General features: G+C 43.0%; 1 protein-coding gene across 1 annotated transcript; it reads right to left on the bottom strand.

Annotated features, from left to right (window-relative positions):
• Positions 1–850: 850 nt before the first annotated feature.
• On the bottom strand, positions 851–37,202 carry PNPT1 (polyribonucleotide nucleotidyltransferase 1). Its single transcript, XM_063123802.1, has 28 exons — positions 36,979–37,202; positions 35,154–35,214; positions 34,899–34,973; positions 34,562–34,667; positions 33,815–33,864; positions 32,364–32,427; positions 32,209–32,256; positions 30,783–30,896; positions 28,927–29,113; positions 26,097–26,148; positions 24,748–24,805; positions 23,800–23,896; positions 22,744–22,846; positions 19,450–19,520; positions 17,332–17,368; positions 16,571–16,637; positions 16,401–16,490; positions 15,915–15,968; positions 15,284–15,393; positions 13,075–13,146; positions 12,913–12,976; positions 10,365–10,448; positions 8,538–8,621; positions 7,687–7,793; positions 6,681–6,736; positions 5,084–5,162; positions 4,405–4,452; positions 851–1,659 (listed from the first exon to the last, which is right to left on the bottom strand). Exons 1-28 carry the CDS (start codon positions 37,191–37,193, stop codon positions 1,504–1,506), a joined length of 2,409 nt encoding a protein of 802 aa, XP_062979872.1. The 5' UTR covers positions 37,194–37,202; the 3' UTR covers positions 851–1,503.
• Between the last annotated feature and the right edge of the window lie 15,962 nt (positions 37,203–53,164).

Below are 53,164 nucleotides of genomic sequence, written 5' to 3'. Positions count from 1 at the left end.
TTTTATCATAAGAAAGGAAGAGTTGTGCATATTAATTTTTTCATATGCGATGGCACACATCTGCACGTTCACACTATTTCTACTTTTAGTAATAACCGAAGAGATTTAGAGCAATGGTTCCAGGCTCCTAGGATGTTTCTCAGAATTCTAAGCTTGGCTTTAATTTCATTTAGTGGTAGGGGTTGTACCTAACTACTGTTTTCACAGAACACAAGTTGGCAGCCCACAGGCCTCTCTTTCCTGGTCACTCACACTCCACTGCTCATTCCTACCTACCAACCTTTGCCTTTCAGATGACAGTTCAAGGGCTTGATTCCCTTGGGGTACCTTTCCTTGTGCAGAGCAGCCAGACAAGGGAGCTCTTGGAGAAGGCTCTTCCATCCTTCAACCATATTAAAGGTTTCAGAGTGTGAGAACACCACACATTCAACATGACGAAGAGACAGAAAGGCCACAGTGCCTTTTATTTATGGAATGCAACCCCCTGAAAAGCTCAGTTTTTAGATCATAAAATCTTTACTCTGTGATTCCTCCAACTACCCTAAATCTCCATCAGTCTAGATTGATTCAAATCAAATCAAGTTTCAGGGTGCTGAAAAATATGTAGTGGTGATCACTTGCAGGATTCATCTTTATCAGAGATCTCTGCAGGCACTTTTATTAATACTGACCTCTGAACAAGGCCCACATCTATTATTCACAGCCAAAATGTGTAGGGCTACTCCTTGGAATGAAACTCCATGCTTTTCCAACATTCTGAGGCTTTGTTTCTTTTTTTCATTGAGCATTTTGGATGTTCTCCAGTTTTGTTTGACCCCCCTCCCCCTTCAAATCAGTTGACAAATACATATTTGTTCAAACTTTTATTTGCAAGTCATGTAGCACAGTTCTCTCAATGTTATAAATATCAGATTCCTCTCCCCCAGCCCTATTAGTTTCTAAGAGAAAAGATGCACATAAAACTCTACTAAAAGGGCTTCAAACTAAGCCTACTGTAGAGTCTCATATACATTTTGGAGGCCATTTCCTGTTGTCAAGTTTGTAAAACCATCATGCAAGAGAATGAACTGTTTTTTTAAAAAACAACAACAGCGTTCTTGCAAGCACATCAGCACATAGAAGAAAACTGAAAGCACATGTGTATCTAGGTATCTTTAACACACCTCTTTAGCAAAAGAGGTAAGGCTAATTAGGTATCGTTCCTTTGTATATGGTCTGAGGACTAACACTCCTGTTGCTTGGAAATGTCAATCTCAAGTTTTACATGATTTATAAAGGGGCTGCAATGGGCTTATGTTTTTCAAAGGAAAAACCCCATGGGGGCAAAAACATAACTGAAAGTTAACAAGTGTCCAATAATATTTATACAAAATTTAAAACATGTGTGGGTGGTATACAAATCTGCATGATTAAGAATCTGCCATTTCGCAACAATTATTCAGTCGCTTTCAAAGAGTCACAGTTCTGGTAAGTCCAGAATGCTTTCTATGCTTTCGAAAGTTGCTATGATGGTGAACTAGCAGACTCTGGAACTGCACCTCCAATTACTATATTGTTTTTGTCAGTTAGGGTTTTAACAACCGATGTGGCTGGGGATTGAAGCACTTTCCGCGATAGTCTCATTCTACCATCAGTTGGATCGCGCCCAAAATATTTCACCTGTTAAGAGGAAGAAATGAGATTGTAATTATATTTATCGCAGTCATTTGTTCTGTTGTGAGCCACTTTGAGCACAGTTTTGCGGAAAAACCACTTACAAGTGGATGATGATGAGATCGATCTCAGCTGGTGGGAAGGCTTTTGAGGTTTCAATGTAAGAGATAACAAGATGGTATTCAAGAGGCAGCTGGACAACCATCTGTCAGGTATGCTTTAGGGTGGGGATTCGTGCATTGAGCAGGGGGTTGGACTCGATGGCCTTGTAGGCCCCTTCCAACTCTACTATTCTATGCTTCTAAGGAAGTAATTTTTAAATGTTGTATATTTTAAAATTAACTTTAAATTTAAACTTATTTGCTTTAAAATGAAGACAGGAACAGGATGTCTGAGCCATGACTGAAAGCTCCACTGATGCAAAGGCTTCCCCCTTTTTTCTATGAAGAGATACGTTACGCATCCGTATGAGAATTACCCACTGACATATCGAGCAGTCACAGAAATGCAAAAGCCCCTTGTGCAGGCAGCCCTTTGAGGATGCATCAAAGCAAATTGCATTTGCATTCTTTTTCCCTCCTTATTGTTTACTCCAAATTTATTAGATTGTAAGCCTATGCGGCAGGGTCTTGCTATTTACTGTGTATAATCTGTACAGCACCATGTACATTGATGGTGCTATATAAATAAATAAATAATAATAATAATAATAATAATAATAATAATAACAACAACAAATGGTGCTTAATTTCATTCTCTTAATTTCACTGCTCCAAAAAGGTGTTGACTTTGTGATGCAAATATGCAGACCAGTGGGATTGCAGGAGAGAAGAAAAGATGCCTGTTGAACACTTTATTTCACCTCTCTCTCGACTTCGGGCCTAGGGCTCACTGAAGTGCTAAATCAGTGCCTGGACTGGACCTAAATCATAGTGCAAGTGGGGGTTTCACATGAACGAATGCTCCTACGTACAAAACAATTTCCCTGCGCATAGACAACTAAATGTCACAAGGAACAGTTCTGGCCCAGCAACAAGCTATTTTTCTACATGCAGGGATTTTACTTTATATGGAATAGCATTTGGTCATCTGGGGACCCGCCTACAGTATGAAGCAGTACAGTCTGGAAACAGACAGGGAGAACACGTCCCAAGGTGAAAGATAGAACGATAAGTCAAGCTAGAGAGGGATCAGAAATGGAAAAGAAAACTGCACAAAGGCATGTAGTTCCACAATTTGGTTTACTAGCCAACTTTTAGTTATGGTCCCTTCCTCTTGAGCCCTGTGGCATGTTTAAAATGGTTTGGAGAGGAGTGTAACCCATACTTTAAATGCCTCCCCTCTACACCACCCAGTGAAGAGTGGTGGGATCTTCTCTCATTTGCACTAGGGGTACGTAGAAGAAAAGAAACAAGAGTTTAGCCTCCTGCTTGTAAGAGATTTCTGCTGCTTCTTACCTTTTCCAAGCCACTGTCTAAATGAGTGAGATGATCTCCCTGTTGCTCCATGTTTTGCTTGCCAAAGAGCATTGGGGAACTTGCTCCTGGCAAACCAGTGAGTGGTTTTGTGCACAGCTGAATAGGCTTAAATTCTTATCTCATACAATCCCATCTTGCTTCCACATGTGCACCACAAGGACAGCATATGAACACCAGGAACCGTATGCCGCAGCACTGTTCCAACACATGTCTAATGAAATGTTAGCTGGGCAAAAAGCAGCAGTTTCTGAACCATGTCTAGTGTGTCAGAGTTTATGTAATACACATTAATCCCGTTTTTAAACCATCTAGAGCAGGGGTCCCCAACCCCCAGACCAGTACCGGTCCGTGGCCTGTTAGGAACCGGGCCGCGCAGGTAAGCTGCTTTCACCCACCCACCCCCAGCGTACCTAGGTGCGGGGCGCCATCTCGCCTGCCCAAATGAAGCGAAGCCAGGACGCTGGGGTGGGGTGGGGCGGCTTCGGAATGGCGTGCCTGGCCAGAAGCCGCTCTGGGAGAGCGACTTCCGGGCGCACCGTTCTGAAGCCGCCTGCCCCAGTGTCCTGGCTTCGCTTCGGCTGGGCGCCCACCCAGCCAAAGCAAAGCCAGGACGCTGGAGTGTGTGTGTGGGGGGCTTCCCAAGACCATCCCTGTGGCGTTACACCCCACAAGTCAGTTCCCAAATGTATGTCTAAAGTTTGTAAGTCTGTGGTTTTTAGAATGTTGGCCTGAGTGGGTGGAGTTAGAATGTCTGGGGAGGGGGAGGAATGATATATAAGGGAATGGCTGAGGGGATTGGGAGAGACTTTTGGGTACTCTTAGGGCTCTCTGTGTGTTAGCTCTTGGGGTTTAGAGTACTTGGGTCTGGAGAATTTGAGGTTCAGAGTAGAGAGTGGTGTCTTTGGAGTGTGGTGGGCAGATAGTAGATGTATATTAAACAATACTGACAATAAAGAAAGCTCAAGAGTGATTGTGTGAGAGAAAGGAAAGCGTGTATGTGAATGGGTGGAAGAATTGGATGAAAGGTTTCAAAAAGGTTTTTAAAAGTTTTATTTTGAAACAAAACTTGTGAACTTTAAGCGGTGGTGCTTGGCTTGAGCAGGGAGTAGCAGCAGCCAGGCCTAGTGTTCAGAGCCTGTGTCGTGGCAATCCCCTCAACCCCCCCCTCCCCCGTGGAAAAATTGTCTTCCACGAAGCTGGTCCCTGGTGCCAAAAAGGTTGGGGACCGCTGATCTAGAGTATTTGCATGTGTTATAAAAGTTCAAAAAGTTACCTGGATTTCTTGGTCAACTTCTAATCCAAGAGCACTAGGGTGCTTAATCTAGAACAGAATATTCACAGCATTACGTTTGCTTTTTCATCTTAAGAATGTTTGGGGCAAAACTGAAAAACATAAAACAAGCATTTGCCGCAAAGCTCACTCGTCTTAGGAATTCATTCCCAAACTTTCCATTTCCTGTTTCCTTGGTATTAACACCCAATTGCACCATTCAGAATGCTTTCACGTGAAATCCTTTAGCACAAATCAGCAGAGGCAAATCTGATCAATTAGGTTAATTGTGCTTAAACTGACTGTTCTAATAAGTGTATCCAAAATACTGTCTTCTTAACCCAAAGGTATAAGTACATCCGCTTAGTGCTACATCTCCAGTTATGGCATGGTGTGGAAATAGCAGCAGTAACTAGAGGTAACTTAAGGGTTGAATCCCATTATGTCTTTCCAATGATGAACTCTTCCATCAATGGAACTGGGGGCGGGGGCGGGGGGAGACAATACACCTTCTCTGTGTAGCGTGCCCTCAAAATCTGGTCTGGCAGGCTTGGGTACCCTCTGGAGTAGATTTCCAGGGCTCATAGGAGCTGCAGACGGAGGTGAAAATACTGTTGCACAAACAGCAATGTTGGATTCTGCCCTCAGCTACTATTGTACGAGTAGAAAGAAAAAGACATACCTTTCTTTGATCCAGCTGAGAGTTGTGCAGTAGAACAGGAGTCATGTTGGGATACAATTTTACCATCACCCCAATATCTCTGCATAAAAAAAGGGGTGAAACCTGCATTATTTCAATAGGACTGGAGGGCTTGCATTGCATAATATACTCCTCTTCAGGCTGTTTCACCCCTTTGTTTTTACTTATTTTCTGACCTCAGGGAACAGGGAAGTCCCTAGACTACCATACATCACACTTTGCAATCTCTTGTCACTCATCTTGATCTGAAATCTCACAAATGGCTGGAGAAAATATAAGGGAACATTACTCCACAATTAAGGAATCAGGCCAAGGTTCTCAAATTGCACTTTACTCCTGACACGTATACAAATTCGTTTGCGTGTAGCTTTGCCTAAACTGTTATGCAAGTACACATTTTTTTCTTTTTTTAAAAACAACAACACATAGTTGACTAGGATGCAGGATCAGGTCAATCATGAGGTGAGGGATATAGAAGACTATGTGGAAAGGTCCCTCTGTCTGATTTTTGGGGATCCCCTTCACTCTTACCCCTGCCACAGCGCACCCAGACAGCTGGGGTCTCCTGATTCCAGTATTTTCCAGGGGCTGGAGGGCTGCTGTGGGAAGGAGGTGGTGGGGAAGTCCATTTCTACCAGCAGTTGATCCATCATATATCTGGATCCAGCCCAATTCCATCAGGATATTTAGACATCCTTTCTTCACTGCACTTCTAATCCCATTTAAGATGACAGCCTATAAACTGTCATCTATGTTTTTTAAATAATCCCTTCAGCTGAATATTGAAATTCACTTCCATTAAACAAAATGATAAAACACATAAGCTTCAGACTTGCCTTTGTGATTTTTGTAGGCATATAGTAAGACTATTTGCACGACATTGTGAAGTTCACGTGGGCCATTTAACCCATTAGAATGTTTTTAGGATGTTTTAATCATGTATACTATGTTTTTAATCAGTTTTTATGTGTTTTATATCCGCTGTTGTTCCCCACCTCGATCCAAGTGGAGAGTCGGGTAAGAAATAAATTATTATTATTATTAGTCAATTGTGTGCAGCTGCCATTATGAATATGCAACTCACGATGGGGTTGCACTGGATTAATTGAAGGTTAAACAACACTTGTATAACTCTACTACAATCTTCCCCTCCTTATTGTTTTATTATGATTTTATTAGATTGTAAGCCTATGCGGCAGGGTCTTGCTATTTACTGTTTTACTCTGTACAGCACCATGTACATTGATGGTGCTATATAAATAAATAAATAATAATAATAATAATGACAGAGGCCAGGTTCAGATGACACACTGCAACCCTATTGGGGGCTGCGGATTCATAATGGTGGCTGCATACAGCATGGCTCACTGTGGGTTAAACAACCCACAGTGAGCCTGGCATGTCATGCAACCCAGGTCAGTATGTACTTAACTAAGAAATGGACTATTTGCTGACATACAAAAATGTTGAAAAGGGTATTTCTAGAGATTGTGTGTGTATTATGCCTGAACACATATACATACAGATGTAAGCACATACTGCCAAATTCTGATCAGCTTCAGAAGATGAGTTTATTTACCTCAATTCAGTTATTGTTGCTGTATAAATAGCTCCAAATTCCAATTGATAGTCCTGCTGTAGAAAAAAAAAACAGTAACAAAGATTCGCAACAAAATATACTGGTAATGATAAAAAAAAAACCCTTTCATCCTGAAAACCAAAGGGATTTTCAGACTTCTCTATATGAAATACAGAGAAATTTTAAAGAAATGTGTAATATGGCATGGGATTAGGCATACTGTTCAAAGAAAAATTTAAAGTTCTTCATGGGTACCCAAAATCCCTTTCACTCATTTAGAGTTGTATCCAAACGGTGCCATTCCTCTATTGCAAGTGATGTTGTGCTAGGGAAAACCAAGTTCTGAAAGGGAGATTCCAACTAAAGTTTCACTTGCGCAACTAGTTGTAGATCTTAGGTTGACAAATGTGATCTTCTGGCACTTGCACAACGGAAAAAAGCAGTGAAGCTCTCCTAGCACAGCTATTTCTCCTGCATATGGACACTGAATTTCAGCTATTATATTTTACTTAAATACTCACCCTAACCAAAGGGCTTAATGCAGGGGAAGTAGTACATTAATAAGAGAAGGATCTCTGACCCCGAAAAGTATATACAGTTATTATGCATAATATATAACACACAGTTTGAACATCATGACTAGCCATGGGCTGTTTAAACCATGGGTAGTCACAAATGTGCAGAAGTGAGCAAACGTGTTGGCTCCTGCTTACCCCCACTAAGCTAAATAACCAAGTTTTCGATTGTGACATCTAAACCTAAATTGTGGGTTGTTGTGGGAGAGACAACCCAGAGTTGTAACCAAAGAACAACCATGGGCTACAACTCTGGATTGTCTTTCTCCAAACAACCCACAATTCCAGGTTTGGAAGTCACAAATAACAAACCAGGGACAAGAAGTTTTGCTCTGCCCAGCTGCAGTGAGCAATTGGGCAGCAAATAAACCTTGAGTTGTTGTGATGTTTGAACCAGGACGAAATGTAAAGTTATTAAAACATGCCCTTACATCATCTTTGCAGATTTCGGTAATAAATTCTTGTGCTTCATGCATAGCAGCTGGTGTTGGAGCAAATATGGAAAATGTCTCTTCGTCTATTTGGCTAACAGTTACTCCTTTGGAATGAAAACGTACATAGAATTAACAATTATTTCAAACAACTAAATTTGCTGCTTTTACATAATAATTGCTAAGCCACTTACAGTAGTGCAACATTTCTGTTAGAAACAAGTAGTGCAAACTTAATGATCCAATTCTCTTGCATATCATCAACAGTCTGGTAGGAAACTATGGAGGCTGCACCTCCTTTATAGGAGGAATTCCCCGCCTCACCGTTCACCAAGATTAAGGGTTAAGCATGCAAATGCTATGCAGACCTCCCAATTTAACCAGGCTTTCCCAGCAGGGAAAGGAAAATTCACACGAGAGGAGAATCCGGGTGTGGGTGAGTACGGAGTCCGCCCTTTACAGCCTGCTCCCTACATCCTCATTCGCACCGAGACAAACCAGAACATGGAAACCTTTTGTTAGTTTCTCACTTCTTTCAGCATGCATTATCAACAATGCAATACAGGCTTTCATCTGGAAAGTGCCTTGGGATAGGTCTGCTAGACAAGGGTGCCTTTATAGTTATACAGAAGAGGCAGACCCTCTCAGCACTACAGTACACTTCCTTTCCACCACGTGTGCCAACAACTGACGACCATAAGAAATAGGTCAGACGTTGCTTCTTCTGTGTACAGTCTGCATCTCAAGGGATGCTCCGTGGGGGAGCAATTTACAAATGTTTGAACTGGCCCAAACGCTACGGAAACTAACATGATGTGGCGAACGTATGCATCGAAAGCAAGGTGACTCACCAGTTTCAGCTTGAAGTTTCTTTAAATTATAACCTCCAGGGCCAACAAATCTTGCCCTTCTTGATAATGGCACTTGAACACTTTCTGAAATGCAGAGGGTTCAAGTCAAAAGCACGTTGTGGCACTCAGACTGGTGGGGAGGGGGATTTCCCCCCCGGCCCAATACATAAACATGTATTTAGAAACCCAATTTGAATCCTGAATTACTTTTGTCGGTAGGAGCATCCTGTGAACGGAGCTCTGCTCACGGGATACACCTGCCCATGAAAGCAGGGTAGAGATGACTTTTGCCAATTCCCCCCTTCCTGCTGCAGTCCCTTGTGACACCTGAAAATCTGTTCCAGAGGGTCGTGGGACTCTCAAGAACATTGGGGGGGGGGGAAGTTGCAGGGGGGACATCTATGAAAGTTTCCTCCTCCCCTTCCACCCATGAATTCTTCTGTTGGATCAAAAGTGAACAGAAGGAGCCTTCTGTTTGTGGAACGATCAAAGCCATTCCTTTGAAGAATGAGTGTTTCACTACAAGACACCATCAGTTTAAGCAGCTTTTTAGGTCCACAGAAATAATAAGTCCACAAAACACTGTGTGTCTGTGACCCATTAGCAGTCTGAAAAAGAAGGCGCTCATCAAAATCTGCTTACAGTTTATAAAAAAAATCCTCCTTGCCTTTACCTGCTGGCAATTTTTACCACCCGTGACCAGGCAGGCAGCTGTTTTGACACCTGAACTATGATCTTTTTAGTAGGCAGAGTTCGAACCCACTAATGTTATCCTAAATACTTTAGACTCCAGACCCATTGGTTTAAGTTACAACATGGGATCCACATTTTTGGTTGGTGCGTGTCTGTCTCTCGCCCTTTCCCCCCTTCTTCCTCTCAGTCTGCCCCCTCTCCACCCACATTCCTTTCCTTATTTGTTCGTTCTGTTATTAATAGACTGCAATATAACCAAAAGGTGTATTCATTTAGATACCTAGAAGACACGAGCACATCAGATTGAGTCATGGTGACACATCTTTGAGTTGCACCACGTTTAGATTACTGTAACATGCTCTATGTGGGGCTGCCTTTGAAGACTGATTGGAAGCTTCAGTTGGTCCAGAATGCTGCATCCAGGCTGTTCAACAAGGCCAGATATAAGGAGAATGCGACTTTTAGATTAAACAGCTACACCACTGCCAGTCCATTTCTGGGCACAATTCAAAGTGCTGATTATAACGTATAAAGCCCTAAACAGCTTGGGGCTAGGCTACCTGGATGGCCTTCTTCTCCCAAACAATCTTGAGAACCTCCAGAGAGGTCCTTCTCTCTGTCCTATCAACACTTAATGTGCGTTTGATAAGAATATGGGCCTTCTCAGTGCTGCATGTAGCCTTTGGAGATCTCTACGAAGGGAAATTCCTCCAGTCTCCTCCTCGATGGTTTTCTGCAGACAGGACAAGCCCCTTTTCTGTAAACAGGTATTTTGGCCTACCGGGCTGACTTTTTAATTTTCTCTTGGCCGCTCTGTGTTTTAATCTATATTTCTAATTGATTTTTTTTTTTAAAAAAACTGGCAACCATTTATCATCTACACTGATTTTGTGATATTTCTTCCCTAGAACAAGTTGTGCACAAACACACTTATATTAGGGAGGTTCTACATAAATATAAATGGAAATTTTCATTGTTGTTTTTGTTGTTGTTAAATCACATACTCATGCAGATATTGGACAGGAAAGACTTATGACTGAATAAATGAGAAACCAATACAGACTAATAATAGACTAATATGCCCATCCACATCTCCAACCCACCCATTTCCCGGTTTGATACGTATATTATTACCTACAAGTGGTCCATTCTCTTTTCTGCTTGCTCTCGGTTTTGCTATTGCCTTGTTCATAATTTGCAAGATTTCCCTCTTTGCCACTATGGGGAAAAACAAAAAACAATCCCCGTTTAAATACAGAACACATACGTTAACTGTTTCATTTTTTAAAAAAATCCTGTCTGGTTCCAGGGAGAGCTGCCTTTCTCTTTTGTAAGCTTCTAACATGATTAATCAAGCAAACCTTTTGCAGTGCTGCACCGCAGCAAGGGTTTCAGGCACTTCTGGGTAGCTGTATTGTTAAACGAAAAGCAGAATTGTTTCCAGTCTTATGCTTCGTTAAGACATTCAGAATACCAGATCTTGTGTCCATCCGTATGGATGGTTTCCACGGCTTTTTAAAAGCCTCCCATCTCCCCCCAGGTGGAGAATGTTACATTCCTAAGAGCATAAACCACTGGGCAATAAGGAACACTTATTCCATTCTCTTTTGTGTTTGAAGCTTTTGCTGCCATCATGTTGATCGTGTACATAACCACATTTTGGGGATGGTTCTTAGAAAATTAAAAACCACAATTATCCCCACCATCTTCTAAATAATCACAGTTTTCCCACTATCACCTAATTAATGGGTCTGTACAGAAGACACAGGATCACCACCCCCATCAAAATTTACTTCAATGAATTCTTTGCTTAGAATTAGTCACATCTGGCCGCACAGAACTATTTACTTAAGATGCTGACTGCATTTTCTACAAACAGACGAGCTAGCAAAAATGCCTTCCAAAGAAAAAGGAGAGAGAGAGAAACAGCTTTCTTCTTTAGAAATAGAAAGCATGCTGAGTGGCACAGTTCACTGGCCATAAAGAACAGTTTGACTGGGAGAAGAAACACAGCTGAGATTTAGGTTGACGATCAAAGCCTATTGATCAAATCTGAATCCATAAGGTGTTTTCCCCATATGGAGTAGGTCTGCAATATTTAATCACTTTTAATTGCTAGATCAATTAGCTAAAGCATTACTGTGATTAATTAGTGGGGCTTTAAGTTAAAATCACTCTCAGTTATTTTGCTTTGTGTGTGTTACTGAAATAAGAAAACATGAAAGGAAAATATTAAAGATGGGCTTTCCTTCTAACAATGAAGACTTTGTTTATTTAATAATAAATTCACATTTCATTGAGAGACAAAATTAAAGTAATTCTGTAAACCGCCCAGAGAGCTTTGGCTATGGAGTGGTATATAAATGTAATAAATAATAATAATAATAATAATAATAATAATAATAATAATAATGATGTTTGGTAATATGAAAATATATTCAAATATTCAGTCAGTCAATCAGCTTAAAGGATCAATTAACTAAAATCTTTAAGTGATTAGCAAACTTAAAAAGAAGGAAAAAGTTCTCTATATCACATCATGATTTTTCTATTTGAGGTTATTTCCAAGATGTATCTTGGCCTTACCCAATATAAGCCGCCTCAAAGTCTTGATATTGTTATTTGTAGATCCTTCCTCATTTACTCTTCTGTTTAAGAGTATCTGGTTCAATATCCATCAATACTGCATATTTTTTAGATCGAAGCTCTTTGAATTACGTTAATGAGGTTAATAACCTATTAGATATTCTCGATTTTCTTTATATTAAGGTTTCTCTGAATATATCATGAATCATACTCCTAATGGGTAAGTATTGGAAAAAGAGGCTACTAATATTGCATTATTGTCTTTCTTCATCCTAGTGGATAAATCAACCTTGCACAAGAAGAGCCATACTTTTTATCAATGCATGTTTCCCCCCCACCCTCAAATTACTCATTTCTGTCAGGCCACTGAATGAGCTTTCTGTTTGGAGGACTGAAGGAGATTGCAGAAGATCGAATAGGTTTAGGAGGGGCGTGACTTTTTAATGTTGAACTAATCTTGTACTATTCAGAGCATCTGGGCTCTCTTGAAGCTGGCATAGATGAAAATGGGGATATGCTTGTAACACCCCTATTCTCATCCCAAGCTCCCTCCCCTCATTACACATTGCTGAAGTCTTCTCTATTTGTGTTCTGCTGTATTCATTTACTTCGCGTTGATTTACTCCACTGATTTAAAAGCCAATGTGATGCCTGTCCTTTGGGCTAAAGATATGAGAAAAATGCAACTGACGATATGGTTCCGCAGTTCAAAATGTATTGCAGTATCCACCGTGTGACAGGCTTGGCACAGCCTGGTGCTTTAGTGCTCATGTGCATACCTTAATAATATGCATGTGCACTAGAAACAAGGTACATTTCTGAGTGATGGGCTAAATGCAACTTCTAGAGTCTAGCAACTCACAACAACATTATATATATCATTATAGTAGTTTGCAAGAGACTTTTATTTAGAAGCCCTCTTTGTATAGATTGCTACCCAAATATAAAAGAAAGCGGAGTCTAAACATAGACAATAAGGTGGACATTGATACAGATTTATAACCTACTTTGTTCTTTTTATTAACCTCTTCATGGAACAAAAACGAAACAGCACAGAAATAAACCAAAAACTGAATACTGTGAGCATTGCAGTTACCTGTGGCTTGCTGAATAGCTTCCATTACAATTTTAAGGGGTATTCCTGGTAGCTTGATGTCAGCCTAATGATGCACAAACAAAAAAATTAAGGTCACTGAAATGCACCAATAGCATGATTTTGGGGGACAGAACTTTTGGGAAGAGGGTTAGACTATGATACCTGTAACGCAGTTATTCCTTTATTGGTTCCAGCCATTTTGAAGTCCATATCGCCATTATAATCCTCTATTCCCTGCAGAAAAATAAGTACATTGTGTTTTCCACCAAACATATTATGATGATGCATGGTTTACTGCAATCAGCGGATTAATTTCTTCATACCTGCTGCACCATCTTTGCACATTGGGAGCCTCTCCCAGTGCCCCCAAACCAGGGTGGATTTGATTTAAATCAGTTTTATTTAAATCATGATTTAAATCCCGATTTAAATCACTACTCAGAAAGACTTGATTTAATCATGTGACTCCCTCCACTCCAAAGTGCACTCTTCCTCGCTATATTTTACACAACTCAGAGTTACCAAAGACTCATTCTTGCTGGTATAATCTTAATATTTACAACCAGATGAAGGTTTCATTTTTAGAATAGCAACTTTTCAGATTAGTTTTACAGTTATATCAAAAAAATACTGATTTGGTTATACTATTAGAAACACATTTATTTATTTATTGCATTTCTATACCGCCCAATAGCCAGAGCTCTCTGGGCGGTTCACAAAAATTAAAAACATTCAAAGTATAAAACAACAGTATAAAACCATAATATAAAATACAATATAAAAGCTCAACCAGATAAAAACAGCAGCAATGCAAAACTACAAATTTAAAACATCACTTAAAATTTATTTATAGACTGTTAAAATGCTGGGAGAATAAAAAGGTAGTCATCTGGCATCAAAAAGCATATAATGTAGGTGCCAAGCAAACCTCCTTAGGGAGCTCATTCCACAGCTGGGGTGCCATAGCAGAGAAGGCCCTCCTCCTGGTAGCCACCTGCCTCACTTCCTTTGGCAGGAGCTCGTGGAGAAGGACCCCTGAGGATGACCTTAGGGTTTGGGCAGGTACATATGGGAGGAGGCGTTCCTTCAGATAGCCTGGCCCCAAAACGTTTAGGGCTTTAAATGGTAATACCAGCACTTTGAATCGGGCCCGCACCTGGACTGGCAGCCAATGAAGCTGGAAAAGGACTGGCGTGATGTGGTCTCGTCGACCAGTCCCTGTTAGGAACCGTGCTGCCCTGTTTTGTACCAGATGAAGTTTCCGGACCGTTTTCAAAGGCAGCCCCACGTATAACACATTGCAGTAATCCAAATGAGAGTTTATCAGAGCATGGATAACTGTAGCTAGGCGATAATTATGAAATTAAATTAAAAAAATTTAAATTAAATTAAATTTAAATTAAATTAAATTAAATTTTTTTAAAAAAATCCGATTTTTAAAAAAATCCGATTTTTAAAAAAATCCGATTTTTAAAAAAATCATTCATTTTTATCCACCCTGCCCCAAACTAGTTTTGTGGTTTTCTCAGAGATAGCCAAACACTGTTATTTTTTTAGTACAGCTACTTTTGAGTACGACACTGTAAGCCTAAGGACACAATGCTAGGCATGTTGCTGTATAAACATTCGTAAGATTTTGCCCTAAGTGGATTTGAAGCCAATAAAGTTGTTGCAAATTCTGTTAGAGAATGCTAGCTCAGAGAAAAGAACTACAATTCTTGAGATTTCAGGTAAGCAAATCATTTATACCAGTTCAAGACCTTCATGTATTCATCTAGTGCAATAGTGTGATTAATGTGAGTTTCGAAGGTATGGAAAATTTGTGCAGACAGATTTTGCACAGTTGCCTAGTCAATATGCATGGACAGTGTCAATCAGGTACAATAACCCATCAAAGCACGATTCCCAGTGGAGCATTGTTCCTACTGACATAGGAAGTGTTAAGAAGCGGGCATTCTCCAACATCCACTGATGATAAAACTTAATGCTGTGCATTTTTATAACATTTTCATGGTGTTCAAAGCACTTCCCATAGATTACATTGGAACTCTGGTCAGTATTCTTATCCCCTTACTGCAGATGGGAGATAAGAGACTAGGGAGTCGCTTGCCTAAGGCCATCCAGTGAATTCATAGCCAAGGAGAGATTCAAACTGAAGACTTCATGATTCATAGATCTGCCTCTTAGCCTCCTGTTGTTGCTGTGAATTTGTGCATAATTAAGCATAATTTATATGGGTTACAGATTTGAGTTTTTCTTTGTGCTGAATTTTATCATGTTGCTGGGAAATTTTGATTGTTTTAAGCATAGAGTGTAGATTTAACAGGTTGATAACATCTCAAACTGAGAAACGGACTAACTAGGAACTCACCAGAATGTCAGTTAGCAAGCGATAATCTTCAATATCTCCATTTTTTTCAGAATTAGGCCTGGTAACCAAACCTACAGCAACACCTGCTACAGCAGATGAAATTGGAACTCCTAAAACGAAAAAAGAAATATATATTGCTGTATCATGATATAACTTCCAATGATTATTTATTATTATTATTATTTATTTATATAGCACCATCAATGTACATGGTGCTGTACAGATAACACAGTAAATAGCAAGACCCTGCCGCATAGGCTTACAATCTAATAAGTTGTAGTTCTCAAGTGTTCTGGAAGAGCGTTCCAGGCGTAAGGGGCAGCAGAAGAAAAAGGACGAAGCCGAGTAAGGGAAGTGGAGGTCCTTGGGCAGGCGAGAAGCATGGCATCAGAGGAGCGGAGAGCACGAGCGGGGCAATAGTGTGAGATGAGAGAGGAGAGATAGGCAGGAGCTAGACCGTGAAGAGCTTTGAAGGTCAGCAGGAGAAGTTTATATTGGATTCTGGAGTGAATTGGAAGCCAATGAAGAGATTTCAGAAGTGGAGTGACATGGTCAGAGCGGCTGGATATCATTTCCATAGTTTCCCTAATGTATAAATGCATTCAAAATATGAATGTATCATTGTGCATACCTGCATCCATCAATGCTAAACTCCCACCGCAAGCAGAAGCCATTGATGATGATCCTAGAGACAGAAAGCATAAGTTACACTAACAATCTTCCCTCACCCCCAAATATTCAGCATCTTTCTAAATTTAAGTGAACAACAACGTAGCATAAATTTGCAACTGTCATCTTTTGATTTGTATCTCTCCTAAACACAGGTACATCCCCTTCTAGATTTATGGGACATGCTGCTGCCCCCTAAATCTGATGTGTTTCAGGAATTTCAACCAAGTTTCTGCAACATTAAAGGGATTGGAGATCTGTTCTCCCAACTAGAGGGGAAAGGAAATCTACAAACCCCACCCTGATTACCCAATCATAGCCCTGTATAGCCCCCTTCTGTTACTCCCTCCTGAAATTAGAACACTGCCAGAGATTTCCAAGGATTGCAAGCCCTTCTTCTCCCAATTAGAAGCTCTTAGCTATAAACCAAAAGAAAAGGGTCATATACCATTTGATTCCAATACTTCTGAAGTGACCCTTATTGTGAAAGGGAATCCACTGGGAATAACTGGCTTCAAAGCCTTCTCCGCAAGTGCACCTACAGGTAAAAATTAAGTAGTGAATGCAAAGAGAATTTTGCAATTTTAGTGTAAATATTCAACTTCAGCTTTTACTCACCATGACCAAGTTCTCTCCTATTTACACCTGTAATTCTGCCAATCTCGTTAGTTGCGTACGGAGGGAACTGCAAAATAAACGTCCACATTTCAAAAGGGAAAATGTCAGAATGTGCTCATCGGTTAGCATCCACTTTAAGGCAAAAGACTCATGAAATTTATCCAAAAGGGTAACAAAACGCAGACTCTAAAACATGATGAATCCTTTGCAGAATATGCTACCTTTTGGAATAAACACACACACACACACACACACAAAGCATATATAGACACATATTTCAAAGGGCTCATTTCCATGATCATGATCTTTGCCAAAAATGCCCAGGAAATCAAGGAGTAAGTGAAAAGGAGTGTGTTCCTTTCAGAGATCAGTTCAGGCAAGAGGAGGCTTTATTTATAGTACTTTTATTAACTGCTTTTCTTCATTAAAAGTATCCAAAATGGCATATGGTATTAAAATCCCAAATCAATTAAAAGTAATCGCAATACAATCAGCGCATTACACTTCAACACAACCTCTAAATGCACCCTAAAAACCACAACAAAGATAACAGCCACAATGCCATTTCGACATACAGATAGCGTATGCCCTCTAGCATCCTGCCAGCTTCTTTTAGGCCCTGGGAACAGACGTTTGATATAAAGAAGGATTTTTTTCCTCATAAAAAGGGCAATGTGGGAGTCAGCCCTAAATTTTGAGTAATGACATTTAATGATTAAGCGCAGATGGTCTTTAAAAAGCTCAAGAGAAACAAGTCCTACCTCATAATGGAGCATGAAGTTTTTTTCTTTAATTCCACTAAAAGTAGAAATAAGTGTTACATAGAATGAGACACACATAATTTAATACATCCATGAACAACTTAAAATAAAATTCTGTCTAGTCTGTCCTGAGTAGACACATGAGGAGTGAGTCGTGACCCAGGCCTGAGAGGCTCCATTTTTGGCAGCATCACTCCCAGGCCATACAAGCCTGAAAGTTCCTTGAAAACTTCAGAAGACATATGACTATTATATACAAACTAGTACATTCTTTAAGGAAAGGCTCTGTTTTAATTTTTCTTTCTCATTCTTTAGTGCTGTAATACACCTAGGACTCAAACAGCACCACTGATTAAAACTTTCAGCACCACTGATTAAATTTTTTGCTTATCAGTTAAAACTGGTCCCATAAATTGTCAACTAACAATTTATTAACTACTTTTCTTCTTTAAAAGTATCCAAAATGGCATATGGTATTAAAAGCTAGGTTTCTAGATTTTACTAGGTTTCAGCCCTATGAGAGAAACAAGCCCTTTCATCCTAAGAAAACCGTTGATAACTTTAAACTGTGTATTGTAATGTTTTAGGATAACTTCTGTTTGGTTTAGCTAAGGAATGTTGTGGTATGATGATGTAAATCATCAGTCTTGATTCTAAACTGAACCCATAGTTTGTTGTTGGGCTGAGAACTATAGATTGTTACCTAGGGAGGTTGTGGGCTCTCCCACACTAGAGTCATTCAAGAGGCAGCTGGACAACTATCTGTCAGGGATGCTTTAGGGTGGATTCCTGCATTGAGCAGGGGGTTGGACTCAATGGCCTTGTAGGCCCCTTCCAACTCTGCTATTCTATGATTCGTGGTTAACAAACCATGGTGTGCTATTGTGGCTGAGTTCAGACAATGCGGCAACCCACATTCCAACACAACCCATGGTCTAATGACAACCCACACTCAAGATTGAGTGTGGGTTATCACGTTGTGGGAATATAGTCATTGTGTTCATCTAGCTACAGCCCTCCAGAATCTCAGGGCGAGGAATCTCACTTGTTACCTGATCCTTTTAAATGGAGATGCCAGGGATTAAATCTGAGATCTTCTGCCTGAAAAGCAGGTGATCTAACCACTGAGCTATGGCCCTTTCTCCATTTCTTTGATGACGATGAACAAAAGAACCTAAAAAGTTCTTTAGCCTTTTTAGAGGCCACCAGTGAGGGAGGAAGCAGCAGCCAGGCACCTGTCCACCGTGCCTGGGTCCAGCTCCAGCTGAGAGCCCCCTCCCTCCTGCCACCAACTGTCTCTGCAGAGGCCACCAGTGAGGGAGGAAGCAGCAGCCAGGCACCTCTCCACCGTGCCTGGGTCCAGCTCCAGCTGAGAGCCTCCTCCCTCCTGCTACCAACTGTCTCTGCAGAGGCCACCAGTGAGGGAGGAAACGGCGGCCAGGCACCTCTCCACCGTGCCTGGGTCCAGCTCCAGCTGAGAGCCCCCTCCCTCCTGCTGTCAACTGTCTCTGCAGAGGCCACCAGTGAGGGAGGAAGCAGCAGCCAGGCACCTCTCCACCGTGCCTGGGTCCAGCTCCAGCTGAGAGCCCCCTCCCTCCTGCTACCAACTGTCTCTGCAGAGGCCACCAGTGAGGGAGGAAGCGGCGGCCAGGCACCTCTCCACCGTGCCTGGGTCCAGCTCCAGCTGAGAGCCCCCTCCCTCCTGCTACCAACTGTCTCTGCAGAGGCCACCAGTGAGGGAGGAAGCAGCAGCCAGGCACCTCTCCACCGTGCCTGGGTCCAGCTCCAGCTGAGAGCCCCCTCCCTCCTGCTGTCAACTGTAACTGCTGAACTTTCCAACTAAGATTGTAGTGCCTGAATTTGCTTTCCTTTTCCCCCTCCTCCTCCTCCCTCCCAATCCCCTTTCCTTTTGTGTCATGTCTTTCAGATTGTAAGCCTGTGGGCAGGGACTGTCAAAAATACTTTTGTAAGCCGCTGTGAGAGCCTTTTTTGGCTGAATGGCGGCATAAAAATCCTTAAATAAAAAATAATAATAATAAAAAAAGATCTATGGTACAACAAGTACCGAAACCAAAATGTGGGTTATGCTGTTGAAAGGAGAGGGATGGAAGCAGATACCTTAAGGCTGTTGTGATGAGATCAGACTTTACACTTGATTCCAAAGAATCAAATGTAACTGTACATAAGACCTAGAATAAAAACAAAAGAAAGGTATTGCGAAAATATTTCCATTCGGAGGCAAATAAAGAAGTTCTCTACAAATAAAAGTGACAGCAATTGAAAACACACTCTCCCAAATCCAAATAAGGCCGCATTGCTCTATGTGTAAACCCTCACACTGATATCCAAGGGGACTCAAGGACAAGCAATGGCTCAGTTCAGACAACATATTTCTTAATGGTGGTTTTAGAACTCCATGGTGGAGCTGTTACACCACTGTTGAGAAATGTGTTGTCTGGAGGGAAAACTCCACCCCACGGTGGAGGTTTTTTTCAAAAACCAACAACATTCCACCCTGAATATTCACGCTATGCAGAGGAGAGTTCCTGCACAACCTTTGTGTTCTGTGTTGTCTGGAGGGCTCTATGGAGTTTCGTGCTGCATTGAGTGGAGTTTCCCCACGAGCTACAGAGTTCCCTGGCTAGAGTGGCCAACGGAGGAAGAGCTGCTCTAGGAGAGCTGCCAGGATTGTTTTTTTCACTACAATGGCTGATGGGATAACATCGGGAGGACTGGGGGAGGAGAGAGGGTGGAGGAACTCTTAATCAAACGCCACATTGAGTTTTACTCTACTCCACGGGAGCCCACATTCACACGATGGTGGAGTTGGAACATGTTGTGTAGTGAGTACCTCCTAAAAACTCCACCATTGAGTGGAATTTTCACACTGCATAAAGAAAAGTGTTGTGTGAACTGAGCCAATGTTTGCACTATTCCTCTTGGGTTTAAAAAGAACAACTTTTTTGGTTAAAACTTTCCACCCCTTTCATAGAATCATAGAATAGCAGAGTTGGAAGGGGCCTACAAGGCCGTCGAGTCCAACCCCCTGCTCAATGCAGGAATCCACCTTAAAGCATCCCTGACAGATGGTTGTCCAGCTGCCTCTTGAATGCCTCTAGTGTGGGAGAGCCCACAACCTCCCTAGGTAGCTGATTCCATTGTCGTACTGCTCTAACAGTCAGGAAGTTTTTCCTGATGTCCAGCTGGAATCTGGCTTCCTTTAACTTGAGCCCTTTTTCACTGACTATGAACAGGTACAGATATTACATTTGCTATGAGGCCTGATATCCCCATGGTACTTTCTCCAGGAGAAAAGCAACCCGGAGGGATAAAACGAAGATGTCCGGCAAACCTTCTAAGCACTCTCTACGGATAAAAGTCAGTCCCCACCTCCGCCCCAAATCAGCAGACCAGGTCACTGACGCTGTTTAAAGTATAATAAACTTTTCGTATTTAAAAGAAGCTGCAGTCAAGTTTATATACATTTCCTCTGAACAGATTTTCAGAAAAAAACAGAACCAAAAATAAAATAAAATAACATTTACCACCCTCCAATTTAAGCAGAGCATCAGGTCTGATTCATAGAAGCTGCTATTTTAAGCAATTCGCCCACAGGGACCTTTTCATTCACTGACACGCACATCCCACACACGCAGCACAGCTTTTAATAGTGATGCAGAACATATGTACACTCTAATTTTATAAGCACGCTCAGAGAAAGTTAGGAACGATTTTGCCTTTCGGCAGAGAAGCAGCCAAGTTTATTTGAAGTGTTTTTGCCATAGCTTAGCACAGAAAATGAGATGCATCCGAATGTATCTAAGACTATTTCAGAAATGTCATTTAAATTGGTGGCCAACGACATATCACTAACCTATAGCATTCGCTTTCATGACAGGATTATTGCTTTCCCACCACTGAGTAGCTAGGTGCAGTAAGCCTATATACTCCAGTTGTTGGGGAACATGGGTGGAAGGGTGCTGTTGCACCGTGTCCTGCTTGTAGGTCCCTGGCCAATGGCTGGTTGGCCAGTGTGAACAGAGTGCTGGAATAGGTGGATCCTTGATATGATCCCAGCAGGGCTCTTCTTAAGTTCTAAAGCACCCCTTATTTTAGTCCCAGGTCATAACATCTAAATAGACAGCACACATAATTTGCTCTCTATACAACTCAGAGGAGGGAAATCTATCCAAGAAGATCCTGCTGACAGCAACATATCTTTTTGTTCATACAAATGTTCAGGGTGGAGCCGTTTTCATTTACTTACTTCAATTGCCATATTCGTTTACAGCTGAAACAAAGCACTTTGAACAGCCACTAATTTCAACAGGAGCTACCCACATGTTTAAATCCCTTCCATTCAAATAAACAGGAGTTAAACGTGCTTAACTTGGCTGGAATGTGCCCCAAGTGTTCTATATTTTTAATTGATGTATGAAGCTGCTTTACACAGCATCAGGCCATTGGTCCATCCAGCTGTCACTAACAGCATCATTCCAAGGTCTTCTTGAGCCTTTCTACTTGAAACCATTTTAAATTGGAGCTGATGGGGATTAAAGCTGGGACCTCCTGCATACAAAGCTTGCATTTAACCACTGAGCTATGCCTCCCCCCACACCATTACCAGAATATGAGCCAACCCAAATGTTAGTTAGAAGTAAACTAAAATAAATAAAATAAAACACTGATAGGTATAGAAACATGTATAAATGGGTTTCGAAGATATACGAATAAGTATCGAGGATATTTTGGGCTGCATTAATAGAAGTATAGTTTCCAAATCGCGTGAGGTACTGCTCCCTCTCTATTAGGCCTTGGTTAGGCCTCATCTGGAGTATTGCGTCCAGTTCTGGGCTCCACACTTCAAGAAGGATGCAGACAAGCTGGAGCGTGTTCAGAGGATGGCAACCAGGATGATCAGGGGTCTGGAAACAAAACCCTATGAAGAGAGACTGAAAGAGCCGGGCATGTTCAGACTGGAGAAGAGAAGATTGAGGGGAGACATGATAGCACTCTTCAAATACTTAAAAGGTTGTCACACAGAGGAGGGCCAGGATCTCTTCTCAACCCTCCCAGAGTAAAAGACACGGAATAACGGGCTCAAGTTACAGGAAGCCAGATTCTGGCTGGACATCAGGAAAAACTTCCCGACTGTTAGAGCTGTATGACAGTGGAACCAGTTACCTAGGGAGGTTGTGGGCTCTCCCACACTAGAGGCTTTCAAGAGGCAGCTGAACAACCATCTGTCAGGTATGCTTTAGGGTGGATTCCTGCATTGAGCGGGGGTTGGACTCGATGGCCTTATAGACCCCTTCCAACTCTACTATTCTATGTGTCTATGACAGTCCAGGATAACTATGCTTCCAGGATACACAGTCCCAAAAAAGCTTCCAGAAGAAAAAAGGTGAATACCTGGGTTTGACCTCTCTGAAATAATGCTGATCCATGAAGGGTTTTGAACATGTCCACTTCACAAGTGATATTTCTAAGTGCAGTCAAGTCTCTACCATCACATCTGTAGGAATAAAGACAAGAAACATCAAAAGAGAACAGTTCCCAGAGTCTTTGTTCACCTCATCTCCATACTTGATCTGGATGCGTTAAGAATCCATTGCAGACAAAGTAAACCCCCCCACAAAAACCTGTTTTACCTCCATTTTTTTCAAGGGCAAAAAGTCCCTGGAAAAAAACTATTCCTTTTTTTCTGGTTTTGTAGGTATTGCCCTTTATCGATAGAGCCGTGGGGGAGCTGTATCATGGCTCCTGACCCTGGCTCTAGTCCCGCCTGATGTGCACACATTGGCCTGGTTCGCACATAATGCTAACCCATGATTTATTTAATCATACCCAGGGTTTGCCCGGCAGACAATCAAACTAACCATGGTTTGTTTTCTCAATACCTGGATTGTCTTTCCCTCCTTTTTCACCTGCTCCCTCTCTGTATCGCAAATGCCTTTGGAGCACTGGCATGTAGAGCAGCTGTGGGTTTTTTTTTTACTGCTCTTGTTGACTGCCTCTGTAGCTTAGTGAAACAAACGATGATCAATCTACAGTCCTGGGTTCCCACATAATGACAACCCAACAACAAAACATGGGTTCTCTTTCTGGGTTATTCGTGGTTAACGAACACATCACGACAGTCAACAATTCAACAACTCAAATTGTAGTTAGTGGTTGTGTACTAACCAGGGCATTGGGTGCCATGTTGAAGAAAGGCCTAATGAGTACAGGTCTTAACTGTGCACCACAAAGAAGGATGCTATACATTAGGCAGGTTTCTAACTGAATGTGACTTCCAAACTGCATATTCAGGTAGATGCACCATTCACAAGCTGTCTTCCTAAAGGAACCGTGTGCATATTAGCTTATATGCAAGGGTAGTGGGAATTATCCTTCCTTTGGTCTATTTATGTCCTTATTCTGTGGATGAACCTGATTAAAAATAGAAACAGTAAATCCCATATTTACCTTCTGTATTCATTCAGAATAAGATTTCTAAAAATTTCTTTAGAAACGACATTAAAGGATTCCATCATTTCGTAAGGCTCGGCCTCTGGGAACTTTTCTAGGGATAAAACAAATAACAGAAATACAAGCTGCACACACAATTATTTCCCCAACAGTATGACCACGAGGGAAATAACAGATGCTGCCATAGAACATAATTCCCCTATCTGAAGCACTTGCCAAGTGTTTAAAACTTCCCTGTTCTTACAAATTTAGCCCTTGGCAGGAGCTGTCCTCCATGCACCTAGAATAATAAAGGGTTGGCTTTCAGCAAACACACAACAGAAAGCCTAGCATGAGAGAAAAGCATCCTAAGTGCTGCTGACGGTCAGGAAGAGAAGATGGGGGACCGGGGGGGGGGGGGAGCACATACTCCTCTTTCATCTTCATCCAGAAGACAAAGACAGCTACAAAACTGGCTTACAGTGCAATCCTATGCACGACTACTCAGACATATGTCCTACTGAGTTCAATTAGACTTACTTCCAGGTAAGTGTGTATAGAATTGCAGCCTTAGTTTTCACTGAGCTGATAATAGCCCAGACATAGTTATCACTTCAGAGTGCAGGTAGGGGCTCATATGACAATGTCCTCTTAGAAAAATATATATCCATGCATATAAAAACGGTTTGCCAATTTCTTCCTGACATGCTAGCTTTCTATAAGCAGGGATTTTTTAAAAAAAAAAATTGGGCAAGCATTTAACCATGTGAGCCACTAGGTGCAATCTGAAGGTGTACAGCCCAGACACAGATTCACCACCTCACTGAAGCCTAGGCCAGCGAAACATCTGTATCCCCCCAAAAACTACAGTCACGCTTTTATCTGCCAGGTCTGGAACTGTAGACAAACACCACAAAACTATAATATTTTAGATTATATATAGTCTAAATAATGAGTATATCTGACCTTTCAGCTGTTCTTCTGTTTCAAGCCTGATGCTGTTAATTGCTTCATCTCTTGAAATCTGCAATGAAAGTTTTCGATTAGAGCTCTAGAAATGTTCTGAATTTTATTGAGATGACTTTTTGAATCACTTGCACATTCCACGCCTGACAGCCAGTGTAAATGCTTGACTGAATGCCCACATACCTGAATGAGTGTCTTTGCCCATATCAATCTGCCTGGATCTCCTGCCGAGGCCTTTCTCTGAGTGTTTCCATAATCAGAGATTCACTATGTAACAGAAGAAATGGCAGTGAAGGGTGGTGGATCCGATGCCAGTGGGGCAGTGAATCCGCTCCGGGTTTCAGTCAGAACTCTAAAGGAGCTATCCGAGGTGCTTTGCACCTTGGATAGCTGCTTTAGTGTTTTGACTGAAACCCGGAGCGGATTCACCACCCCACAGACATCGGAGCCACCAGCCTCCAATGAGAAAAGGCTTTCTTGGCAGTGGAACCTCAGCTAAAGAACACCCTCCCCAAAGAGGCTTGTCTGATGCCTACGTTGGAATCTTTTTGGAGCCAGGCAAAAATATTCTTATTCCTCCAGGCATTTTCATTTGTTGTAAACAATAAGAACAATTAAAGTTAAAGATTTTATTTGTTATATAATTAACAGTCTGGTAAGATGTATATAAAGTACATTAATGTTAGGTCCTGTGATAGTTAGCTGCCTTGAGTGTCATTTTCCAGGTGGGATAGTAATAATAAATAGATTTAAAAATTCTCTACTGATTTAGTGCTCATCCTATGCACGTTTAGACAGAAAGAAATCTACAACCAGGCCAGCATGGTAACTAGGGAATGCTGGGAGTTGTAGGACTTCTGTTTAAACATGCATAGGATTGCAGCCTTAATGTTCAAAAGCATTTTACTCTGTACATTGTCCAAAATTCATGTGATTTCTCTAGGCTTAGCATCACTAGCACGGAGAATTGTCTGCTATCTCAACACGTGGCTTACAATGTTTGTTGCTGGCTCTCAAATTTAGAAAGGTATAAAACTCAGAGGCTTCCACTCTCCAACCCTAATCGCTTCACGAAAACTGGAAGCATATCAGCGAGCCTGCAGCCTTCAAAGATATTTCCAGTTTTTTGGATCAGGGCTGTTCAATACAGAACAGAGGTTACTGAGGAGACCGTGGGGGGAATGTGTTCCTTGCATTCTCATTTACATTTCATCAGACAAGAGGAATAAATTTAGGGTACAAATAGCTAAATTAAAATGGTATGTATTACTTTAAACAGGTTGAAGGCAGACAATGAAAACTTAGAAGCGATTCAGGTGCAATTTGGCAAAATGAGTTTAGGTACTCACTTTATCATGGGCGAAGTTGGAAAACACTGCAGTGATCTTTTCAGATGCAAGTCTTTGCAAAACAAAACAAAAAAGGGGGGGAGAAAAGAGGGGGAAATTATAAGAAATATATTTTAATCCAAACCTGGCCTATCTGTGACTTTTAAAGGCAGGTGAGGTAAGCATAAATGACAACACATTGCTAGTACTTCATATATTTCCATCTATAGAAGTGTCCCACCTGCCTTGAAACAGATTGTAGTAATCCAGCAAAAATAAAACAATTATGGGAGATATCGCTGGAGCCAGAAAAGGAAAGCAGCATAAAGATCAAAATGTGTTTACGCCCACCTTTGTCTCACATGGTCAGGCCTTTCCTGCTAGAGAGATTTTCTGCTTTCCACGCTAGTTTACCTAGTGGTTTCAGCCTATGGCCCACTGTTGTGGCAACCAGGGCAAAGGAGGACGCCCAAGCCTGCTCCAACACTAGTACACAATCATGCATGGTGTGGAGAACGTGGATAGGGAGACATTTCTCTCTCTCTCTCAAAATACTAGAACCCGGGGTCATCCCATGAAGCTGATTGAGGGGACATTCAGGACAGATAAAAGGAAGTACTTCTTCACATAGCGCATAGTTAAATTATGGAACTCACTACTACAAGATGTAGTGATGGCCACCAATTTGGATGGCTTTAAAAGGGGGTTGGATAAATTCCTGGAGGCGAAGGCTCTCAATGGCTACTAACCCTGATGGTTGTGTGCTATCTCCAGTATTCGAGGCAGTAGGCCTGTGTGCACCAGTTGCTGGGGAACATGGGCGGGAGGGTGCTGTTGCACCAGGTCCTGCTTTGTTGATCCCTGGCCGATGGCTGGTTGGCCACTGTGTGAACAGAGTGCTGGACTAGATGGACCCTCAGCCTGATCCAGCATGGCTCTTCTTATGTTCTTAACTCTTGTGATAATTTCATTTACAGATCGCTGTGAGTGCACATGGCACTTGAAGGAGTAATGTAAGCCAAAGGTTGATCCCTCTTCAGAGGAACCCACAACCTAAATTTAAATTGGGTGAGGAGGACATAGATAAGGAGGTTTCTACTTCTGTAAACCTTAAGAGTTCCCCAAAGTCTGCCAATAAGAGTGTGCGCACGTATGCATATAGTGCCACGTTGACTACATAAGCAGCGGCACCTGCACATGAATACTGGAAACAGAGTGATATGCAGAACCATTACATGATGCACAGGAGGCATGGTAAGGGCAGATCTAGAAACCACCCACCCGCCTGCTACCCTAAAGAACACCGCTAGCTCAGCCTAGCCTAACTCACCTGGAATACAGCGGGGATTGTAGCTGACTGGGAGCAGAGCTTCATTGCCCCCAGAGTGCTGCTGGAATTACTTTGGCAAAAGCAACTGCATCTAGATTGCAGATGGGGAGATGAGGCCCAGAGAGAATGGCTTGCCTAAGGCCAACATCTGAGTTTGATGGTGGAGGGGATATTTGAACAGAGGACTTTCCAATTTACAGCTTATATTCTTTTAACTTCTATGCTAGCTCTCCATCCCACACAGCAGTAAGTAGATGCTTAACACTGTTGTACATAGGTGCAAAATCAAGCATAACCGTTCGTCAAGAAGCAACAGCAATATGTCAGACAACATATTGCAAAACTGCTAGATAAGTGTCTGATTTGGCCAAGACTGTGTTTAAATTTATACATCTAAAGATCTTAATTGCATTTTATTTTTAAAAGGCTTACTCAGTGTAAATCAGGTTGCTGCTGCTTCCCACACAGGTTTCACTCCCTGCCATTTGGGTGTTTAATTCAGAATTCAATTTATTTCCCACCCTCACTTCATTATCAAAACATCTGAAGGATGTTGGACAGACTCCAGCATCTAACAGCCTTTTTGCTCAAGAAAGATCCCCACCATATGTGTTAAGGGTGGTTGTGAAGGGGGAAAGGGTGGACGTTCAAGCTGATTAATAACAGATCCCCTACAATATAGCAGCTCACATATAGAACTTCACTGCTCCAAACTGCAGTTATATGAAAATCCCACTTGCTCTCTTTAGTTATTAGAACAATACACACTGACTGAGTTCAGACAACACAATAATCAATGGTGGTTTATATAGTCGATGGTTGGTTATTTAACCTACCACGGATTATCGTGCAGCAAATGGTTAGTGAGTGTGTTTAAATCATGCTTATGTAGCCACCATGGTTAGAAATGGTTCAAACAACACACTAAGCCATGATGTTTAGCTCAAATTTGTTTATTCATTACATATTTATACTGCCCAACAGCCAAGCCTATCTGGGCAGTTTACAATTAAACCCATGATATACAAACATGAAGATTTACAACTTTAAAACTGTCATGTAAGTTATAGCCCAGGGAAAGCTTAACCACTGTGGCTTAACGTATTGTCTGAACACAGTCAGTATGGCTTAGTGTGTCGTGTGAAACACGCTCACTAACCATTTGCTGCAAAACGGTTAGCGGCCTAACCATGGGTTAAGCCTGTTGTCTGAACAGGCCCAGTGTAAGTGTAGTTTATATTTTGGCAGCAGATTTTGACGATTTGTTTGAATACGGGAAAGGGTTGTGTGGCTCAGTGGTAAAGCACATGCAGAAGGTTCGATCTATGGCATCTCTAGGTAGAGCTGGAACAACCCTGGGGAGCCACTGCCAGCCAGTGTTGACTACACTGGGTTAGGTGGGCCAAGGGTTTGACTCAGTATAAGGCAGCTTCCTGTGTTCCTATGGACTTATGTAGGTGGATTTTTGGATAAGAAAATCACACTTATTAAGCTAGCTATTCAATCATTTCCCATACTTACTGCTTTGCATATTCCACCATCTCTTCGGGAGCTGTGAATAACTTCTGGACAGTTCTCTTGGCAATACCCTGCTCTTTGGCCAGTTGCTGTATGCCTTGAATTATTTGCTGGCAATACTTCACGCCCACTTTGATGGCATGGCAGAAGTCCTGCTGCAATACATTGTCTGCTGAGGCTTCCAGCATAACTATTGATACAAATTGAGAACATTGTGACTGTCTTCAAGCGATACATTGTAGTTACCAACTCATATCACAGTGGCTGTTCACACTTAATGGTGACAAACTGTAGGCAAATTAATCCAATGTTTTGCTGGAGTGTGTATTGAACTTGATTCATAAATAACGGGAAGGCACTGTAGGTCAATTTCCCTGTGGGGCTTCTTGTTGCACCACTGGCTGCTATTTTGAAAATTCAAGCCCCAGTGGGGGCATGCTGCAGCTTGTCATTATGTGAGAACCTGGAGGGTGGGTTGCTGGGATGCTTAAGCCACCTGCAACCCTAAAACAGGGCATGGGTTCTGGGTGGCTTGTTAACCATGGAAACAACCCACCCTTGGTGGGTTTGTACTCAACAGTAAGCTGAGGTACCCCCGCCCCCATCCCACCATAGCTTAAATTTTCAAAATGCAAAACAGCAAGCCTCGTAGGGAAATTCACCCATGGTAGCTTGTAGTTATTTGCAAACTAGGTCTCAGTAAATTAACTGCGGTTTGTTTAACCCACGCTTAACCTATAGTGTCCAGGTTCAGACATCGTGTAGCAACCCCGGAACGGCCCGATTGAAGGTTGAATATTCAAAATAGCCTTGGATGTGCGGAAAACCTTGGGTTAATTAACCCACGATTTGCCACTGTTACATGGGAACCGAGTTAAACTCAGATGGCCAGTGTAAATGGAAGCTAAGTTTAAATGGCAGCATCAAGAAGTCTTGCACATACAAAGGTTTATCCCTGTTTCTCCAAGCTTTGATCTCTCTCTTTAAAAAACCCTTCTTTCTTACCCCCCTCTCCAACAGGAATTAGATAAACTAAGAGCCATGGGCAGAAATGCAGCTCTCGAAATTCAACACAATAATTGGGAGATGGTCCAAATAGTTGCCAAGGCTAAAATTGCCAACTGCTCATCAAAGGTGGGAAATGCTTTTTAGGTGGTTGCTTTAAGGTGTTTTGTCCTTGTCTCAGTAATCTTTTTTGCTCTGCAAGCCTTCTGTAGCTCAGTACTACTAACTACTGTAAATCACCATGACAATTTATCCTGAGAGGTAGTTTTAAAAATCCACTAAATAATCAGGAGTACCCTTGAAGGCTTGGTGGTGACCACAACGTTTGACTGGCTACCTACTTAAGCCAAGATCTGTGGATACCTCTTTGTCCTCCAATCAACAGAAAATGGGAGAACCTCCTTCTCTTCTCCCATGCTTTTTTTGTCACCCATCTTCCCCTTCCCAATTCTAATCCCAAAAGTCACTCCCTCCCACTTCTTCCTACTCTAAATCAAATCCCACGGATTCTAACTCTACCCTGCCTCCTAACCACTGACCCCTTCCCCAAATCTACCCTAAATGTACTCTTGCCTGCCCATCACTTCCCTTACACTGTGTGGTTAGTGACGGTGGTTAAACCATAGTTATGAAGCCAGCCTGGCTAGAGAAAATGCCCTACGCATGACAAGCTAAGCCACCCTGGTTAGCTCAAAACACTTAGCCATCATAGCTTAGCATGTTGTCTGAACAGGCTCAATGATTGTTTTCGAAGTTATCTGAAGCAATAGGCAAGGTTTATCTGCAGTGTTTTGACCTGCGATTGCCAACTCACACATGCAAGTCGTCCCTTGACGCTACTTTTAATCACTTACCAACTTGGCTTCGAGGAGCTCCAGATACGACTAAATTCAAAGTACTGGAAGACATTTCTTTTCGAGTGGGATTAACAACCACTTCTCCATCAATAAATCCTACTCTCACCGCACCTAAGAAGAAACTCCATAAATTAGCATATTCCATCAGTTCGCTTTCTGAATTAGCAATGGAGACAAAACTAATTCAAGAGCTTGTGTGAGTACTTTTCAGAAGTGTTTCTAAAATAGACAGGCTAATAGAGTTTGAGAAAGTTGCACAGTACTTGTCAAGAGATTTCACTTTACCAGCTAAATGTTCTAACAGCTGCCCCACTACACTTAACTTACTTCTACTCAGCACACTGTCAGGGAGGAGATTTGTACTTATTTAAACAAATCCAGTGTTGCTTGGTCTATCTGTGGAACTAGTTCCCATGACATTTTTTAAAAACAGCCCCTTTTTACTTATCCACGTGGCAAACTGCTTTTGAAACTGCAGGGCATTACTAAAGTGGGTTTTGATACAGAAAGGATGGTGGACCAGCTGTTTAAATAAAGAGCAATCAGAACTTCATTATGCTAGCACAAGCCTAAGATTGCCCTTTGGATTCTGGCCTTTGTTAGGCAATGCATGCAGCAAGTCAGTTTACGGGTTGTACAAACTGAGCGTGAATCCACTTTGGCACAGGTCTGTGGAAATTCAAAACTACAAAACCCCAAAGCAACCAACAGAGACACTGCTGCAAAACAGAATGAAATGGGCCTTAAAAAAAAAAGTCACTACGTTGGATGCACCCACATGCTATGTTCCTTGGAAAGCATTAACTTCCTTGATCCAAAGGAATCAAGAGAAATAATAATAATAATGATGATAATAATAATTATTATTAACCTGGCCCTAACTGGATGAAAAACGAATGACAAGATGCAGAGAGGTATAATTAACTGGGCTAACAAAGTCCTTGGGGGATCACTGCTCACATTTGAGCCCCTAAACTTTGCAGGTATAATTGTGACAGGACGAAAGAAAAATCTCCTTATCTATGTGCCGTACCAGAGATTATATGAGGAAGTTCAGAAGTTAGGATTTCTCCTTTAATGACAAACTGGGGAACAATGTAATTAACCCTCTAAACATTTCTAGCCATCACAGGGCATGTTTTTTTTAAAAAATATATAATTCTACCTTTAAAATTCAATAAAATGCATCTGGTTTGTTGGTTCTTAAATTTGTGTCATGATTTAAAAACCAAGGATGGTATCCAATTAAAACTTCCCACTGATGAAATTGCTTCTGTCAGCAAAATGGGGAAGTGCCCCCCCCCAAATCTGTCCCAGAGAATTGGGTACCCTCTGGAGTAGATGGGGGGGGTCACGTGGGAGGGGGAACACCCCTCATACAATGTTGGATTTCACTGCAATTTACATTAACATCTTTACTCACCAATAGGACCATTCCATGGGATATCTGACAATGCAAGGGCTGCGGATGCTAAAAGCAATAAGATTTGTTACTTGAAACCGTTTTGCTAACACCACACCAACTATTCTGGGGGCAGGGTGGAAGGGCAGGGAAATGTTTTACAAAAAAATTGTTACCTCCATTGATTGCCAGTACTTCAGGATCGTTGATACCATCTACAGCTAGAAGATTACAAAGGATCTGGTGCAAGGAGGAAAAAGGGTTTGATAGTTTCATTTAATGCTATTCAATATATTACGGACTATGGTTTTATGGAAATTATATTAGCCAAATTCTCTGTAAATGCAAGGACTTTAGTCACATTTAGATATGGACTGCCTTCTCCCATACGTTTTTCCATGTACACTTTGATCAAAATCCAAGATCCTACTTTTGAGTTCCCTCCTCAACTGAGGTGCTGCAGAACCTTCAGTTATGGCACCAACATTATGGAACGCCTTCTCAACCCAGGGAAGCCCACCAGGTTTCATGTTTTATTTTATTTTCATTGTCCCATCTACATCTATCTTTTAAAAAGGGAAACTAATTCATTGGGTTCCTCCCATCTGCTCTAATTGGGGTCAAACCCCCTTAAATGTACTGCAAATTATTTTATTATTGCCATTTATTTTTGTGAGTTGTGATTTTTTTTAATGTATTGATGTTATTTATCTTCATGCTATTTTATTTTTTAAAAAAAACCCTGAGAGAAACAGCTTCCACTTAATAAAAACTTTTGAGTGCCACCATGTTTTACACAGGAGTACAGAACATGGTTCTAACTGTTTTTACTTCATCTAAACATTATTTTCTAACACACTGCAAAAGGAAGAGACAGCTGACTACTTCACCAAGTAAAGGGCAATTAAAATGATCAAGGGGCTGCAGCAACTCCCTTATGGGGTGAGTTACAACGTCTGGGGCTGTTTATCTTAGAAAAAAGGGTAAGTGAGGAGAGACGTGCTAGAGGTGTACAAAATTATGTATCGTGTGGAGAAAGTGGATAGGCAGACATTTTTCTCTGTCTCGCATAATACTAGAATCTGGAGTCATCCTATTAAGCTGATTCATGGGAGCTACAGGACAGATAAAAGGAAGGACTTCTTCACACAGCACATAGTTAAATGATGGAATTGACTACCACAAGCTGTAGTGATGGCCACCAATTTGGATGGCTTTCAAAGGGAGCTGGACAAATTAATAGAGAAGGCTATCAACGGCTACCAGTCTTGATGGCTATATGCCACCTCCAGTATCAGAGGCAGTAAGCCTATGTACACCAGTTGCAGGTAAACATGAGTGGGAGGGTACTGTTGCACTTGTGTCCTACTTGTGAGTTTCCCCCAGGCAGCTGGTTGGCCACTGTGTGAATAGAATGCTGGACTAGAGAGACATTGGTCTGATCCAGCAGGGCTCTTCTTAGGTTCTTAGTCCTGCCTCTCACAGAAAAGTCAGGTTTATCAACAGAGTGATATTGCCCACATGTGTTAAGTAATAGTAACACAAAAGGCAGCTATTTAATAGTTATTTGCTACCAATGGCACACAAGTAACAGGGCTAAAAGTAAAGAACAACCAGAGTAACTTACCTGTGTATCATAAAAGTAGCCTGCTGGAAAAAGTGGTCTAATTGACCGATCTGTAAAACAGCATGAAATATTTGAAGATTTCTTATAAAAAGTATATTTTACTTATTTAAAATATTTCTAGGCATCCTTAAGGGCAAAAGCCCTCTCAAGATGGCTGACATGATAAAATTCAACACAGCAAAAAACACAGCCACCTCCTGCAAACACTGATAACATCAATAAACACCAGCAATAACAAATACCCAGACAGTACTAAAATCTAATCCACAATTGCAGCTAAAACACAAGAACAGTCTGATAAAACACAATCAATAAGAGGCCAAAGAAAACAGATGTGTCTGCAGATGTGTCTAAAAATCTGTAATGATGGGGCAGTCCATTCTAGAGGTGCAGGGCTGCTGAAGAAAAGGCCCTCTCCCTTACTTCTAAGTAAGCATGCCTAGGGTCATGCTGAATGACCTAAGATGCATAGAATCTTGGTTTTATCCTGGTTGTGCTTTTTATATTGTATTTTGTATTTGTGTTTTTAAATTGTTGGTTGTTTTATGCTCTTCATGGTTTTACTTTTTGTGAACCCCCCACCCCCCAGAGAGCTTCGGCTATTGGGAGGTATAAAAATGTAATAAATAAATAAATAGAATCATAAAGGCAAATTCATATATTGGAGGAACTGCAACCCCCCTTCTTTGAATATACAAGAACTCATTGCAATGGTATAAGAGTACAGCCTGGGTTTGTAGTGTATACCTATTACTCTGCTTGTAAGAATGTCTTTGTCCGTGGAACCCAGTTCTCGTCTCAGATAATTGGTAGGAATTCTTCCTGCCGCAGCAGCTTTTTGCCGATAGTCAACCTTATTCAACAAAAGAGCCAGTTATTAAGACGAAGTAGAGGATATACCTCAGGAGTAATACATCAGGAGTTAACATTCCAGTTTATTTGGTTCACCTAGAATTATGAAATCATTTTCTAGACATTTGTCTAGAAATTGTATAATTTCTTTGCATTCTAAATGACTAGCATAATCCTATGCACAGTTATGCACTATGTGTGGTACTTCAATGCAGCTCAATATAATACTTACCACCAAAGGCAGGAACTGAGACGGACAAGGTTTTGTTTTACTGACTGCTGTCACCATGACTGCTGTATCGCCTAGCTTAATTTATTAAAGCGAGAGAAAGGAAAAAGAGAGATTAATCACGCTGGTTTTTTGGTTCACAGAACATAGAGAGATGAACACTTATATTTCTTGACCTAAAAGTCACATAAAATGTCCCCCAAGGATTGAAACATCTCTTGACGGTATGAACAAATTGAGTTTAGAGAAGTTTTCTACCTGCACAACAGCACAGCCATCAGCAAATCTGGCCAGTTTTCCAGAAGAGATTTCTAATTTTCTAGAAAGAGGAGGGGGAAAAGTTAATTTTAATCTATTGCTATACAACATATGCTATTATTCATCCATAATCGGTGTGACCTCATGAAAGATGCAGCACAACGTCCAACTATCTACATAGGACATACATAACACACACAAAATTGAGCCAGATCCATTATTATTATTATTATTATTATTGTTGTTTATTTATATAGCACCATCAATGTACATGGTGCTGTACAGATAACACAGTAAATAGCAAGACCCTGCCGCATAGGCTTACAATCTAATAAGTTGTAGTAAACAATAAAGAGGGAAGGAGAATGCAAACAGGCACAGGGAAGTGTAAACAGGCACCGGGTAGGGTGAAGCTAACAGTATAGAGTCAGAACAGACTCAATATTTGAAGGCAATAGGGAAAAGAAAAGTTTTTAGCTGAGTTTTAAAAGCAGTGATTGAGTTTGTAGTTCTCAAGTGTTCTGGAAGAGCGTTCCAGGCGTAAGGGGCAGCAGAAGAAAAAGGACGGAGCCGAGTAAGGGAAGTGGAGGTCCTTGGGCAGGCGAGAAGCATGGCATCAGAGGAGCGGAGAGCACGAGCGGGGCGATAGTGTGAGATGAGAGAGGAGAGATAGGCAGGAGCTAGACCGTGAAGAGCTTTGAAGGTCAGCAGGAGAAGTTTATATTGGATTCTGGAGTGAGTTGGAAGCCAATGAAGAGATTTCAGAAGTGGAGTGACATAGTCAGAGCGGCGGGCCAAGAAGATGATCTTAGGTACCTGATGGGCTCTCAACTATGTATTCCAACATGGTATGTTTACCATACAAAGATATGGACAGAACTTCTTAATACTACCAATGTTTGTTTGGGGTATGGTGTGGTGAAGGCCATCTATATTTCTGCAAACAGAAACAGCGGAGCACTGGAGGTCAAAGGCAGGGGGTTGTTACCAGGAATTCTGTGCTCAAAAACATACACCGCACAATAAACTCCTTGATAAGCAAAAGGAGAAATCGGGATGTTACAGAAAATCACATTAATGCATGCGTTTTATTCTTGGGCAAGCAGGATTCCTCATCCTGTATCAGTGGCAATCCTATATCCCAAAGAAGGGGAGGAAAAGGACCCAATAGCAGAGAACAGGCAAAACTCTAGGGAGAGAGAAGCTACATGGACCTGAGGAAAACACACACAAGGTTGACAGGAGGGGAGAGTTTATTTCTAAAGAGATCAGTCCTAGGTTCAGGTCAATTTGGGAGACAAACTACTTGCCCCAGAACTCGTGATACTTACAGCTGTGTGGGGAGAGGCTACAGCTGTCCAGTGGTGACAGAAAGGCAGTCTACACATGCTCAGAAACACTCTTATGTATTACTGCTTCAATAAGGCTGCAGCTGCTCAGCTGCAAGGAAGTAACTCAACAAATGCCCAGAAGTGCTTTCATCTCTTCATAATTTAGGAGTGAGGGAAAAGCCCCTCTGCACAGATTTGGAAGTGTTTTTCTTTATCATTACTTCATGAACCACCCCTGATTGGCGCAGCCGTGAGGGAAAAGCATTCTCCGCCAGAAATGCTTTTGTTTACCATTTCTCAGGGCAGCAGTTCCCTAGGGATGAGGGAAAGCACTCTGCACGTGGTCAGAGGCTACTTCACATATCTCAGCAGCGGTTTTGGAAACAGATTCCGGGGCTGAAGCCTGGTAAGACTTTAAGCCCCGCTGGGAGGAAGGAAAGAGACCCTCCCTTTGCCAGGGGCAAGGCGACCAACCCCACCTGCCGCCCCCTTACCTGCTCCCCAAATCCACAGACACCATTTTAGTGGAGCCAGGGGCCGAGCTCCACAGGCCCCTAGCCGGCCCCAGCCGCGCCAGGCGAAGGCAGCCCGCCCCCCTCAGCCAAGGCCCCATGGTGCCGCTTCCCCAGGAGGCCGCTGCCACCGCTGGCCGCGCTGCTTGCGCCCTCCACCTCAGCCACGAACGGCACCTCGCGCAGGCGGCGGCCATGACACCAGAGTCACCGGCAAACCGTCCCCCTCGCGCTAAGACGCGAGCTGATTGGCTCGCCGCAACAACCTCGAGCGTCATTGGCTGCCCGGGCCAGAGCGTGGAAGAAAGGAGGCGGGGCGTGGGAGGCAAAGGAACGAATGAATGAGATAAAACGGGTGGGCGGAGCGGAGGCCGAGAACGAGAACTACTGGAGGTTCGCTTTCGATTTCCGAGGACAGCACTGTGGCGCATGCGCGCCCTCTAGTGGCCGGCATTCTTTCGCTGCCAGGCTGATAGGAAACGCTTAGGACGCGAGCGGCTTCTTCCAGCTCTGCTCTTACGAGAGAGAATTGGCAGAGTCCGAGCTTGAGCATCTTAAGTATTGGCAAAGTAATCTTGGCAAGCCTAGGTTTACCTACCTGGCATTAATAAAAAAAAAAAAAAAAAAGAGGAAAGGTAGCTGTGTTGGCCGCAAGCAAAATTTCAAAATCCACATTAATGTAGAAGTTTTTGAGATCTCCAGAGCTATTCATCAGGCAAGATATTACAAAAAGGGGAGAGAAAGAGCTGACTTGATATTGAAATCATGATGGACTGAAGGAGAGTACAGGATCTTCAGCTTCCTTCCTGACCCATCTGGTAATTCCTCTTCCCTCCTCATCCCTTCTTCCTTTTGTATTGCTTCTATCAGATTGTAAGCCTATGGGCAGAGATTGTCTTGCTTTTAACTGCTGTACAGTGCCTAGAACAGCCTTCCTCAACCTGGGGCGCTCCAGATGTGTTGGACTGCATCTCCCAGAATGCCCCAGGCTGTCTGGGGCATTCTGGGAGTTGTAGTCAAACACATCTGGAGCGCCCCAGGTTGAGGAAGGCTGGCCTAGAACATATTAGGAGCTATTAGGAATATAGCTCATATTAGGAATATAGCTCATCTCCACAGCAGTAGCAATACATTCCCTGTGCTTTACCTACATTTTTGTAATGATTTCTTTAAAAGAAAATGTGCTGCAATGGCAACCCAGACATAAAGTTTTTCTACAGTCTTACTGGGGCTTTGTCTTCTGCAGTCTTTTGGCATTCATGACGTGCTCCTTTACAGGCGACCACGTGATTTTAAATTGAAAAATTCCTTTCTTGGTAAGGCTCCATTGTGTCTAATGAAACTGCCATCTAGTGGCAGAATTATAACGCAACGCCAAATTTACACACTGGGGAGATCCCACAATCTCCCAGCGATCAGTTTAAATACTGCTTTATCTCCGATCTTTTTAAAAGAGAGATTACCACGAGAGAAGTCCTGGACCTTGATGACGTTGTGTAATGGATCAGCAAACTTCTGTGAGTGGCCAATCAGGAGTAGTTGGTTGTTTAGAGAAGCCCATAGAATGACAGAAGAGCTTTAAACTACAACATGCTGGTATTTTGGGCCCTGCCGCTTTGGTCCCGCCCACCGTTGTAATGCAGCCCCCAAGAATCTCTGAAATGCAATCCGGCCATCGGGTTAAAAGACGTTCTGCATCCCTGAGTTAGACCTTGAAATAGAGCTTTGGTGCCAAAGTGCTAATTTGGTTGCAGTCTTCAGCACACTTGGGAGTAAATCCTGCTGAACCCATTGGGACCTTATTTCTAAGGCTGAAACTATAAGACTGGTTTTAGGGGTTTCATGTACAGCCCAAACCTGTCAGGATCAGGCCTGGTTTCCCTGGTGTGTACCAGACTTGGAGCCTGAAGAAGAAGTAGACAAGCTAAGACAAGAAGTGGGGGAGGAAATTCTCCAAGACTCACCAGGAGTCAAGGAGGAATCTTCCCAAGAGCTTATCGGACAGGACAAGCTCAGAGATTATTATTTTTTAATTGCATTTATATCCTGCCTTTTTTCCTCGTGTGGCGCAGAGTGGTAAGCGGCAGTTACTGCAGCCGAAACTCTCCCCATGGCCTGAGTTTGATCCCAGTGGAAGCTGGTTCTCAGGCAGCCGGCTCAGGTCGACTCAGCCTTCCAGCCTTCCGAGGTCGGTAAAATGAGGACCCAGCTAGCTGGGGGAAAGGTAACTGCGACTGGGGAAAGCAATGGCAAACCAACCCGCTACAAAATCTGCCAAGAAAACGTCAGTGAAAGCAGGCGTCCTTCTAGGAGTCAGCAATGACTCAAGTGCTTGCAGGAAAGGTTCCTTTCTTTTTTTTTTCTCCTTCAAGGAACCCAAGGTGGCATACATAATCCTCCTCCTCTCCATTTTTTTTTTTATCCTCGCAACAGCAGCCCTGTGAGGTAGGTTGGTCTGAGAGTCTGTGACTGGCCCAAAGTCACCCAGTAGGTTTCCATGGCTGAGTAGGGACGAGAACCTGGATCTCCTGACTCCCAGTCCAACACTTTAGCCACTACACCACATTGGCTCTCATCCTCCCCACCCCTGGGAACTCAGCCTTTGATGGAGGGGGAGGGAACATTGGAATTGACAGATCCCAGAGTCCATTGCAGGTCAACCAGGTGAAGCTGAGAGGCGGTCTGCTATGTTAGCCACTTGCCGGAGGTTACAACTTGAAAACCTGCCCTGAAGGAAGGGATCAGTTAAAGTCTATCGGGCATGGGAAACTGTTCATTTAGTTGATAAGCTAGTCTTGCTTCGTTAAGCTAGCATTCACAGTTCCTTCAGGTTTGAAGAGATGCCTGTTTACTGAGTAAAGCTTTGTGGATTGCATATTTATTTTCTCATATCTCGGCAGGAGGGCTTAAAATCATGACATAATCTATGCATGTTTACTCAGAATGGGATTTATCCCTTAGCAGGTTTAAATAATCCTGAAGCCTTAAACTCCTTTTTTGGGTTGCCAACTGACCAGGCCAGCCGTCCTCCATCACATAGTTTGCTCTTGTGCTTTTTTTACATACGTTGATCTGCAGAAAACAGCAATTGAAGCTTTTTGCAACATGGTGATGGACATAATTGCCTAACAATGCCTGTAAATCAATCTGCTGTTAAAGACACAGCTACAGAAGCCAGCTGAAAAGTTGGCAACTCAAAAATCACAGTCCAGCAGAATTAATGGATCTGAGTGCTGTACTCCAACAGTACTGTGCACTATTGCAAGAGAAAATGTTTTAACTATATTGCATGTGCTCTGATATGAAATGTTATCATCACGTTTCCTTTTTTAAAAATAATTTATTAATTACTCCTTGGAGTGTAAAGTTATATAGCTCTCTTGTTCAGAGGGAATAGATAACTGCACATTCATGCTCGGACAGCAGAATAATGCATGCACAAAAGCGCAATCATGGCAATATTGAGTTTCACACATGATTAAATTAGAACAAGCTTTTGTGTGTTATACCAACTTCACTTGTCATGTAGATTTAGCCTACATAAACTATAACAATCCAGAAGCAGCTAGCTGTAAATTATCTGGGCCTTTCATTTTATTATTTATTGCTTGTGGTTTACATATGCCTAGGGTGACCATATGGAAAAGAGGACAGGGCTCCTGTATCTTTAACAGTTGCATAGAAAAGGGAATTTCAGCAGGTGTCACTGGTATGCATGCAGCACCTGACTTTTGTCTGCAACCTAAATGCAGATGTGATGACTTGTTTTTTCTTCCACAAGAGTGATAGTCAATGACATCTTTGAGCATCACCTACAGAAGTCAGACTTATTAACAAAGAAAATGGGTCATCTGGTAAATACAACAACAACAGAGTTTTGTGGCACTCTGAAGAACAACAGCTGTCGACCAGGAACCTACAAGCAGGACACGGGTGCAACGGCTCCCTCCCACCCATGTTCCCCAGCAACTGGTGTATATAGGCCTACTTTAAAAGGTAAACACATAACCAGCACATTGAATGTTGCCCTGAAACGAATCAGCAGCTGGTGGAATTCACAGAGAATCCGTGTTACACATGCTGCCTGTGACTAACATTAGATATGAACCCAGTTGCTGCTTTCTGGAGCATTTGAAATTTCCAATCTGTCTTCACAAGGACTTCTGTAAAGGGCACAGCAAGATGAACACATAAGCACTGCATTCTGAGATCATATTGCGGGATGGAACTTTGAATCCAAGTTGATGAGCATCTACCATTTACTGGGTAAGCAGCCCGTGATGATCAATAATTCACATTTGCTTGATGGAGAAGCTGCTTTAATTGCTCTCTGGTTTATGGAAGATCAATGAGGTCACGTCAATCTCATCTGTTATGTTTTTTGGTTTAATTAGATCCACCCTGGGGAGAGAGAAAAATTATCTCGGCACATAGGTAATCTCTCTGTTTATTAACTTCATGCAGCTGTCTTCAGCGCTAATTGAGATTTCAAGAACGTATCAGAAACAAAAAATGTGGGACTACAGGATTGGATAAAGAAGAAGTAGGTGAAAGTGAAGCCAAATAAGAATTAGGTTATGAAGGTGGGCATGTCTTTGGATAGGAACATCCACATTTTTTATTTATCAAAGATTTATAACCCATCTTTCAATTGAATTATCCCTGAGGCAGCTAAGGGATCAATTCCTATGTATGTTTAGACAGAAAAAAAGTCCTACAACTCCCAGCATGCTCCAGCCAGGCAGACTAGGGCATGCTAGGAATTGTAGGATTTTTTTCCCTTTCAAAACATGTATAGGAATATTCTGTGGAGAATTTTTTAATTTATTTATAAGTCCCAAGTATGGTGTTTGGGCTCTCCTTGGTGTCTCAAACTAGACTTGACATAGATATCCATGGCAGGGACCCCGCTGGTTTAAAAAAGGTATTTATAGCAGCTTTTCTCCTATTTCTTTACTCAGTCTGAATTCCTTCCTACCTGAGCTGCTATTTGGCAAGTGATTTGACAAGTGACAAAAATTGTATCAGTGCACTGCAATTAGCAGTCACTAGTTGCGACGGGGGGAGGGATTTTTTGTGAGGGTCATGGTTGGGTGGGTGGGCAGGGAGCAGTGTGACAAATAAAAAGTGGACTCTCCCTGTGCTTACTTTTTTTTCAAAAAAAAACCCCTCACATGATTCTACAGACAACACATTTAACATCTTGAAAGCTTAAGCCATAATAATTTGGTTCGTGTTTAAAGTGCCAAAGACCCTTCATTGACGTAGCATGTCGTGTGAACCATTCCTAACCATGGTGGCTACATAACCATGGTTTAAACACGTTCACTAACCATTTGCTGCAAAAGGGTTAGCAGCCTAACTATGGCTTAGCGTTTCGTCTGAACAGGCCCAATGTCTCTGGAGTTGCCCTGTACCCATCATTTGGCACAAACAAATCCAGGCAAGCTAAACAAAACACCAGAAACAGCGAGAACTTTTATCGATGGCAAATCAGGTTTCATAGACAAACTTCTTAGTTCTCACAGCAAAAGCCTAATGGTTGCAATACTCCAGAAATAGCTGGTGGCAATTAGTTATAGGCTCAATATTTAACTCCAAGAACAGTCAAAGCCTAATAACTATAGCTGTGTCAGAGATCAATACAATTTGGTTTCCCGTTGCAATCTGTACGGTTCAGAATACAAAGCAAAAGGCTGGAATGATTCTTGGTGTAATCCATTCCAGGCAATCAAAGATAAGGGTTCTAGAAAAAGATGTAAATACCTCCACACACGCAGAAATATTGTCCTTCCTTGAAATATTCGTTGATCCCTCCGCACTTCATGGATCAAGGCCTATCAAATCCAAGAGTCAAAACATAGATTCAAGAGTAAGTCCAAGGTAAACTCGCACGCCCAGAGATTTCAATGACCACAGCTTTCACTTTGGCATTTCCATACTACATGGGTCAAAGCACAGAAAAATCCAGGAGTCCTAACCAGCAGGCATTCTGTGCTATTGAAGATGAAGATACTAGGGTGACCAACTGTCAGGATTTCCCCGGATTTGTCCTGGTTTTTGTTCTTTCCATGGTGTCAGGGGGGATTTTCTATAATTTTCAATAATGTCCTGGAATGACACACCTTCCCCTTTAAGGCTGCCATTAGCATGGCAGGAGGGAATGACATGCTTTCTTGAGGCACATCATTCCCCCACCCCGAGCTCCAATTGAGGTCTTAAAGGGGAAAGTGGGTCATTCGTGGACGTTATAGAAAAGGCCCCAATTGGAGTGGATGGTGGTGGTGCAGAATGAAATCCTTTCCCCTCCTCCACTCCAATCGGGTTCTTTAAGGTGGCGGGGGAATAACGTACTTTCTGCAGGACTCAGAAAGCTGCTTCCCCACACACACACTAGGTGTCCTCTTTTTTGGTTTCCCAAATATGGTCACCCTAGAAGATACACAATCCATAGCAAACCAGAATTCGAGATCTATGAAAAGGATAGCAATCCTTTCCATGGCAGGTTCTTGATGATTCACAGATCAAACAGGCAAGATGTGGCCTTTGTCTTGACGTCAGGTCTGCAGTGTGGGGTGGCTTGAGGCAGCGCGCCTCCGCCTTGACGCTTCTTCTGACCGTCTACAGTGGAAGGAGCACAGTTGCGGGCTTTCTGGGAGGCACCGTCACTGCTGCGCCCGCCCATCCGAGCACAGACGTGGCAGTTCCGGGGCGCCTGGGAGTGTCCGTGCCCCCTCTTCCACGGTTAGGGTTTGTTTGTTTCTAAATTGTAATCATTTAGTTCTTTTCTTTCTTTCTTTTTTTGAAGCTATAAATGCGGTGCTCTCTCCCATACAGAATATTTATTTTTTAACAAGGGTCAGCAGAGGCGTGGAGCCTTGCTTCAAGCTAAAAAAGGTCAGGGCTTTAAAAGTTGGGCCTTTTTGCTTTATTCACCATGGTTAAAGCCATGGTTTAAGGTGTCTTCTGAATACAGCCCGGCTTTCTGGCTTAACCACCATGGTTAAAGCCATGGTTTAAGGTGTCTTCTGAATGGGGCCTTAATCTGTTGGCAATGTCCAGTAGTTGCTTCTTTTGGGTGGGAGGTAGGTTATTGCACAATAAATTTTGTACTGAAACAGTGACGTACACGCTGTTTTTACATTATTTACCTGCTTCATGGAAATCAACAAATGAGCAGCATATAAGGATTCTCTGTGCCCTTTTGACAGCTAAAAGTGATATTACAACACTGGAACGATAAACACCTCCTTTAATGCAATGTTGGTTATTGCCTTTAAAGCCCTACATGGTTTGGGTCCAGGCTATCTGAGGTATCGCCTTCTCCCGTACAATCCGCCCTGCACACTCAGGTCCTCTGGGAAGAATTTACTCCAGTCAGCTACAACTAGGCTGACAACTGTTACCCAGAGGACCTTCTCTTCTGCTGTCCCCAGACTGTGGAATGGACTGCCAGAGGAGATTCATTGGCTTAATACTCTCTTTGAGTTTAAGATAGCTGTAAAGACTAGTCTCTTCCAGCAGGCCTACCCAGATGAATTTTAAACCTAAGAATTCTAAGATGTTGTGATTGTTATTTTAATATTGTATTGTTTTATATGCTCTCTTAACTAGTTTTATGTATTATATTGTGTTTAATGTTGTTCCCCGCCTCAATCCAGAATGAGAGTCGGATAAATATATATAGAGAGAGCGTAAACCACCTAGAGAGCTTCGGCTATGAGGTGGTATATAATTTATTTAGAGAGAGAGAGAGAGAGAGAGAGAGAGAGAGAGAGAGAGACTGAGGACCTTACAACGCTTTAAATATTTGAGTGGGTGGCATATAGATGCCACTTTCAAATGGATACTTATTTGGATATTGGGTCTGTTCCTGTTGAAGCCCATGTATAATTAGTATTTATTTATCTGTAACATTTATATACTGCTGAATATAATAGAATCTCTTAGCGGTTCACAACATTGGTAGAAAGTTGTCTGCATTTCAAACAAAGGCATATACATTAAAAACATGGAAAACGCTGGAGATCCGTTTGCAGCACCATTGAAGGTGCCCATGAGCTCCACGTTAGGGACTACAGTCCTAAACGGTTTGGGTCCACTTGAAGGGTTGGCTTCACCCATACCAACCTGACCATGCTCTGAGATCGGAGCACCAGAGGTCTCGCTTGTGTGCCTGCCTGCCTGCCAAAACAATTAAGCTGGTGGGTATGAGGGACAGGGCCTTCTCAGTAGTGGTCCCCCACTTGTGGAATTCCAATTAATATTGACCAGCAGGGTCAGCAACAAAGTGCACTTGGCCCTCAGCATAGTACAGCCTTTGGCCCTACCTCTACCGAAACCGCTGCTGGCTGGGTGCCACCACAGCTGCTGCCTTGGCTGCCTACTGATCCACCCACCCACCGCTGCCTGTGCTAAACCACCTGCCAGATTCAGAAGCCTCAATAAAGCTGTGGAAAGCTTCATGTAGAAAAGTCTTGAGTGCCATGGAGCGTCATCAGACACGCTCGTTGCTGGCCACTCTCATATTTTTGTGCGTCCTTTTGACGTCGTCGTTCGCCTCCTCTTCTTTCCATGGCAAAATAAGACCCTGAAAAATCTGTTTGTTTTGGGAAGAAGTGAAACTTGCCGCCATTTTCTGCTGCGTGCAGGAAAAGCAGGACGATAAAAACACCCCCTGAATGGGCCCACTTGGTCATTGTTTACTTCCTCTTTCTTCCTCCCTGTGAAGAAAGAGGAAACTGTTTGTCCCTATTTTGGAACAACAGCAGGAGGCAAAGCGATGGTAGGGAAATGTGACCCCCCCCCCCCCGGTCTGATGACGATAATGGTGTATGTGTTACTATTTGATTTTAATTGGCATTCAAATAGCGTAGTACTTTTCTCTCTCTCTTGACCGAAGTTTCCTTTTTTCTACCATTAGGTGGCACCAATTAGCTAGTCGTTAACCCTATGCCTAAACTATTTTTTCCGTTTTCATTTTTATGAAGATCTTTATCTTCGTGAATCTGAAAATGTTTAATTCTGTTGTGGGGAGAGATGGCTAGAAAGAAAGAACCCAGCTGAAGGCGCTTGGAGGTGCAGTGCAAATCAACAAAGCATTTCTGTCAAGTTAAAAAATAACACTACTTTTCTTGAAGTTGTATAATCCACTTTTTTCTTTTTTCTTTTAATGTGGTGGAGAGTTAAAAATGCCATCCTTGCCCCCACCTGTGGCCTCAAGTGGTTTAGTCCACACTACCAGCTCAGGATTGTATGACCTCATTCTGTTTTCCAAGCCATGGAATCTCTTTCCGGTCACATTGATCTTGGCCAAGCTCTGTTTTTCCCAGGGTGATGGTAAAGCCATGCCAAGAAGGACCAGTCTGTGGGTGCATCTCCTCAACCTGACTGCCTTCACTGAATTCCACCTGTTGCTTGCAGGGGTGGGAATTTCTTGAGGGCCGGGGACCATTTTTGCCTCCTGGACCCTGTAGGGCATCCCTCCCAAAGGGTGGAAATCGATGGAAAGTTGCTCCGTAGTGCTACAAAGGTTAATTTTTGTTTATTTCCAGTGTTTGGCTCTTCATAGTGGCTACAGAGCGCCCAAAGGGCCAAATTTAGCTAGGAAACAAGCTAAATTTGGCCCTTTGGACGCTCTGTAGTTGGTACAGATATTGGGGTTATTTGTGTGTGTGTGTAAAATAAATTTAAAACACCATTGGGAGAGTCAGCAAGGACCACAGCAGGGGGCAGCGAGCGCTACATGTGGGCAACGGGCCACACGTTGCCCACCCCTGCTGCAAGGAAGGGATCTTGCACTCTTGGAATAGGGGCATCAGGGCAGGCTAGAACCAGGGATGGCCACATGCAACTTGGAGGTTGTTCTCTAGCTCAGGGTCATGGGCATGAGCTAAAGATAGTAGAAGCCAGGACCAGAAGTGCAGCAAGTACTGCTCCATGGAACATCCTTCATATTGCCTGACAATGGGACGATGTTTCAAGTGTGTGCTCCTTTTTCTAGGCTAGGTCCCTTTTCTAGGTGCGGGAGAGTAAAGGTAACTCCACTGTGTCTATTCACCAGTTGCATGCAAGGGATGAAAACAGAGGCAAGGAACAGATTCCCCCGCCCCCGGCTTCTAGCATGGCTGCACCAGACCATCAGTTCTGTGCCTAGCCTGACTTCCCTATAAATACTTCTAGGCCAGGCCAGGCCAGGCCAGGGTATCTGCCTATGTGGCTCTCTAGTAACCTTTGACTGACTGCTCCTCTTCTCTGTTCCTTCCTACCTGTTTCTCTCCCAGTTCCCTTCTTTGCCTGCCTATGCCCCAATTCTAGCTCCTCTAGTCGCCCGTGCAGGGACACACACGCAATCCACAGCAAATTTATTTATTTATTTATTCCATTTTTATACCGCCCAATAGCCGAAGCTCTCTGGGCGGTTCACAAATGCAAGTTCAAGTCCATGAAAAGCCTCACAGTACTTCTCATGGCACAGTCCTTAAAAATCCAGAGTCCAAATAGCAGCGCGTCCATGTGCAGAGTGCTTTCAAAGTCCCGATCAGAGATAGAATCCAAACAAGAAGGATTTCAGGCCTTGCGTTGAGAGATGAAACCTAGCAAAACTCTTCAGTTTTGCTCCAGCATATAAAGGCTTGTTCAAGGCTATTTGACAGACAGGTCCTCTGACCTGTAAACTATGCCCATGTGCCAACGGGGCGGGACGGCACAACCCACTAAAGTGATGCTACAAACTGAGTGACACTTTCAAACAGTGGCCCCCACCGTTCCAAAACACTCCCAATTTCCCAGAGAACTTTTAGAGCAGTGGTTCCCAAAGTGGGCGGTACCGCCCCCTTGGCGTTGGGATTGCATAGGGGGTGTTAAGAGGCAAGGGGGCAGCAGGGGGGGTGCTAAGAGGCAAAGGGGTGGCAGGGGGGTGCTTGAGGTGGTCTTTTCCAAGAAGCGCCTCTCCAGAAGGTCTTAAAACCCAAGGACATTTTTATGGGAGAAGGTAGTTTGGTCCCAAACCATATATATAGGGGAAGAATCCACACATGTATTAATACCGTTTAAGAAGAATCCTTTTAATGGTGAATTGAAATGTTTCAAAAACACCAATACGCTAATGAAGAGACATACCCTGCTTGGTGTGCCCTGCCACGCTGGCTGCAAAACAGAGGCATTCGCTCTCTTTTCCCTCCCTCGGCAAGCCTCCGGCGGGTGCTTCCCATTTAAAGGGGCTGCGTGCAGCATGGCCTCTTTTTCATTCTCAGCTCAGCTCCTCCACCCGGCCACCACTGCTCATCCCGGGCGCCCAGACCTGCAGGATCCAGAGGAGCATGGCCCCTTTAAATGGGAAACACCTGCCCCAGGCTTGCTGAGAGAGGGAAAAGAGAGCGAACGCCTGTGTTTGCAGCTGGTGTGGCAGGGCACACCAAACAGGGTATGTCTCTTTATTAGCGTTTTGGTGCTTTTGAAACATTTCAATTCACCATTAAAGGACTCTTCTTAAACGGTATTAAGACATGTGTGGTTTGAGGAGGGTCTTGTTGGCAGCACGGCTCCGGACAACTCGGGCTGATGGAGCGCCTCTCCCGGCATGACCCTACCCAAATATACTACACTCATCATCTAAGGCCCTCCTCAGAGTGCCTCCTCCTAGCAGAGGTTTGCAAAAAATGGAGATTTTTTTTTTAAAAAAAATTAAGTTAGGATACTGCTGTGATTGACCTGCTTTTTAAGCATATGCGTTCTCTAGCATTTTGGGCCTGCCGGGGGGGGGGGGGGCTTGCTGCAGCTGTTAACCCCTCCCCCTCCCTCCCCGACCCCATTGGATTCTGTGAGACTTACTTCTGAGTAGACATGCACGAGATTGGGGAGGGAACCTGTTGATTATGAATTTGTTACTGTTTTGAATTTTATTGTTATTAACTTCCTTAGTGAGTCGTTGAAAACCGCTATTCTGAATAATGATTTTCTAGTGTAGGGTAGGGGGCACTGGGCATGAGTTTATGGAACTAAGGGGGCGGTGACCTGAAAACGTTTGGGAACCACTGTTTTAGGGCTTCAAGGCCATAACAGAGAGTGAGAGAACTACTCCCGTGAGAAACTCTGGCCAAGATAACATTGCGGAGACATTGACGTTCTTAAACTATTCTTAATAGTTTGTTTTAAATGGCTATTGTCGTTTTTATGCTTTTGATGGTTTTAAATTTTTATATTTGTTTTTAATGTTCACTGTTTTTCACTGTTGTAAACCGCCCAGAGAGCTTCAGCTACGGGGCGGTATATAAATGTAATAAATAAATAAATAAATATAAATACCTACATTCAACAAGGCCTCTGGCCTTATACCTGACAATTAGGCTCACTGGGCCCGCCCCCTGCCTGAGTGGACGGTGACCAATCAGGGGTCGCCATCCACCTGGCCACAACTGGATGCACAGTACTTGCCTCGCTCCAGAGGAAAAAGTCGGGGTAAGTCCCAACTTTTTCTCTTGCAGCTTTGCCGGAAACCTCCAGGATGGCTGCTGCGGCATATAATTGATGCAGCACCACTGTGTAACTAGTCCCGGGTTTTCTGTGCGTTTAGACAGCCCCGAGGTCTGCTCTAAGGAGGACTAACTTTGGCTAGGAGCCTATGATTTCCAGTCAAGCTTTAGCCACAGGATGTGTGATCTAACACTACTCATCATCTGTGGTATTGCCAAGCCAAGGTTGATTGGGTGGCTCAGTCCTTCCTAGAAGTCTTCAGCCTCCAAGAATCTCTCACTCTTCATATTGCATAAACTAAACTTCCTAGGAAAGAGAGCGCGGAAAGGCTTCCCTCTTCCCGGTGATTTATACATTGCCATGGACATCAGCAGCTGGAACATGCAAACCACCCAGAAGTTTACAATGATTAAAAGAAGAAGGAGAAGGTTACTTTAGAAGAATTTAGAACAGAGGAAGTATTTCGACAATTCAGAGATGTCTTATGCAAAGCTTTCAGATGTGGACGAGAATTCCAGTTCTTTTGCCACTTGGCTGTTCTATGATTTTCTTGGCAAATCATGATTTTTAAGAGATTTTTTTTTTAAACAGATAACACGGAGATGTCCCTTTATAGATGGCTTAAATATGTAATATTATATAGGACCTTAACAAATGCAATATGAACGAATTAGACCAGCTTTCCCCAACCTGGTACCCTCCAGAGGTGTTCAATTACAAGTCTGAGCATCCCCCCCTCCCGTCCCGCAGCCAGTTAGAGGAAAGGCAGTGTGAACAGCTGCTGCTTCCACTCCTGCAATCTCTCTCTCTTGCCTGGCGATGTTTTCTGCTGAAGTGGGGAAAGACCAGGGCTGGCGCCAGCCCCTGGCTTACTTGGGCAGCTGCCAGGGTCCCAAACACATTTCTTTTTCCTGCCCTGGCACTCTCAACAGCACTCGGCAGTGGGGTCCAAGGACCCTTTTAACTTCCCACAATTCCCCTGAACTAGTTATGAGGCATTATGGGAAATGAAAAGCATGGCTCCAGGTTTTTGAGGGCCCTTGGGCAAGAATTTTAAGATGCCTTTTTAATAACGTATTAGTTGTATATGTTTTTAATCCGTTTTATGTATTTTACGGTGTTTTGTATTTGGTGTTGTTCCCTGCTTCGATCCAGAGGGAGAGGCGGGTAAGAAATATATTATTATTATTATTATTATTATTATTATTATTATTATTATTATTATTATCCTCCTCCTCCTCCTCCTCCTCCTCCTCCTCCTCCTCTATGGTCCACACCCTTCAGTGAGTCGACCTTCTCACTGCTGTTGTTACCAACTCCTATTGCTCCTCATCCTCTTTTATGTCATTGCTGCCACTTACTTGCTTGACAGGTAGAAATCTAATGAACAAGTAGGCCATGGATTGTACTGTTTCTCCTTCTCACCACCACACTTGTCTGGGCCAGAATCAGATGCAGATGAATACATGGGACCACATGTCAGACGTAGGCTTCTATCCCTGCCCCTGGGACTTATCCGAAGCCTCAGTTCGTGCCAGCAAGCCTCCCATCCTCCCGGAGAGTTGCGGTGGCTTGCTGTAGATTTATTGTTGTAAACTATGGCGGCCGGTCCCTCAGGCAGGCAAAGGGGGTGTGTGCAGCTGCTGGCCATCAGCCCGAAGCGCTTCAGCTGCTTCGAGCCAAGGTGGACCAATCCAGTCTTGAACCAGGTTCAGGTTGAGACAGGCCGAATTGGCCTGTTTTGACTTGGATTCAGGACTGAGGCAAAACACACTCCTAGTGAGAGGGCCTACTCCGTGGTGGCCCCTCACCTTTGGAACAAGTTTCCATTGGAGGTCCGCTATCCTACGTTATTGAAGGCTTTTAAGGCCCCGCCCACCACTGGAATAAGCCCCCCCCCGGAGAGCTTCTGTGGAATGGAATTTGGTTCAACACCCCTGCAATAATCCATGCAGGTTGAGAAATTGAAATGAATGGGTCCATCTTGTAGAATTCGTGCTAGCCACAGAACCCTGGCTTTGGAGTTACAGAACTTTGAAGTAATAAATAGAATGGTGACTTAAGACAGGAAGACAGAGAAAAACATTTAAGAGTGTTCTGATAACCTTTTCGTTTCATCAGACCCGGAATAGCGATATGGGAAAGAGCTGAGCTTTTGGGTCCCAGGATAAACGGATCCAAAGCCTCCGCTTGTAGACGTTGCCAAATGCAAATGCCATTAGCGGAACTAGCGCGGCGTTCATAAATTCTACCTGCCACACAAAAATGCATGTACGCCGCTCTGCTGGGCAGGATGGAAACACGATGGGGTGGGGGGAAGATTCCCCCCCTTGAAACCTAAGCATTGAGAATGGGAACAGCAGCAGCCATTAGAAACAAAGCAAAATAGGCCGGAAACAAAGGTAGAACATCTCCAAAACAGGCCACACCTTTGGGGGCAGATTCACACTATGGATGTAGGTTTAATGATCCACATTTGGAAGAGGGCAGATTACTTCGTCAGTAAATTATAAGACAGAGGCCTTAGCTAGACCTACCTGTTAGCCTGCGGTGGTGGAGGGAAGTTCTCGCGTTGTGTTTAATGCGAGATCCCTCCTCTGTTTACACGCGACAACCTCAGAAGGAGAGATGTTGCGCCCGCCATTTTTTATTTATTAAAGGGCCAGCAGCGCATGAACGCTCGTGCACATAAGTTGAGTGGTTTTTTAAATTTAAATTACTTTCCCTGCTCCCCCCACCCTACCCCTGATGGGCGCGGCTCCCGGCTCCTCGTGAGGAATTGCATGGAGCCGGGTCAACCTGCAGCACCTGGCCACACGTTCTGTGGTCTTGGGCTCAGCCCAGGACTGCAGAAAAACCGGGGCCATGGGGGGGGGGCGAGATCCTGGGGCAAGGGAGGGATGATCCCTCCCTGATCCCGGGATCCCCTGTGCGTCATGTGGATGCACAGGGACGATCCCGGGGTTTGCCCCGGGATAAAGCACCATCTAGCTATGGCCAGAGAGGAACGAGCACATTTGTGGGTCTGCCTTGAAAATAATGCAGAAAACAGAATATTTGTGAAAACAGAATACTGTGGTCTCCTTTTGCTAGCTCTGCGTGCATGAGGGATAGGTAAACACTCTTTCTGTTTTGCCATTCACCCCCCTCCTTGCTAATTGCTTTTCTAATAGGCGGCACCATTACTAAATAATTTCCATCACTACCATGGCTGCCCATCTAGAATTTGGTTTATCCTGTATTCCAGCAGCAGTACTAGACATCACACACACACACACACACACTCTTGCATGCCACTGGAGGTTGGAAAGAGAAACTGAGCAGTAGAACATTAAAAAAAAAAGTTACTAAATGAAAGCAATTCAAAGAACAAGCCATATATCTCCAATTTCATCCTAAGTCGCCATGCGAGTGTTTTTACCATACACACATATTACATCATGTGAATATACAACAGGCACCTCTGTACAAGCTGATGGGAAAATCAGAAAGTCATTTTAGATCACATAATATCCAACGGGTGGGTGGTCTTTCGGAGTCTGAGAATTTGTCGCTATCGAAAGTATTTGTGGGGAGCTTAACAGTTTGTAAATCTGAGCTGCTAGCCTACAAACGTTTTAGTGTGTGCGTTTTTCTGTTGTGGGCATACAATGGGGCTGTTCACGGTGGCGAAAGTAGGCAGACGGGGACCTCT

Source organism: Elgaria multicarinata, chromosome 4 (genome assembly GCF_023053635.1).
Source record: "Elgaria multicarinata webbii isolate HBS135686 ecotype San Diego chromosome 4, rElgMul1.1.pri, whole genome shotgun sequence".
NCBI lineage: Eukaryota > Metazoa > Chordata > Lepidosauria > Squamata > Anguidae > Elgaria > Elgaria multicarinata.
The sequence above is the reverse complement of the archived record's forward strand: the minus strand, read 5'-3'. Positions and strand labels throughout refer to the sequence as shown.

Bases quoted from the DNA above. Each gene is read 5' to 3' on its own strand.
- PNPT1 (XM_063123802.1), bottom strand. From the start codon at position 37,193: ATGGCCGCCGCCTGCGCGAGGTGCCGTTCGTGGCTGAGGTGGAGGGCG. The intron at 30,897-32,208 runs GTGAGTAAAGAT...GTTTCTTCTTAG, and splicing joins CCCATGGAATGGTCCTATTG to GTGCGGTGAGAGTAGGATTT. The intron at 5,163-6,680 runs GTAAATAAACTC...TTTTTTATGCAG, and splicing joins GCAACAATAACTGAATTGAG to AGATATTGGGGTGATGGTAA.